Source organism: Phocoena phocoena, chromosome 19 (genome assembly GCF_963924675.1).
Source record: "Phocoena phocoena chromosome 19, mPhoPho1.1, whole genome shotgun sequence".
Lineage (NCBI taxonomy): Eukaryota > Metazoa > Chordata > Mammalia > Artiodactyla > Phocoenidae > Phocoena > Phocoena phocoena.
The window spans coordinates 442,927-513,407 of record NC_089237.1 but is presented as its reverse complement, the minus strand read 5'-3'; the positions used below and the strand labels follow the sequence as shown (position 1 = coordinate 513,407).

General features: G+C 53.5%; 1 protein-coding gene across 1 annotated transcript; it reads left to right on the top strand.

Annotated features, from left to right (window-relative positions):
- Positions 1-44,450: 44,450 nt before the first annotated feature.
- On the top strand, positions 44,451-51,138 carry CACNG5 (calcium voltage-gated channel auxiliary subunit gamma 5). Its single transcript, XM_065897488.1, has 5 exons — positions 44,451-44,646; positions 46,132-46,218; positions 47,135-47,275; positions 50,542-50,687; positions 50,881-51,138. Exons 1-5 carry the CDS (start codon positions 44,451-44,453, stop codon positions 51,136-51,138), a joined length of 828 nt encoding a protein of 275 aa, XP_065753560.1.
- The last annotated feature ends 19,343 nt before the right edge of the window (positions 51,139-70,481 follow it).

Below are 70,481 nucleotides of genomic sequence, written 5' to 3'. Positions count from 1 at the left end.
GCGTGCAAAAGGCGCTGCTTATGACGGTGCGGCCCCATCGGGCCGAGGGTCTGTGTGGAGCATCTCCCGCAATGGACGCCAGCTTTCACGACCCGGTGGGAGCCCCGGCGCGAGGCCCCCCAAGACCAAGCCGGGCCAGGGCTGCAGCGAGAGCACGGCTTCTTCTCTCCCTCAGCCCTTTTTGAGAAACGGGGCCGCGTGCCAGCGGACCGGGGAGTCCCCGGTGGGAAGGTCATCACTGAGCCAACCTCGGCCTCCAGGAGCAGGGCTGATGGGGGCGTGTGCCTGGATGTTCTGTAAACAGGACTTGGGTCCTCGCGAGAAGGGGCGGCCGAGCCGCGAGGGAGGGAGACTGAGGGGCACTGACGAGCCTTGAGGCACCCTGGGCTCAGCAGCCCCCCGTCCCGCTCTGCGCGGGAGGATGGGGGGGAGGGAGGGAGGATGGGGGGAGGGAGGGAGGGGGGAGGGGCCCACGCCGGCGATGAGCAGCGAACGGCTGTTGAAAGAGACAGAGTGAAAGCGTAACCCCCCGGGGGACCCGAGCCTGTGTTGTGGCTTCAGAGGCGCCCCGTCCCTCTGACCCTCTGTCCCTGCCCTGAGATGGTGGGCAGTGTGCCTTGCGGTGGCAGGGGCTTCTCTGATTGTCCTGCGTCCGGTACCAACCTGTGTCCAGCTCTGCCCACTTACGTCCAGTCCACCAGCAAGACCTGCTGGGTCTACCCTAAAGCCGTGGTTCGCTACTGGGGGCAATTTTGCCCCCTGGGCAGACGTTTGGCCATGTCTTGAGACATTTTTGGTTGTCACAGCTGGAGAGAGGGGCTACTGGCGTCTAGTAGATAAAAGCCAAAGGCCCGGGATGGTACTAAACATTCTACAACACACAGGGCAGCCCTCACAGCAAAGGATGATCCAGCCCCAAACGGCAGCGGTGCTGCTGCCGAGAACCTTGCCCTGAAACAGGCCCCCAGGCCGTCCACTTCCACCCATGTCCACCGGTCTCCCCGCCTGGTTCCTGAGGCTGCCCTTGACCCCCGCCCCATGGCCCTCTGTGCATCAGCCAGCATGACCTTGTCTGAGCAGGTCCTTTACCTGCTTAAAGCCCTCCAGTGGCTTCCCATGATCTTAGAATAAACGCAAACTTTCACACTACCCACCAGCCTCATACAATCTGGCTCGTGGCATGTGAATTCAATGGGTAGGAGGTAAGCTCAGAAAAGTGCTGGCTTGATTATTCACTCGTGTGTGTGTGTGTGTGTGTGTGTGTGTGTGTGCCCTTTCCCATCAGAATATAAGCTCTACAAGAAAACCGAGCAGGTCCATCCCGTTCGCTGCTGGATCCCAGCACCTAGAACAGTACTGCACACATAGTAGGGCTCCAAAAAATGTCCGTTGCATGAATAAATGAGTGAATGGATGCCAAGACTGCTCTGAGGCTGGCAAGTTGTGACCCAAAGCATAACCGTGTCATGGCCCGTGCGCTCGAGGTGTTCGCAGGCTGATTAAGGAGACAAGATGTGCACGCGAGAATTAATTCATGACCAGCTCTCAGCGCTCTTCGCGAGCCGAGGAAACCCAAGCTGTCAATCTGTGCCACCAGGCAGCACCTAGAGGCACTGCTGCTGCGGTTACACTTGGGCGATTGTTGACGGCCCTGAGCTTTCTCTTCTCCAGCCTGTTGAGTGCTCTGGGGTGAAATCCTGGCTCAGCTGAAACGCTAACACACACGGGCAAAGGCGACAGTCCACACCACGGGCGGGGAGCAGAGCGGAGCCTGCGAGGATGTGCAAGCAGTGCTTTGGCTCTAAGAAAGCAGAACAGGATGTCTCCCTGAGATGCTTTTTTTAAAAAGCCAATTCAATAAATACATTGCAGAGAGGCCTATTCTAGGCAGGAGAGGGGTAAATACAATTTGGTTCTAAAGAACAGGAAGAGCTAGTGGTGGACTCAACAGACGGAGGGAGAAGGCAAAAAAATAAAAGTACACACACACACACACACATGCACACACGCACACAGGCACACACTGAGTGAGTACCAAAAGCATGCCAGGCACTCTTCTGGTTACCTTAAGTGCATGTTTTAAAGCCCACAATGACTCCTTGAGGTAGGTCCTATCTACTGTGCCCATCTTACAGAAGAGGAAAGCGAAGTCCAGAGAGATTAAAGAACAATTCCCGGTGAGCAACGCCCGGCAAACCTAGCCAAATGGAAGAGAACAGATGTGAGCCACGCTGGGGGCCTTCCTGGAGGAGGGGGCAGGAGGCTGTGGTCTGATGGAGGAAAGGATGGGTGGGAGGGGTCAAAACCACACGGAAATCAGTAAACAGGTGGGAGGGGAAGGACTGACTCGTATCCAGTGCTCGCTGCGTAATTCCCACGTAATCATCTCGTTTAATCCCCATGGCACGCCTGCAGAATAGAAGCCGTTGTTCACACCTTACAGATGGGGAAACTGAGGCCCAGGTTAATTAACTGGTTTCCAGTTCTATAACTCCTAAGCATCACAGCGAGGTTTCTCTGTCCTTTCTGACCTTGAACACTTAGGGCACCAAAGAGGCAGCCTGGCTGGGGTGTGCGGGACCTTCCCGGGGCCCTTCTCCCCTTACGGCTTCCTGCAAAGCCCACCCCATCACCAAGGGAAGTTTCCTTTTCTCATCTGACTCTGATGCCTATGAGACCAGAGGCCCTTCTGTAACTGTTTCTGGAAGCCTCTCTCCCACCTTCATCTGATTTTTTTTTTTTTTTTTTTTGAGCTGTCTGGGTGTGGGTAGAGAGAGAAAAATAGCGCTGCGGTTCTCAAAACGCAGCAGGTCCCTTTGCAGCCGCCCCACCTGGCTGGCTGTCACCTGGAGAAGCCCCAGAGGAAGGAGCGAGCTGGCAGGCGGGGGGCTGGCTCTGGGGTCACCCTCCCCCCACAGGACAACCCTGGTGTTGAGACCTCCCAGAGGTCAGAAACAAATGGAAGTAGTGAGTGCAGGTGACCCGCAGGGCGTGTGGGAGGGAGAGTCAAGGCTGGCCGGGCAGGGTCAGCACCAGCTAGTGGCCAGAGACCTTGTTAACAGGGAAGAGCTGATTTCTTTGGCAAAGGGCAGCCCAGGGAGGAAAGGTTGGACTTGGGGCGGGGGGGGGGGTGGGGGTGGGGGCAGAATACTCTGGGGGTGTTTTTACTTTCTGGAAAATTTACGAAAATAACACCTGATTCTTGTAGCTAATACAGATAGGAGAAAGAAAACCTCCCCATCCCAAGATAACCACTGTCATACTTAAAATGCTTGATAGGGGCTTCCCTGGTGGCACAGTGGTTAAGAATCCACCTGCCAATGCAGGGGACGCGGGTTCGAGCCCTGCTCCAGGAAGATCCCACATGCCGCAGAGCAGTGAAGCCCGTGCACCACAACTACTGAGCCCGCGCGCCTAGAGCCTGTGCTTTGCAACAAGAGAAGCCACTGCAATGAGAAGCCCGCGCACTGCAACAAAGAGTAGCCCCCGCTCGCTGCAACTAGAGAAAGCCTGTGCGCAGCAAGGAAGACCCAACGTGGCCAAAAATAAATAAATTAACAAACAAATAAAATTTAAAAAACAAAAAAATTCTTGATAATTTGCTCATTTCACTTAATTATTATTAATTATTTTGTTACATTTTCATAACGGGGACAGTGAAGTTCTCATATCAAACTTACCGGGACCCTAAGCTGGCCATCTAAAATGGGGATGGCAAACGTTGACATGCAAGTTCCTTAAACATTTTATGTAACTTAGAGCCTGTAAACACACGACATTCAGAAAGGATGAGGTCTTCTCTCTCTGTGGCTCCTTCTTGCATAAACTATACCCATAATGCTTGACTGAAAATTGCCAATTTGAGGTTATTTGAAGAAAAGCAAAATATTCACAAAGCAACCTGAATGCAAAGTCCTTCTTGATGTTTGCAGTATTTTCTAGTATTTTGTAGTAGCCTTGCCCACAACTAGCTCTAGAGCCGTTTTTAAAAACTCAGCTTTATTATCCTTCTTAGACATCCTATTGTGTCTTCATTGAAACAATTCTGTTCTTTGCACTCGTATATCTTCAGTCTCTGAGGCATTTGCTTAAATTATTTAACTAAAAAACAATATAGCAGCATCAGATGTTTGGGGAATAAGTTGGCTGATTTGCACTAAGTCACAGTGAGAACACAATTCCACAGAGAAAAGATGTTCAGCATGTCATGGGCATTATTTAGTGTTTTGTAGAGAAAAAAAAAAAAAGTCTGTTAATCCATTCAGGGGACATCAACTAAGAAAGATTCCACTACAAAATTTAGATCTTTCCACATAATTGTATTGTTTTTTAAGAGCTGTATAATATTCCATTTTGTACATATGCATTATAATGCCTCCTAACCCATCACTTACTTTCAGCCTCATGTCCTAACGTTTAGGAGGTTCTCAACTTTTTCTATCATAAACAACACTGTTGAATATTCTAATCTTTATATCTTTACACACTTAACCAGTATTTCATTCATTCTTTCTTTCATTCAAAAAATATTTATTGAGCCCCTACTATGGACCAGGTACTATTCTGGATCTTGGGGATACAGCAATAAACCAAACCAACAAAATCCCTGCTCTTGGAATTATATTCTTGTGGGAAGATTCCACATCCTTAGGATAAATTTCAAAAAGTTGGAATTTTAAAAAAATATTTATTTTGGCTGCATGGGGTCTTAGTTGTGGTATGTGGGACCTTCGTTGCGGCATGCAGGCTCTTTGTTACAGCATGTGGGATCTAGTTCCCCGATCAGGGATTGAACCCGGGCCCCCTGCATTGGGATCATGGAGTCTCACCCACTGGACCACCAGGGAAGTCCGCAAAAAGTTGGAATCTTTGGTCAGTGGCTATGAGCCTTTTCAGGGCTTTTGATACATATTGTCAAAATGCAGTAAGAAGTAAAGGAAACCACAAATTCGAATTTTTACCCAATTGAATCATTTCAAAGTTTCATACGTACTCATACACCCTACGTACCTGCATGTAGATCTAATAGTTACCATGTGTATTAGTTATCTACTGCTGCAGAACAAATTACTCCAAAACTTAGCAACTTAAAACAACAAACGTTTATTATCTCACAGTTTCAGTGGGTCAGGAATTTGGTAGTGACCTCGCTGGGTGGACTGGCTCAGGGTCTCTCATGAGGTTGTGGTCAAGTGTCACTCAGGGCTGCCGTTATCTGAAGGCTTTGCTGGGGCTGGAGTGTCGGCTTCCAAGAAGGCTCACTCTCGTGACCATTGACACGAGGCCTCAGCTTCTCACCCCTCCGGTCTCCATAGCACTGCTCAAACGTCTGACAACAGGGCAGCTGGCTTCCCCCAAAGCGAATGATCCAAGACTCAGAAGAAAGAAGCAATGCCTTGGACCATCAATCTTGGACGATACACATCATCACTTCCACCATTTGTTATTTCTCAGCACCAAGTCACTCAGTCTAGCCCACACTCAAGGGGAGAGGACTAAGGACCACTTTGGATTTGGGGACGTATTTAAAACACCACATCATAGGTAGGTGAGCCTTCCAGGGCAGTGACCGCTGTCAGGAAGAGAAGCAAGAAACCACTTTGGTTGTACTTTGATGGAATGAGACTCTTGTCCCAAAATGCATTTCAGTAAGTCTTGCTATTGCTTTGTGTCTTTTTTTTCCCCCTCTTTTTAATCAAGCCTTTTATTGTAAAATACATGCTTGTTACTGAAAATTTGGAACATTATAGAAAAGTCAAGATAAAATAATAAAATTCCCCCCTCATCACACCACCTAGAGATAACCACTGATCACAGCGCCGTTTATTTCCTTCCTTCTGTGTGCATCGTCTTACCTTGTGAGAAATATAATGAGTATACAATTCTGTATCCTGCTTTTTCATGTAATACTGCATACATTTGTTCTCTTCAAGTCATTAGAACTCTTTGTACTGAATATTTTAAATGGCTACTACCTTAGTTTTCTTACGAATTCCCCTATTACTGGACTTTAGGTTGTTTCCAGTTTTTTAATTATTCTGAACAACTCAGCGATGAACATCTTTGTTCCTAAAATTTTGAATACATTTTGGATCATTTCCTCAGTTGGGCTCCCAGAAATAGAATGACTGAACATTTTTGAGACTCTCGGTACTTTTTTCCTTCTGTTTTGCTTCTCAAGAAGCTCTACTTTCCCTGGTAACATTTTCTTGCTCTTGGATCAACTAGTAACTTGCATTTCTACTCAATCAATGTCAATGCCGTTGTTGGTTTGTTGTCAAGTTCCTTCCTTAATTCGTCCAACAAATATTTCCGTGAGCACTATATGAGGTGCGGGTCTGGGCTATGTATCCAGGTGGCAGTGATTTACCAGAACTCACGGTCCAGAGGGCTTTAGGCTTTTGCCTCTGTCCACGGGATCTGAAGTGGCTTAAAACACTCCACGTGGACAATAAATAAAAACAGAAGATCAGGACCAAAGACAATAAAAACATAAATATATTTCCCACAAGAGTTAACAAAATTGCTGTTTGACCCCCGTACTTGGCTTTGTATTTCCTAGCAGCCAAAAAACTCGGGAACCATTGGAAAAGAGGAAGCATATATATTCCTCTAGGAATGAAAGCCTCTCCTAGCACTGAATCCCAAAGGAAATTCTCGGGTGTGATTTTATTACATGGAAGAGAGAGTGAGCCATATAAGAAATGATGTCCTCTACAATATTTGGGGAGTTTTAAAAAAATAAATGCAGTAGCAAATTTCACATGGCCTTTCTTTAGTGACCTTTATCAAGTTAGGGGCTTAACCTTGAAATGCAACTTCATGAAGGTGACCAATAAATAAATAAATAATAAATAAACAAACCCAATCTCCAGGTAAGTAGCCGATTATGTGGTCCAACCTGGTTCAAGAATTTAGAATTCCTGGAGGAAAACAAACAAACATGAGACACCAAGTTTCATCTATCAAATTGGCAAAGATTAAGCCTTCTTTAAAGATCAAAACCCAGTTTTGGCAAGACTTGGGGAAGCCAGCCCTCTCGTACGCTGCGGGTGGCATATAAATCGGTACGGTTCTTCCGGAGGGCGATTTGGCACCAGGTAACAAGAGTCTTAAAAATGCACAGCAATTCTGCTGTGGGGATTTGTTTCCTAAGGAAGTAATAAAAACTGCACGTCAAGACTTATGTGCCAGGAGCTCGCTCTGCCCGGGCGCCTAGGTTTGCAATCAGCACAGCTGTGCCCAGCAGGGCCTGGAAATCTTGGGGTCTCTGGCAGTTCTGGGAGGTGAATTCTTTCTGTCTCTCACATCGGCATCTCAGCTTCTCTTTTTCTTTCTAAACCCTTTTATTTTGAAATCATTTAAGGCTCAAAAGACTGCGAATATAATACAGAGGGCCCACATACCCCCCACCCCTCTCTCTCCGTGATGATGTCTTACATAACCGCAGCATATCGGCAAAATCAGGACATCGAGCGAGTGAAATACTGTTAACTGAGGACAGACCTTATTCGGATCCCACCAGGTTTTACATGCTGTGCGCGTGCGCGTGTGTGCGTGCGCGTGTGATACCATGAAACCCTACCGCGTGTGTAGAGTCACATAACCACCACCATGTTCGAGATCGGGAGCTGTTCCTTCCAGAAGGAAACTCCCTTTTGCTACGTTATACTCACCTCTTCCCGGCCGCCGCCCATGCAACCACAGGTCTTTGCCCACCGCTGCAATTTTGTCATCTCGAGAGAGATGCGCCAGGATATAACCTTCTGGATGTGCTCCGCCCCCTCTACTTGTCTGCTTTCTCAAAATTCCAACCAACCACACTGGCCTGGGGCCCTTTTGGGTCAGGCCGTGTCGTTGGTCACCAGCAAGCCCGTGGATTGGCTGCTGGGGGTCGGGCTCCCACCTGTGGCCCAGTCATCCATGGCCGAGGGGGGAAGCCATCTGACACAAAGCTCCCCACCCTGTCGTCAAAGAGAGGAGCAAAGGAAGTCCCCCTCTGAGGGGGGCCGGGCCGGACAGGTGCTTTACCTGGTCCAGCTACTGCACAGTTCCCTGGGGAAACTCTGAATGTCCGTGGCCTACCTGATCGCCATGCCGGGCTCCTCTCGGCTAACAGAACACCATCTGGGGCCGACTTGGGGTAAACATGGGTCCTCTAGTGCCCCAGGGGATGGGTGTTGGTGGTGTAAGCCAATCCCGGAACTCCAGCCTCCTTGCCACTGGCCACGCTGAGTCCTGGCCGGGGCCCCTTCTGCGAGCTGTCTCAAACGACCTTCCAAGGCCTGCAGGGGCCGGGAGGGGCTGTCGGGAGAGAAGAGCTCGACATCAAAGAGGGTTTTTCAGGTCTGAGAGACCATCTTGCTGCCCGGACTCGCCGCAGAAGTCCTTACCCAGGGCTCAGTAGCAAAACCCACTGCTGCAGCCAGAAGGATTTATAGCAAAGCAAAGCAGCGCAAAAAACAATAAACTGGCTTTGGAGGAAAGACTAAAGGCCAGAGAGGAGATGCTGGGAAATTTTATTAGGCTGAAAGCGCACAGAGTAATCATTCGAGGAGGTAGGAGGATCTTTTGGTCCCACAGGCCCTGAGTGATTTCGGGGTCTCGGTGAAGCTCCGCCCCCTCCCCAGGCGCGGCCGTGACTCAGAAGGAGCAGAGCCCGTCCCCTCGTCCCCTCGTCCCCTCGTCCAGGGGCTTTTGCCTCCATTCCGGTGGCTGTTGCTCGCCCCTAACGATGGGAAGACTGTAACTGATCGTCCCAACCAGGGGACGCATGAAGTCAAACAGGCCTGTCCGTTCTGCCGGGACAGAAACCGGGACCCCCGCAGCAGACCGGGCTGGAGGGTTGCCCAGCAACCTGCGCACCTCCGCGGAGAGCTGCCTCCCGCCCCGCCCCGCCCTTTGGGAGGTGCCCGTGAATCCGGTATTTTACTCCTTTCAGGATTTCTCCGCCTGACGAGTGTCTCACCATGACATTTGCGGTTCATTATTCTCTGCGGCGGTGAGTGTCCTGTGTGCCACAGTACGTTTAGCCGCACCCCTGGCCTCCTCCCACTAGCACCCCCCTCCCCAGTCGTGACCACCGAAAACGTCTCCAGACATGGACAAATGTCCGCGGCGTCGGGGTCAAAGCCACCCCGGCTGAGAACCATGGATCTGGCCCCATCCTCTCACTGTTTGGGAGAAGGACCGCAGTCGGTTTGCTTAGGGGTTAAAGCTTTCTAGACAGTTAACAAGGCTTGTCATCTCGGGGCCGAAAGGCAGGGGCCTCGAACGGGAGTGGGCACGGGGGGACACATGGAGGACACCCCAAGGAGGAGGGGGAAATGGGCACCTTTCCGCCCGGTGTCGTCCAGGAAGCTCTGCTATGACCCACAGGCACCGGCATTGTCCCCACGACTCTGCAGAGCCAGCCTGGGCTGGCTGCGCCGTCGGCGCCCGCCTGGTGGGCCCGCGAGGGCTCCTGGCCCATCCCGCTTGCTTGGTACCAGGTGCGCCCAAGGTGCCCAGAGAACTCACCGCCCTCTCGTTCCCTGCCATCCTCTCCTGTGCGCTCAGGGACGCGCCTGGCGCTCTAGAAGATGAACCGTCTAGAAGCACACCCTCCACCATAGGAATCTATAACTGAATGTGTCATAAATAATAATAAAACTTGCTCCTTTTAGCCAGACCCCGTGCTGAACCCTTGGAATACATTGTCTCCTTTATTCTCCCCACAAACCCTCAAGGTGGGTGTTCTGGGCAATCTGTGCGGTTTTCAAATGATGAAACCAGAGCTTAGAGGGATCAAGCAATTTGCCCAAGTCACTTCATGGCCAACACGTGGAACTGAATCTCAGACCCATCTCGCTCCGGGGCACGTGAGTGCACTCCGCCGGGGATCACGGAGTTATGGGTGTGCGGAGGTGTGGCTTGCTGGAGCGGCCAGGGTCCCCGAGCCGGTCGGTCGAGCAGCCCTGGCCTTTCACCCCAGCGGGCCATCCGTCATCATCACTGTCCTGCAAAGGGGCAGGAAACACAGCCTGACCTAGTTTCTCCCACAAATGGACAGCAGATCTGCCGGGAAATTTTAGACATTTGCCAGTAGATGCTAATGACTGACGGAAGGAGATTGTTTTCTCTCCCCATGCATGAGTAGAATCTATGATCTTTACAAGTGATGGCTGAGGGATATGTCATTCTCCATCACGGTTTCCAGAAGCTAGAGGCTTCCAGATAACCTGAAGCAGGTCCTTTTTTTTTTTGAGAGACCAATTTGTCATGCCCAGAAGGAGTCCCACTTCCTAGAGCCAAGCCCAGGTGAATCCTACAGACCTTCGCTTACTCTGAAAGGACAGCCAGAGCCTCTGGACAAGCATCATTGCTAGGGTTTCTGGGACCAGCTCTGCCCATTCCAGACTCTGATTCTCACCTTCGCTACCCACATCCTCAGACCCCTTATCCTGGAAATCAGTGTCACGCTTCTCACCCACTAGGAGGGCTATGGTATAATAATAATTAATAATAATTTTTAAAAGGAAAATAACAAGTGTTAGCAAGGATGTGGAGAAATTGGAACCTTTGTCCATCGCTGATGGGAATGTAAAACAGTTTAGCCGCTGTGGAAAATTCTGTCAGTTCCTCACAAAGTTACACAGAGAATTATTCTATGATATAGCAATTCAACTCCTAGGTGTGTACCCGATAGAATTGAAAACAGGTGTCCAAACAAATACATGTACACACATGTTCATAGTCACACTATTCCCAGTAGCCAAAAGGTGGAACAACTCACATATCCATCGGCGGGTAAGTGGATAAACAAATTGTGATACGACAGAACGTTCCCATAAAAAGGAATGAAGTGTTGACACATGCTACAGTGTGGATGAGGCTTGAGAACATTACACTAAGTGTACGAAACCGGACACAAAGGGCTATATATTGTAAGATTCCATTTGTATCAGATATCCAGATAGGTAACTCTATAGAAACAGAAAGCAGTTGGTGGCAGCCAGGGGTTGGGGGTAGGGGGAGTGAGAACTAACCGCTTAGTGGGTCCAGGGTGTCCTTGTCAGGTGATGGAAGTGTTTTGGAACTAGATAGAGGTGGCGATTTTACAACAATGTGAATGTACTACCTACATGCACTGAACCGTTCACTTTAAAAATGGTTTATTTTATGTCATGTGAATTTCATCTCCATAAAAAAGCTTCTCAATTGAGAAACGTCAGTGTCACAGCGATACCAGCCTCGGCAGGGGCCGGGCTGGTGCATGATGGGAGGATGTTTCCCTAACCTCTGTGTGGCGAGCATCTGCTGATTCGGTGAAAAGCACCCTTCCTTCTTCCGGGATCTGTTCCCAGGTTTTCCTCCGAGGACCTGTCCGCACCATCCTCTCTAAGCCCGGATGCCGGCTACATAAGTCAATTAATTCCCTTTCCTGATTTTCTGTCACTTGCAACTAAAACAATCCTGATGATACAGTCAGTTTCAATGTTTCTGTGGAGCAGACCCTAGTTTATGCTTGAGTCAATTTCGGGAAATTGCTGAGAGATGTGTTCATGTGGAAATTTGAAAATTCTAGCTTCCAGCCCTCTCCTTCAATCTGTACAGAAAACTTCAAGTTAAAAATGTTATTTTTTTGGATGGTGATGGTTGCCCAGAAACGTAAATGTACTGAATGCCAATGAACTATACGTTTAAAAATGGTTAAAATGGTACGTCTTATGTATATTTTACCTTCATTTAAAATAATAATGAATGTTATTTTTTCTGATTATAGTATTCATATACATATATTCATAGTGAGAAAATTTTAAACAATATAGAAAACAATGGAGAATATAATTATCACCCATAATCTTTCCCCAGGGGCTAACAACTGTGCACACTTTGGTATATTTCCTTGTAGACCTTTTTATTTTTCACTTGTACACACGTATAATTTTAGTTTTTCACAAAGTGGATCATATTACATAAATATTCTTGTGTCCTGATTTTTACTTAGCTATCTAATAAATACATGTATATATATATAGTAAATAATATTTAGATACTATGAGCATTTTCTGTATCCTTAAATTAAAAACTTGATTTTTAATGGCTCTATAATACTCTGTTCTTGGGATATGTAGCATACGCTCCCCCAATGGATTCCTGAACAGCAGGTGTTGAGGGAGTTTCCTATTCACGTCCGTCATAAATAAGGCTGTGATGAACATTGATCACTGGGGTCAGAGAAGAGGGATTACGAGGTCAGAGGCTGCTAACAATTTCAATGCTTTTGATATCTGCAGTCAGATCACCCCACCAAAAGTGGTCCCCTTCTCGAGCTTTAATCACTGCCTGAGGGAGGGGCCTGACCATCAGTCCGGGATGGGAGCAGACCCGGGGCTGCAGGACGGTCACTCACGGCTGCAGGGGGAGTGGGTCGGTGGGGGGGGGGGGCATCAGCACGTGCCCCCCCACCCCGACTGGCTCCTCTGTGCTTCCTTCCCAGATGCTGCCTGCTTAGAAAACCACCCTCACTCCTACCTTTCAAAGTTTGTTCCATCACCTTCAAAGCTGGGAAATAGCTGTACAAAATGCTGCTTTCTGCCCTCTCAGGAACCTGGTCCTGACCTCTGTCTGAAGTCCATGGCCACGCTCTCCTTTCCTGGCCCCCTTCTCCCCACCACCCCTTCCACCCTCGGGGTTCTTGCCCTTTGTTACGGGCTCCCTCACCCACCCTGCAGCTGCCCAGTTAGCTGAGCTGTCCCCCTGCCCTTGGAGCGCTGACCAGCTCGCTGGGCTTATAACCACTGTCGTCGGTCTTCTTCTTATGGAGGGGACGTTTGGACAGTCTCTAAGGACCTGGGCCTATGCCACCTGGCCTATTTAACACTTAGCCCACGTGTGTCCACACTGATGTTGGCGTGGATTAACTTTTCACATAGGATTGGTGTCTCCCTGAGGCCCAAGAGCATGAGTCACCAGGCAGAGAGTTTCCCGGGATCAGCAGAGAGCAAGAAAAAGTCTCAGATGACCCGGCTGCAATCATCACCTTTTGCAAAGACCCTCCTCCAGCCACCTGCTTCCTGAGCCCCGCAGGGAGCTGTCCCCACGAGGCCATCATCTTCCAGGCCACCTTCAGACCTTTCCTGCCAAGACCTCCCCCGCTCCTGTCTTCCCGCCCTGCCGTATTCAGCCACGTCCAGGGCCCTCATTTCAGCGCCGTTTCTCGAGCACCGGCAACTTTGTCTGCAGTCGGAATGGAGAAGAGTCTTCATTTGGTTGACGGGCTGCCCTGCCCTTGGAACTGTTTTATAAGCAATCATCCAGTTGCCAAGGGGACAAATTATGAGAGCAGAGGCTGAACAGTTGGTCCTGGGGGACGGGGAGGGCAGCTTGGAGAACGGCCAGTGGGGGGAACACAGTGGCTGCTCGGTCACCCGGCAAGGACATGCGCAGCGGCGGGACCGCTCCCAGGTTCCACGCCCTGCGGCATCCAGAGGAGGAGAGAGCACGTCCTGCTAAGAAAAGGACTCAGTTCTTGGCCAGCCACGTTGGGAAACCTGCCGAGCCACTTAGCGGGCTGCGGGGGAGGAGGGGGCGGGCCGAGAAAACAGCAGAGACTGAACGACAGGGGCGACCACAAAGGAGGGGTGAGTGAGGTCTGGAGGAATGAGGGACAGGGGGGTGGACCCGCGGTCCCGTCAACCCCTCCCCCACCAGCAAAGTCAAGTCCAGGAGGAAAATAGGGAAACTCACAGGCCTGAACCCACGGCTGAGAAAACAGCAGGGGAGTCAGCGACGTCACCTGGTGGGCTAGCACATCCGCAAGCCCAGCCCCCCTGTAGGGCCCCGCCCACCAGCTCTCCAGGGAGCATCGCTGAGCCACCTGGCACCCTCCTTGAGGCAGAGCAGAGAATCGGTCTCCTGCTTCTTGAAGCCCAGTGTCTCTTGGGCCCTGAATATTCTTGCGGCCAGTGGCCCTGTGTCCCTAGGCTTCCCTGTTGGCCCAGTCATCCCGAACACGTGGGTCCCAAAGAGCTCCCTGCTGAGACCAGATCCCGCGTGCCTGGGCCCTGACGGCCAGCCTGAGGACGCAGTGTGCTGTACCCACTCACGGCGTGGGTGATGCCCGCGAGGATGGATCCTGAATGTGCCATGCTCCCTCCAGCGCTATCATTTTGCCATTTCCAGGGCAAATTGCTTCTTTAAGCCTTCTCATCTGGAATGGAGGGTACTGGTGTCCCGGCTCAGAGGGTCGTTGTGAGAACCCAAAGTGCCAGTGTGTGCCAGCACCCGGCAGACTGCGGCAGGTAGCAGGCACTAATGTTACTATCACCGGCCAACGCGCCATAGAAGCACCGCTCCCTTGAGCGCAGGTCTCCTCTCCCCGGCCTTGCCCGGTCCTGCCCACACACACACCCACCCCCTCGAGGCCCTCTTCTCTCTTCCCTGGGCCTCCCCCCTCCCTCCCTCTGATACACACACATACACAGAGGCCCCGCAGGCCCTGAGGTCGTGCCCATTTCGAACCTGATCTGGATCTGCTGGGAAACCCTGATCTCCATCCCGACACCTTCGAAGGTGCCCCCCTCTCTCTGTTACCCGTCCTCCCACATCAGCGCTGGCAGCCACGGAGACCTGGGGCTCAGGGTTTCCCCAGCCCATCTGCTCACTGCACGGAGACTGCAGCCCACGCGCTGCTGAACGAATGGGCAGTGGGTGCTAGAAGGTGCAAGAAAGGGCCGGCGGGCAGGGGAGCCGAATCAGGCGAGGCCAAGCTCCGCGGCCGCGGCGAGCTACCCTTCCACCCAAGCGGCTTCACAAGAAAGTTTTTTCTTGCTCAGGCTGTGTGTCCATTAGAGGTCGGCAGGGGGCGCTCTGCTCCTCAGTCACCTGGAGGTTCGGAGCGACAGAAGCTCCATCCTGACTTGCCTCTCCACAGTCCCAAAGGCGGGGGAAATGGAATATGGCAAAGTGTTCGGTGGCCCCTAAGGCCTCCACCTGGCAGTGACACATGTCACTTCTCCTCATATTCCGTCAGCAGGAGTAGGTCCCCTGAACAGGCCTGACGTCGAAGGGTGCTGAGCGTCAGTCTCCTACCCTGGGCGGGGCGCACCTTCCGTGGACCTTCCCAGCCCTGCACCCACCGGGGCAGCTAGCCTCCCCTCCACCTCCAGGGGGCCTGGCCCGACCTTCACGCCTCCTCGGGAGGTAACGGGGCATTTTCCTTGATAGGAGCACAGGGCACGTGGGCTGAGTGCGCTCCCGTGTATGTTTCTAATTAAGACCTCAGGCATGCAGGCGTCGGATTCGCCGAGCTTGGCCTCGGATTCAGAAAAAGCTGAGGTTTTATGCAACGCTTCAACCACGGGAATGCATGAATTGTTGAAAAGCGAGAAAGAGGCCCAGAGAGGAAGGGCTGCTCCATTATTCATCAGGCCCAGAGTCCCCAGGTCCCCAAGCGCAACTGCTGGGCTTAACAAACACCTACAGAATTTCCCCATCAAGTCGACAGCGAGCGCGCGGGCAGCTCGAAGCAGGGCTCCCGCCCACGCCCTCCACTGCCTGTCTCATCAGATCGACACGATGGGAGCAGCCTTCCGCTCAGCATGCTGGTGTCTAGGGCCCACCCTGCCCCTCACGGGCCCCCAGGCCTGAGGCCCGAGCTCCTGAAAGGAACCAGAAGGCCTTTCACTCTGTCCGCACCGCGCGTCCTGAGGTGTGTCTCCCGCAGCCCTCCACCCCGCCCGCCCCAGACGGCCGGCCTTTCCCTGAACGCAACTGGTGTCCTCCTACCTTTGCCTGGGCCGGCCTTTCTGCCTGAAACTGCCTTCCTGTCCCTCTGTCCACCTGGCGACCTCTTCCTCTTCAAGCCCAGATCAGAGGAAGGGACACTAACTTCTGCTGCGAGCCGGCTGTTAGACGTTTGTGCAAACATTATCCCAATGAAGCGTGTGTCGGGGGATGTCATCACCAGCTCCATAACTTGTGGGGTCCGGTGCAAAATGAAAATGCGGTCCCTTGTTCAAAATGATTAAAAATTTTAAGACCGCCAAAGCAGATCATTAGACCAACCAAGCCTAAGAGCAGGTTCTGGGTGAGTGTACAAGTCACATAGCCATGAAATCAGCCCTGGTTAGAGGGCGGTAAAGCGAATCTCAGAGAGGTCAGGTAACTTGTCCAAGTCGCACAGCTAGTTAGGGGCAGAATCAGGTTGAATTCCGATCCATCTGATCCAAATCCCCTTCCTCTCAACCACCCAGCTTGTGAGGCCTCCCCACTTGCCTCGGGCAGCATGACTAGGGGAGAGGCTGTGAACACCCCCGGAGCCCGACGGTCCTTCTGAAGGATGCCTTCGGTGGGCAATGGGTCTCTTCCTTCACCCTGGAGAACAGCATCATCAGATGAAAGAGGGGCCCAGTCTGGGGAGCAAGTGGGCATTCTAGCAACCCTCAATCGGCCCACGAAGGAGGACACCCCATGCCCCAGCTACCCCTTCCTTCATACCCACCTTCAGGCAGCCTGCTCGCCCCCAACCCTAATACCCACTCTTCTGTTGCCTGAAGACATTGCTGCCGTCCAGCAGAGCTGACCCTGTAGGACACAGATCCCAGGGCAGCATCTCTGGCCTTTGCTGGGAACATTAAATGCAGCCCCTGAGAGAGGCACAGCTCCTGGCTGCTCTGCCCAGTTTTCATCTTTTCATATCACTGATCCAGTTCAGTTGCTCTGGTGAGTGGTTTTCCCCTTGATCTGACAAACCTCGGTCTTGGGGAAATGCATCCTGCTTAGATTCAGTCATTCAACAGTACATCAACTGTGCACCTACTGTGTGCAACACCCCTGCCTTCAAGGAGCTCACAAGCACAGCTGGGGAGACTGACAATAAACTCACCATTGCTAAGTGGGAAAGAGCTAGTCAAGAGGCTCCTGGGCCCAGATGAGGGAAGGAAGAAATTATGTGTACTGGGTCAGAGGGAGCAAATTGAGCAACGTTTTGAAGGACCTATAGGAGTTTTCCATGTGGCAAAGAAGCCAAGCCAAGCAGAAGGAGGTACACATTTGGAAGAGTTTGGGGGTGGTGGGGTCTGGGAGTCTGAGAGACGTGGGACTCGGTCCCAGTCGAGAGATGTGGACGCCTTCAACGGGGTGAGAGGCCTCTCCATCAGGGCACCCTGGGACGTGGAGAGGAACACTCCTGGGGAAGGCGAGAGAAGAGAGAGAAAGCTGGGAAGTTTTCAGGCCTAAAGTGCTGTGAATAGAAACCTGGTGTGTCCTCCCCATAAACCTTCAGTGGTTTCAACTCCACATGACCCCGTTCACAGGTGACAACGTCCTGTGACGCCCCGGTCAGGAGATCTTAGAAGCATACAGGCTCCTGCTGCACTGCTGCCTTACAGTTTTCAGCAAATACGTTCACTGATGGTGTCTCATTCTTCGGAAGCCTACTTCTGCCCTCAAACACATGCACATCCCAGGTATTTGACCACGTCACGGTCTGCAGAGACTACAGACCTTCCAATGGAAGGGTTCCCATGGCCTGGCTGGCCAAGCTCACCTCCTGGAGGCTCCTCCTTGCAGGGTGACCCTTACCTGTCAGAGCAGAGGGCAGAAGCTGCTGTTCCGTAAGCAAGTCACACGAACGTCTTGGACAAGGGTGCCGGTCAGGCCGTCGTCACAGAAACGAAGATGGGCAAGGATTCAGGCCAGAAAGAGTTAACTGTTGGGTTGAACCACCCAACCAGGCTCCAGCTGCAGCTTTCAAACAAGTCACTGATTAACAAATATTTATTGAGCACCTACTGGGGGTCCGGAGCCCAGAGAATAAAGAAGACATATAAGCGGAAGAAAGAAGAAATAAAAAACATTGGTTGCTATCATTATTGCACATGTATTTCCACTCTATGCTTCCGAGGGGTGTGCTTAAGGCCACACAGAAAGAAAGCACAGATCCGGGAGCCAGGCAGACTGAGCTACACCGCGTGTCCTCAGGCACATCGCTTCGGGACTCCGGGCCTCAGTTTTCTCATCCGTACAATGGGGTTGTTGGGAGGGAGGATTCCATGGGAGCAAAGCGCTTTGAACCGTGCCTAGTGCACAGGGATCAATACATACCAGCCGGCGGTGGAGTTGTGTTGTTTTGACGATGAGTGATGATGCTGGTTAAACAGCAGAAGCAGCAGCTGAAATCTGAAGGGAAATCTGACTCAAGTCCGGGAGGGCTCGGCCAAGCTCTACGTGGCCCCCGAACTCCTCTCCTCGAGACCCCAGCCCGCGACTAGCCACCTGCAAACCCCGCGAAGGTGCTTCCCCAGACGTGCGCACCTCCCGAGGAGACCCAGTGTCCTCAGGGTCCCCAAGCCCGCCGACGGCTCGCAGTGGAGGTGTGGGGGGGTGAGGCCCCGCCCCGGCCCCGCCCACTCCCCGCCGCGGCTCGAACGGCGGCCGCGGCCACTGGTGCCGGGCGGTTCGTGCGCGCGGACGGGGCGGGCGCCCCGGAGTCTCGCTCGGTGCCTCCTGCCCCGCGCGGAGCCTGCGAGGGACGCTCGACCAGGGCCGGGGGCCGCTGCCGCTCCAGCGAGGTAGGAGCCGGGAAGACCGGGGGAGACCGGCTGTCCCCGCGTGGGCCCCGCAAGGGACAAGCTCCCCGCGAGCCCGAGCCGCCGCCGCGCCCGCTGCCCCCTTACCGCGGGGCGGGGGCCACAGTCCCCGCGTGCGCGCATCCCGGGCGGGCGCGGAGAGGAAGGGGCGGGGTGGGGGAGTGCGTGTGCGCGTGCGTGTGCGCGTCTGTCTGTCTGTCTCGGGGATGTGAGGGGGGTGATGACGCCCCCTCTCTGCGGACGCTGCTGAGCTGCCCACCCCGAAGCTGAGGGCGGACTCCCACGGCAAACTCGAAGAGCGCCGGCGGCCATTAGCCGGATCGTGCGGGCGGGGAAGCCCACCCCAACCTGTCGAGCTGGGCTGTCCGTCTACGCGGGTCGAATTCCCCGCTTACCGCAGCCTGCTGGGTGGCCTCCCTCCCCCAGCGGTCAGACAGCCCCGCGGGTCCGCCTGCCCCGGGACGGCCCCCGCCTGGCCGCGGGGCTGGTGGGACTGGTGGGGATGCTTGGTCCGGCTGGGTTGGGAGGAAGTGTCCCTGCCGGAGGCCACGGGGGCGGCGGGGGGGTCGGGGGAGACGCGGGGAGGCGCTGGGGAACCTGCAGGCAGACGCAGAGTGTGCGACGGCAGCCCCCCAGGCACACACCAGGATAGTTCCCCAGTCGCGCCAGAGCCCCCCCCCCCACTTTAATTACTTGACCTGTCGCTTTGCCCTCGAAGATGCAGTGTGCTAAAAATTGTTAAATGAAGTCAGACTGCCTCTTCCTAGGACTGAAGAGATGATTCCCTGGGACCTGGCTTGGGGGGGAGGCTCACATTCTGAGCCCCTCCGGTGCTGACCGGGGTGCCTGTGAGCAGGCTGGGGCCACGGGCTCTCGTCTGCCCCCTGGGGCCTGCCAGACACACGGGTGGCCCTTTTCATGGTTGAGGACTTTCGTTAAGGAAAGGATTTACCCACTTTGCACTGAATTATCAGTGACTGGGCAAGAGCAGGACCCGGGAGAGGGTCCCCAAGTGGAGGCCTGTCTCAGTTGGACAGAAGTCACGCTCCAGCTGTCGCCAGTGCTGGCAGCTGCTCCCCAGGGATCACAGATGGGGCCTGCCTCCCGGCCCACTCAGGCCCCCTCCCTCACCTCCACATCCCCAGGGTCTGATGAATTAACAGCCTGGACTGCCCTGCAGGTGGGCACTGGGGGACTTCGGCTCGGATCTGATGTCCTGGCTCCAGGACGTCCCAGGACCATGGGCGTGGGGTCGGTAGCAACCTCCGCTGACCCGACAGCCAGCGCTCCCTCCAGAGACCCCCGCCCACCTGAGAAGCGCTAGCTCTGCCTCGCTTCTCTGCTGACTCGGCAGCTTGAGGTAGCTGGGGACATCTCGTCACAGCGCCAGGTCCCCAGGGTGCTTAGAAAGGGTGGAACTTGTAGCTGTGCCTGAGACACCCCCCGACACGCTTCAGCCTCCCTCTCACGTGTGGAGCTCGGTGGATGCCCCCGGGGGCGGGGTGCAGCCAGGGCTGCCCTGTGCACATGCATCCGGGCTGTGAGATGCCTGGCCCCCTGGTGGGCTGCATGCACCCACGCCCCAGCTGGCAGCAGGCTTTGAGACCTTGGCCATGCTCAGGCTGTGTGGTGGGATTCCGTGACTTGGGTTGGGGGAGGGGATGCAGGGGGAGGTTGCCTGAATTGTTCACACTTGACCTGAGGAGGCCACCTTAGGTCATGGTGGAAAACACGGGCTCCAGCCGCAGCCGGCTCTCTGACCGTTGGACCTTGGCTGAGTCTTGGAGGCTCAGCTTCCTCCTCTGTACAACAGGGCCAGGGGCGTGTGCAAAGCAAGGACACAGGTGTCAGTGTTGGGCTCGTAGCAGATGACCAGGGCCAGTCGCCTCTGCTTCCTGCAGCCACGGCCTGATTCTTGGATGTTGCATTGAAAGGGCCCTGTGCCGCCAAGACGCCGCATGCCATCCTAGAGCTGGGGCAGGGGTGGGAGTCTTTGATCAGGTAGCTCACAGATTGCGCTCTGGTGCCCAGAAGGCAGCTGGGAGAGTTGGAATCCAGTCTCCACCAAGCCCTACCTTCTAGCCCTTGGTGCCCTGGGCCTGCTCTGCACGGCGTCCTGGCTCATTCTGGGTGGTCACTGGGCACACACCTGCTCCTTCAGTCCATCCTGGGTTTGGGGTCAGCCTTCCTCCTGGCAGAATCGGGGCCAGCTACACGTGACCTCAGGGATACCATGAAAACCCCTGCTCACCAAATATCATCCTGTTCCCCCAAACCGAGCAGTCTGCTGCCTAACGCTCCACCATTAGAGACTCATTCCTTTGTCTATGGCCTTGTACCCAGTTAATAAGTCAGCTACTAAACCTTAGCATCGGTGACTTGTTTAAAAGCTTTGAGGACCTGCAAGGGGAGAGAGAGGGGGGAGGAAAGAGAAAGTGGGGAGAGTAGGAGAGGAAGGTGATGTGCCAGCCTCTGGGTTCTGCAGAGAAAGGCCCAGCGGTGAGCCCAAGGAGGCCCCTCAGGAGAAGGAAGGGCTTGGGGAGATGGGGCGGGGGCGGGCGGCAGGCAGGGAAAGCTGTGAACCTCAGTGGGAATTCTCAGCGGGACTGTGGGCTGGGTGGCCTGCTGAGGGAGCCGATAGAAGCCTCCAGTCCTGTGACTGGGGCAGAGCCAGCGCCTTCCTTTTCACGCTGCCCTCCCTTCCCTGTGAGAGCACGGCCACGTGGTGTGTGATGTATTCTGTATTCTAGGTGGTGCTCTTTGCATTGGGAGAGCCTGGGAGAGCCGCACTGGCCATTTAAAAGTGTCAGGGGTAATTTGTCAGGTAGGCAAGAGGCTGGGCCGAGCTGGGCCGGGGAGGGTCCAACACCTGTGGCCCCTCACACATCCCCACACCCTCCTATGGCCTTATCTCGAAAAGAGCAAAAGAGCATAATTCACTCAGAAGGCCTGGGGGTGCAGGGTTCGTCTGGGGTCACCTAAAAGGCTCGTGGAGGCGGCCCCAGGCCCGGCTGGGCACGCAACCCTGAGCCTCCCGGCGTGGGGGCCGGTGTTGGCGGGCGTGGGCTTGAGGAGCGCCAGCCGGCCCGCCGCGGGAGGGGCGGGCCAGCATCGCGTGGGCCCTCAGGGGGCCTGAGCCATGGACTGGTCCCGCCTGATGATGGCCCAGCAGGGACCAGTTTGCAGCCCGTTCCGGGTGCTGCTGAGGGCAGAGCTCAAGCCATAGCCAAGAAGTTACGGCTCCCCAGGACAACCTGATGGCCATTCTTTTTCTTTTCTTTTTAATAAATTTATTTATTTATAAATGTATTTTATTTATTTTATTTTGGCTGCGTTGGGTCTTGTTGCTGCGCGCGGGCTTTCTCTAGTTGCATCGAGCAGGGGCTACTCTTCATTGTGGTGCACGGGCTTCTCCTTGTGGTGGCTTCTCTTGTTGCGGAGCACGGGCTCTAGGCGTGCGGGCTTCAGTAGTTGTGGCGCACGGGCTTAGTTGCTCTGCGGCATGTGGGATCTTCCCGGACCAGGGCTCGAACCCGTGTCCCCTGCACTGGCAGGCAGATTCTTAACCACTCCGCCACCAGGGCAGTCCCCTGATGGCCATTCTTAAAGATTATTCTCAACAGTTTCTGTTCTTAAGTAATAACAAGTGGCGGCGACAAGGGTGATAGTAGCTCTTCATTCGTCATCAGTCATTCATTGAGCACCTACTGTGTACGGGCTGGCCACTGTTGTCAGTAATGGGGATACAACTGTGGCACTATTGGCGTTTGGGGCCAGAGTATTCTTTTGGGAGGATGACGGTTCCCGTGCACTGCAGGGTGTTGAGAAGCATGCCCGGCCTCTACCCACTAAGTACCACGAGCACCCTCCTCCCTTTGTGACATCCAAAGCTGTCCCCCGGGAGCCAGCATCACCCACTGCTGACAGCCGCTGGGGCTACAGCTACAAACAAAATGGACAGAATCCCATCCTGTTCCCTTAGAAGCAAACGTTCTAAAGAGGGGGACGAACACCATGTGCGCTAAAGAAGGAGCACATCCAGCAGGCTGCGTGGGGCAAACGCTAGAGAGGAAGGCAAGGAGGGCGGGGTGAGAGTGTGCTGGGGTGAGGAGGCCATGCCATCTTCCAGGGGCGCGCGGACAAGGCCCGCTGGTGAGGGGCCCTGGGGCAGAGGCGCCTTCCAAGCAGCAGGAAGAGAAAGCGCACGGAGGAGATGGAGTGGGGAGGCGGGGAGCAGTCGGATAGTCTCCCCTGGGCCGCGAGGCCACCGCAAGGCCGTCAGCTTTGTCTCTGAGTGTACAGGAGCCCCAGAGACTACTCGCTGCCCGCTGGGCGCAAACACCAGCCCAGGCATTTTGCCACGTGCATTCCCAGCCGTCCTCTAAGGTGAGCATTGTTTCCGTACCTCACATTTCCAAGCCCAGAAGGGTTAGGCAGTGTGGGGTTAGCCCGGGGACATGAACTTGAGTGGTGCGCGCTCTGCTGTCTTACACTAAAACGGGGACTTTGGAGCCACACAGAAGTGGGTTCAGATCCCAGCTCAGTCACTTACTAGCTGTATGTGGCCTTGGGCTAGTCCCGGAACCTCGCTGGGCCTCGGTTTCTCTGGGGAGGGGTGCTGTAGGGAGGCGTGTGTCATCCTGCGTCCCCTCGTGCCCCCTCCCCGTCCGAGCACTCGTGCCCCCAGGAAGCCAGGGCGCGGACAGCAGCCTCCCATGTCCCCAGCCACAGGCTCCTCTTCTGGATTCCTGCATCCGTTCACTGAGCTGCAGCGCTGCCACCTGGTCAAAGCCCAGATCTCGGGAGGGAGGTCGAGGGAAGCTAAACGCTCCCCTCCCTCCTCCTCCTTCCCCTCCCCTCCTCCTCCCCTCCCCCTCCCCCATCTGGTGACTCAGAAGGGTGGCAGAAAGGGACGACCCCTCTGAGTCACCACCTCTCCTGCTTCCTTTGCTCTGGGGGCAGTGATTGCCCCCCGGGGTTGCAAAGAAAAGGGCCCCAGGCTGTGGGCTTAGTAGCACTGGACTCGGTTCGGTGAGGGTAGAGGCTGGGCCTGGCACCCCCTCTGAGCCCCAGCTCTGAGAGCCACATCGTAGGCATGTGGGACCCACTCTACCTTCTGCACCTTCAGCTGCCTCCCTGAAACCTTCCTACGGCCCATTGCTCCGGACCTCCAGGCACCCCTATGCCCTCCCCCCAACGGGAAACTTCCAGAAGCTTCAGGGGGCAGCTGCCATGTTTCATCATCGTAGCACCTGTACCAGGAAGTATTCTCTCAGATCCCCAGATGAGAAGGTGGAAGGCCTGCGGGGTCAACTGAAAGGTCCAGGTGAGAGCGCACAGTTGGCAAAACAGTTGATGCCAGACAGGTTGGGGGCCAGAGGGCCAAGGCCAGAGCTTGGCTGTAAGAGCAGCTCACGACAGGGCCAGGTGTGGGCTGGGCCCTCTGCGTGGGTCACCTCCTGCACTCCTCAGACCCTGTGACTGGCCCCATTGAGGACAAGGCTGTGCCGATTCAGACTGAAGTGTTACCGGCTGACGGTGCTATTTGTACCACTTGGATTTCGGCTCAGCTCTGAAGGCGTTTGAGCCCGAGGCAGGCATTTTTATGTCTGCAGGAAAGATGGGTTTGGGAGACGCCGCTTCGGGTCTTCGGCCCTTTCCCTGATGAGCCCAGCCAGCTGGTGACTTGCGTCAGACTGCTGGGAGCAGAGGGAAGGCCAGGGTGTCCAACTCGGATATGCGGGTGGCCCGTGCGTGTTGACGGAGAGCCCATTTCAACCCAAGTGCCAGCCGGCGACGGCTGGCCATTAAGGGAGCACCCCGGGTTCACCCTACGTCAGGATCAATTAGTATCAAGCTGCCGCCATTTTCTTCGCGTCCTGCCTTTGCCGAGGGAAATGGAGCGTGGGAGGCACAACATGGAGACATCATTCTTGGTTATTGATTTCCTCCCCTTCCTCTCCCTGCCCTCCAGATTGGAACGTCTGTCTCCCTCCTGATGCATGTCTTGTTGTGGGAAGGATGAGGACCGCTCATCATCTGAGGGCCCCGGGACAGCGCACTGGACGTGGGCAGGGCCGCGGAGGGGGCTGAAGCCAGTCCGGGGCGGGGGGCAGGGGGCAGGGGGAGAGCAGCCTCAGGCCCCCTGCCTCCCGACTGGGCCACACCCACCCCAGGGAGGGGCTGACCCGGCCTGGCTCAGCTCAGCCTGCCCCCTGACCCCGCATCCTGGGGCTCGCACTGGGTCTGCCTGGGAAGAGCATCTTGCCTCTTTGTGGGGAGAACAGGGTGAACGCAGACAGAGACCTGAACCCCAGAAGGCACAAGTTCATGTCCTGACCCAGCCTCCCTGGGCAGGACGCCTCTCACAGCCTGTCTTCTCACTTGCAGAATGGATCACACCATCCGTAATAGCGTCTTCCTCTGCTTGATGGAGGGAGCTAATGAGGTCCCAACCTCGTATGAAAGCATTTAGTAAAACATCTTTAATGCCGGGGGGTCAACGTCACACCCGGTTGTGTTCCAGGCTCCCGAGTGTGTAACCTTTGTGGGGTCGGATGGTTAGAAGATACCGTTGAGATCACCAGAAAGGTCTAGCAATTAAATAATTAAGAAAGGAGATGAGGAAGAATTCAAACCCCTCAGTCCTCCAAAAGGTGGTTCTCAGTGCGGCTCCTAGCCAGTCGGGCCAGGAGCTGAGCTGCGAATCCTAAGCCAGCCAGGAGGGCTGCGAGAACGAGGTGATGGACAGCCGGCCTCCAGCCCTACAAGCCCCTCAGCTCCTGAAGGCAAGCTGCAGGCGGACGCTGCCCGCACGTCTGCACGCTCCGTCCCCAGCACTGTCCCCTTCCTGCGTGTGCCACCCGCTTCACCCCCTCCTGGGTCTCCCCTGGGCAGCCCCAGCCCTCTCCATGGTCTTCAGCCTTGGACTAAACTTGACCTCGGGAAGATGGCCCAGGGCCCCGTTGATGGCCTGCTGCGCGCAGTATGACTGGGGCATTTGCAGGCGGAGGTCATTAAGGACCATTAAGCTGTGGAACCAAGCACTCCACTTAGGCGGTGTATTTGGGACACAGTTAAATAATGAAAACAAAAATAGAACAGTGCAAAAGCCTGAGGCAGGCTGGATCATGCCCCAGGAAGGAGCAGGGAAGGCCATCTTTGGGGATGAGGGTGGGGAAGTCATTGCCAGCCCCCCTCTGCCAGGAGGTTGCTCTGGTTTAAAATGTATTCTCCTTTATATATAGGTCATCCTTTGCTAACTTTTAAATGAAAGTTTACACACACACATACACACACATTCCAATTGGAAAAATAATTTGTGCTTGTTACAGCACACTGGGAAATTCAGAAAAGTAGGAAGAAACCGTCTTCCCTCCTCTCCCTGGCTCCGTAATGCTGGGTGGGCATGTGAGAGCTCTCTGGTGGCCGCCCCCCGCCCCCAACCCCAGGAGAGCAGGAGGCATGAAAAGCAGGTACCGAATTAGAGACTTCCAGTTTTGGCAACAGAGCTAGCTCAGCTAACACACACCCATCCAACGACCAGTACTTAGGAAGAGTTTTAAATACATAGTTGACTCATAAGAAAGACAGATGTCTTCAAGGAACTCACACTCAGAGTCTTGAGCATGTAAACTGACACCGAGGAGGACTGGGGCTATTGGACCCAGATATGGTCATAGTAACTCAAGTCTAGAATCTTAACGCCCACCCAGGGACAGGGAGATGTGACATTGGGCCCTGACAAGGCCAGAGGTTGTCCCTGGGACCTCTCTGTGGACAGGCTGCTAACCTCCGGCGCAAGAAAGCTGTCAGGACATTAACTCTGTCCAGATGCTCTGGGTAGGGGGGAAAATGTTTCCTTCAAGGAACCTAAGGGCAAAGACTGAGCTACCCATAGGCACAAAGTCTAAATTTACAACACCCCCAAAGGGGAGAAGTCCTGAGCTAAAATTTAATGTAAAAATAGGTCCTGGACTGATAGAACCCCTAACTCACCCAGCGGAATCAAATTCCAAACTGCTTTCCAGGGCTTGTCCAGGACCCAGAGTGCATAGGATTCCCACAGGGAAAAAAGCCCTGCCGAAGATGAGCTCACAATAGAAGCTACAAACCACTCGAGGATGTGGGTTACCTTGAGGTGAGTTAGCACAGACAGCAAATGAGGACATCAGCATCTCAACTGTAGAACTTGAACTTGATCGTAGAACCATGCAAAAAAGTCTGTAAAGCTCGTCCGGTGTGTTTAAAATGACCAAGGACCTGCCCTCACCGATCTGCTTTCTGTCCCTATAGTTTTACCTTTTCTACAATTTCATGTAAAGGGAATCATACAATACGTAGTTTTTTGTGTCTGGACTCTTTTGCTTATAATGCATTTTGAGATTCATCCGTGTCATGTGTATCAGTAATTTATTCCTTTTTATTGCTATGGTATGGATATACCATGGTTTGTTCATCCATTCACCAGTTATGGACAGTGGGTTGGTTCTAGTTTGGGGCTGTTATGAATAAGTCTTCTATGAATATTCAAATGAAAGCCTTTACATGACCATAGTTTTCATTTCTCTGGTAGTCCCACCTAGGAGTGGAATTGCTGGGTTGTGTGGCAAAGACATGTTTAACTTTATAAGAACTTCTAAAGTAATGGCAGCATTTTGCATTCCCGCCAGCAATGCATGAGAGCTCCAGTTGCTCCAGGTCTTTGTCAACACTTAGTATTGTCTCTCTTTTTAATTTTAGCCATTCTAGCATCTGTGTAATGGTTTTTCATTGTATTTCAAATATAATTTTGATGATAAAACTAAACAGGACTTTGGGGGAAAATTATAGGTCAATTTCATTTATGAATATACATACAAATGTTATAAATATAATGTTAAACTATATTATATATAAATGTGTTATACACACATGTATATATATACATACATATATATCACAACAAAAGCAAGATTTACGCTAATAATGCAAGAATAGTTTAACACTAGGAAATCTATTCATGTAATTTATCTCATTAACAGGTTAAAGGAGGAAAATAAACATGTCAAAAATGTAGAAAAGATAATAAAAGTCAGTATGATTGTAAAAAAAAAAAAAATTTGCAGAAAACTAGCAACAGAAGAGGACTTCTTTATCCTAAGCTATACTGTCAACAATATCTGACTTGATGGTAGAATGTTAGAATCATTCTCTTCCAGATCAGTTGAGTAGGGCTCTACCATCCCTTCTATGTCCTAGAGTTACTTGACGGTACACCAAGATAAGAAAAAGAAGTGGGAACTATAAGAATTGGAATGAAAAACTACAAAACTGTTAATATTCACAAACTATATGATCATTCATTTTATAGAAAATCCAGGGGAAGTTTTGTTCAGCACAGCTGCTAAATACAAGCTCATCATACCAAAATGAATAATAGTATGTTTGAATATATTTAAGGACCTCTCAGAAGATACCATAAAGAAAATGAAAAGAAAAGCTTCAGACTGTGAGAAAGTGTCTTAGCATATAAATATGACAAAGGATCAGTATCCGGACTCTTTCAAGAGCTCCTGTAAATTAATAAGGAAAAAGATGAAGAACTCAATAGAAAAATAAATGGGAAAAAGACACGAGCAGACATTTCATAGAAATGGGAACAGGACTGTGGCTAGACATGAACAGATACTGCATATCATTAGTCATCATGGAAATGTAAGTTAATTTGACAATGAGATTCCATTTTATTCCCACTGGGACTGACAAAAATTAAGAAATCTGACAATACCAAATGTTGCTGAGAATACGAAGCTATGAGAGCCCTTACACACTGCAGGTGGGAGTGTAACTTGGTACACCTGCTTTGGAAAAGAATTCGGCATTATGTAGTCAAATAAAACCCATCGCCTAGGTCACTGTGCTCCTGCACCATTTCATTTCTCAGTCACCCCACTTACAAGCGTTATATTGTTGTCACCATTTTATGTCGTTACTGAATGAGGCTGAGAAAGCTTAAGTATCTTGCCGGAGTTCACAGAAGCTCTGAAGTTTCAGACTCTTCTTCCTATCCTCTTAACAGGCCATGATTCTCTGAGAGGCTTTGAGGCAGGAAGTGGGCCCTAAATCTGCCCATAATTGGTCTGTCCCAGCCGTGTTTCCACTTCTCGGTGCCGCAGGATGCAGCGCACGGTCAGCCAGCAGGGGGCAGGTCAGCCACCCGCCTCCTGCCCTGGTGGGGCATTGTCCCTTAGCGGCAGGAAGACAGCTAATTTAAAAAGGGAAAAGATCATTATGTCATTTAAGGGAAAATGTGGTGCCATTTATTCAAGAAAATCAGGGAAGAAGGACAATAAAGTAGAAAGAAAGACAAATTTGGGCTTCCCTGGTGACGCAGTGGTTAAGAATCCGCCTGCCAATGCAGGGGATACGGGTTCGAGCCCTGGTCCGGGAAGATCCCACATGACGCGGAGCAACAAAGCCCGTGCGCCACAACTACTGAGCCTGTGCTCTAGAGCCCGCGAGCCACAACTACTGAGCCTACGTGCCACAGCTACTGAAGCGCACGTGCCTAGAGCCCGTGCTCCGCAACAAGAGAAGCGACCGCAATGACAAGCCCGCGCACCGCAACGAAGAGCCCTGCTCGCCGCAACTAGAGAAAGTCTGCGTGCAGCAACAAAGACCCAACGCAGCCAAAGATAAAAATAAGTAAAATAAATAAATTTTTTAAAGACAAATTCACCCATAATCCTGTGATCAAAACAGCCACTACATATATTTTTGCTTTCATCATCCCACATTAACAGATTTTTTTTTTTTTTTTTACAAATCAGCAAACCACTGATATTTTGTGTCTCACTTTTTTTTCATTTAACATTTTGCAACAATGACTATGTCATGGTAGATTGAGTGGATAAACCATAGTTCATATAAATAACACCTTCCTTTCAGAAAAGCATTTTGGTGGTTTTTAGCATTTTGCTATTACAGACAACATCTTTGTGTATTTTTGTCTGTTTCCTTAGTGGCAATTCCCAGAAGTAGACTTGTTGGGACCAAGAGAAGTGAAATGCTTAATGCTCAGTGCATGTTGCCAGATTGCTTTCCAGAAGGATAAACCAGTTAGTACTCTCACACAGAGTATGAAAGATACTGTTTCGGAGGTGAGATTGTTTTTTTCTAATTAAACTTGTATTTTTTAGATAAGTTGTAGATTCACATGCAGTTGTAAGAAATCATACAGAGAGTGCCCATGTACCCTTTACCCAGTTTCCCCCAATAGTAACATGTTGCAAAATTATAGCACAACCAGGGTATTGACAGGGATGCAGTCAAGATGCAGGACATTCCACACCGCAAGGTTCCTGCGTGTTGCTCTTCCATTTCTTTATTTTTGTCATTTCAAGAATGTTATATAAATGGAACCATGAGGTGCAATTTAAGGAAAATTATTATGAAAAAGCAGAGGTAACAAAGTTACAAACAGAACTATAGAAAATACATTTTGGGGCTTCCCTGGTGGTGCAGTGGTTGAGAGTCCGCCTGCTGATGCAGGAAACACGGGTTCGTGCCCCGGTCCGGGAAGATCCCACGTGCCGCGGAGCAGCTGGGCCCGTGAGCCATGGCCGCTGAGCCTGCGCGTCCGGAGCCTGTGCTCCGAAACGGGAGAGGCCTCAGCAGTGAGAGGCCTGCGAACCGCAAAAACAAAACAAAACAAAACAAAAACAAAAACAAAAAACCATTTTGAATTAGGTAGTCTCTAGACACGCACTGTCCAATAGAAATATAATGTGAGCCACATAATGTAATTTAAAATTCTCTAAGGAAACATTAAAAAAACATAAAGACATAGGTAGAGCTAATGTATTCTTTAACACAATATACCATTTCACCATGGAACCAATGTTTTTACAAACCATTAATGAGATATTTTACGTTCTCTCCTCATGCTAAGTCCTAGAAATCCAGTGTGTATTTGTACTAACAGCACACCTCGACTTGGACCTGCCACGCACGTTCCAGGTGCTCGAGACACACGTGGCTAGTGGCTACCACGTTGGATGGCTCGGCCCTGGGCCAGAGTGAATGAATCAAACTGTGAGCGTGGGGTCTGTGCATCTCCAGGCTCGGGAGCGTCCCCGAGTTAGCAAGTGGCTCTCAACCTTGGTTACACATTAGAATCACTCGGGATTTTTAAAAAATACTGATGCCTCACTGCCCTCCCCGCCAAGCCCCGCCAACTCCTTCAGCCCCAACAGAGGGTTGGCAGTCATTGGTCTTGGAAGCAAACCAGCATCACTGGGATTTCTTTACAACTCCCCGGGTGACACTGCTGGGCAGCACGGGTAGGCCTGCTGGCAGGGAGGCCTGGGACTGTGTCCCGTCGGGTCCTGACGTGCCCTGGGACCTGGGAGAGGCCTGGGGACCCCTTGCCCATCCCCATCCCATGTCAGCACTTTCCTCTCTTAGCCGTTCTGGAGGTTTCTGTGCTTCCGACACTGCCAAGTCCCACCCCAGTTTCTGTCTCTGCCTTGTGCAGTTATGAGGCTGCTTTTAAAGTGCGATGCACACGGGCTCCCCACCCTGGCGCCCTGGCGTCAGCTGCCTCGGTGGCCGGTCTTGCCGCCTTTCTGGGTCAAGGAATGCAGACGAGCATTTGCTAAGAGCCAGTGACCTGCTCTATGGTCCGGAGCCCTCACGGCCACTGGGGGAAGAAACGCTCCTTCCTGCGACGCTGGTGGAACTCTCAGAGGCTGAGCCGGTTGCAGGGGGCCAGAAGCCGGACCTCCCGGCCCAGGGCCCCACTGGGTGTCCCGGCGGCCTCAGTGGAGTGATGAAATGAGGCCTCAGGCTGCGGGGCACGCTTGGCCTGCTCTGTGCCCGCTTTCCAGGCTCCTCCGGGCCCCGCGGCCCTGGGGCCCATGAGGTGGGGCTGCCGGCTGGGAAGCGTGCAGAGCAGCAAACCTCGACTCTCCCACCTCGTCACCAGCCCTCTCCTGGGGGCCCTGAGTTCCCTCCCCAGGCCTTCGGTTCCGTCATCCAGTCAGGAAATACTGAAGCCTCTTCAGAAGCACAGTCAGCCCCTCGACTTCCTCTCTGGAGAGTCACGAGGTATCTCTGGAGCCCGGACTTGTGGGCTCAGCGCCGATCCTTCAGGGGCCACCAGGCCACCTTCCGGGACCGAGAAAGCCAGTGCGCCTTGGCCCTAGCCTCCTGTGTGTGCTTGGGCCTCCCACTCACGGGGAGGGGTGCTCAGGGGCAGGCCACTGGGGCCGTGGGGTGTCCTAGACAGTGTTTCGCCTTAAGTCCCGGGGGTGGAGAGGGAAACAGAAAGCCTCGTGCTGAGAACAAGCTCCTCAGAGAAACACGTCAGCCTCTCCTGCGCTTTTCTCTCCTTGCGCATCTGGTCCAAGGCTCTCGCCCCCAAGTGGCTGCTCTTTCCTTCCGTGCTAACACTGGGGGGCCCGGGACGCTGGACTCGTGAGGTCCCCTCCTGGACCTGCAGCAGCCTGTCCAGCTCTTTGCATGACCCCGTGCCCGGGACTCAAGGCGGCCAGGCTGGGCCGCGTGGGCGGGGACAGGGATGCGGGGAGAGCGAGGGCGGGAGGCTTGGACCACTAGCATCCTCACTGCACCCTGAGGTTCTGTGAACTGTGCTGGAGACAGGGAAGCCGTACCGGCAGGGGGTGTTTACAGAGGCGCACCCGGTGCTGTGTCGCCCAGCCGGGCCACGTCGACCGTCCCGCAAGGGTCCTCCTGCCGCGGCGCTGCTCTCCGGAGAGACGTGCCTGCCGCGGGGCTCCGAGCTGGCCGCCAAGTGCGGCCGGGTAGCCTCTCCAAAGCCAGACTGCTTCCCCCTCACACTCTCCGCCCACCCCCTCCTTTCTCCCTTCTCCCAGAAGGAAGCATCAGCAGAAAAAGCAGTGTCTCTCTAGACACTGGTTCTAGGCATAGAGGGGGCTGGGTGTAACCAAGGGTAACTTGGAGTGTCCAGCAGGGACACTCAGCTGCCGCCCTCCCCTCCTCCATCATCACTGCTTTATACAGAAAACGTCTGGTTTGTCCATCCACCCGAGTGATCCAAAGGCCGCGGAGAAAAGGACCTGAAATCCTCAGCCCTCTTATCTTAGGCAGGAGCCTAGTCACGTTGACAGCGAGGAGTCTGCCCTTCTGGGCAGAGAGTTTCCAAGGTGCCGAGCTCAGCACTCCGGAACCGTCCCTGTGCAGCTGATGAGCGCCAGGCTGAGAGACGAGGGAGGGGTAGTTCGGGCTGGCAGAGGACAGGGCCAGACTGCGGGTTCAAATCCCGGCTCCCTCCGTCTCTCGCTGGGGCAACTTGGGCAAATGGCTCAGCCCCCACCCCCTCACCTGTAAAGAGGGGATGACGACCCCGGTTAGGATGAACCGTGTGCTCTTGCAGGGCGCCAGGCTGGAGCCCCCATTTTAACCTGGTTACGTGTGTCGGCTCAGTGGGCCCTCATAACCCCGTGCAGAAGCTACTCGTATTAAACGTCCCCGTTTTAATAGCGGCGCCTACGCGAGGGTGGTCGTGGGTTACGCGTAGCTGCTATGAACAGTGTCTGGTACAGAGTCCCGGCCCCGTAACATCAGCCTGCGGCAACTGGGGAGGCAGGGTGTCCGTTCGCTGGTGCCGAGGGCGGAGAACACCCTGGGTCAGCTCTCCCTGCAGGCTTTTTCGGTCGAATCTGATGGATGGCCAGTGTCACCAGAATTAGATCAAGTCTGAACATTTTTCCTGTCCACACGTATTAAGACACAGGGTACAAAATTGTTTTTCGTTTCTCGCTGGCTCTTAAGGCACCGGTAGCTGCGTGAGCAGGTGGCCGGGCTTCTGGTTGCCAACAGCGAAGACTTCGTGCCACTGAATTATGTCGTCTGCGACCCCCGTTGCCACTCTGTTTCAGCAGGATCTGACGGAAGGAGGAAGTATGCAAGTCGCCCTGCCTTTTCTAAAGGCGATTTTCGTTTCCACAGATGCTGTGAGATAAAAATCTGTTTCTGTTGGGGTGGAAGTCGGGGCTTGGGGCTGGCCAGACGTCTGCTGGTGGGCTGGTGCGTCTCCCCCGCTCCCCGGGTCCCTGACGCGCCACACGGCCGCTGTGTGACTTGGGGCCGAGGGGAAGGCGTGTCTGTGGTTCGTGGCTGGTGGCAGAGCTGCGAGTGATGACGTCACAGGTCAGGACAGAGGCTCCCAGGTTCAGACAAGGCTGCTCGGGAGCCCACCTCCATGTGGTTGGAGGAGGCCGCAGAACTGTTTAAATGTACAGGTTAAATGGACGAGAGGCTGGTCTCCGTCACTGAAGGGGGAGAAGCAGAGTCTGCGCTTGGACACGCCTAGGTGTGAATCTCGTCTCTGTCGCTTAGGAGCTGGGTGATCACCGCGTCTTCAGCCTGAGAATAATAGCATGAGTTTTGGCAAGGAAGGTGTCAGAGGAGGTGTGGGTGCTCGGGGGACGGCAGCTGTCCTGACCGTCGTGGTTTGTCCTGCTCTGACGCTTATGGTCTCTGAGTTTCGCGTGCCTGTTTATGCCCGGCACGCATTCGTCAGGCAGGCACGTGAGATAAAAATGATGGTCCCAGTTATCCCTAAGCTGGGCCCAGCTCCCTTATCCAGCACCTCCAGTCCTTACCTGTGTCAGCTCCCTAGTCCCCAGAGCCAGCCCACGAGGAAGCGTTGCTGCAATCCCATTCTACGGATGCGGGAACCACCCGGGGAGTTCTGTGGTGAATCATCTAATGAAACCCTCAGCTCGCCGAAGTGGGTGTCTGTCCAGCCAGGAGTTGAACCTCAAATCATTTGATTCATTGAGCCGCGGGAGAGGGGATGGCTAGGAAAAACAAAGAAGGGAAATGGAGCCCTGGTTCCGCCCCAGGCCCTGGGGTTGGGGGTGGGATTCAGCGGATGGGCAAAGGGGAAGAGCCACTGGGGGCGGAGACGCCTTGACCCAGAGCCGGGCCTTCAAGGAGGACAGCGGCCCCCAAGCCCCCACCTCTGCTGGTCCCCTCGCCAGCGCAGCCTCGACATTCCCTCCGGACCACCCAGCCAGGTCCTCTTCTCTTCCCGCTGCTTGGAAGGAGGCCAGACCTCAGCCTGCAAAGTGCCCGCACATGAAGCGCCTTATCTTGTTCTCATCTCTGCCACGGCAGGTGCTGGCTCAAGATGGAGAAACAGGCTCTCAAGGAGCGAGAGGAATGGGGCATTTATCCCTTATTCTTTCCTCCTCAAAGCATTGCCTGAAAATGGGAGTTCCTGGTTTTTAACCTCAAGCCCTCTGAACGCACATACCTGCGGGATGTGACCATGCAGCTGCCGTCCGTCCCCTCTTTGTTGAGTCAGCGGGGCTGGTCCTTCCCTTGGCTCGAGACGAGCACTTGGGCAGCCTCTGTGGCTCTTCGGGCCTCTCAGTGACACCAAGCTCCCCGGCAGTGACTGGACCGTCCAGTCCCCAACGACAGCCCAGCCTTCCGACGTGATGCATAATGGCAGCAGCTGCCCACCCCCAGCTCAGCTCTGCTGTGGCGGGAAGCCCGGCGCCTCCAAAGGGTGCGGCTGGTTCCCGCCGCCACCCTCGCGCCTCAAGCTGCGGCTTTGGAGAGAGGGAGCTGGGAGAGGTAGACGCGCCCCGACTTGGCCGGGGAGGTCGTGAGATGGCCCGGGCTCTCTGGGCTCGGGGGTCTTCAAGGCTGGGTCTGGCTCCCACGGCCCTTTCCTTGGGCTCTTCATAGACCCCTCCGCCCCTAACGCCTTGTAACTCGCAGCTCCCTTCGGGTGGGTTTTGCGCTCTTTCGTGGTTCCTTCCTCACACTCGTGGGGATCCGACGGTTCTCCCCCAGCTTCTCCCCGCCGAGCCTCCTTCACCCCCGACCCCACCGTGGCAGCCATCCTGAAGGACCTGCGTCCCTCCAGGCCAGCACCCTCCGGCCTGCCCCCGGTCGCTGGCATTGCTCCTACATCCCAGCCCCACAAACTTGGGCAGTTCAGGTTGGCAAAGAGCAGCCAACTCTCCATCACCAGAGCAAGAAGCCAACATCTCTCTTCTTTGAGACTTTCCGGGCCAGAGTCACACTCCAGGCCACTGGGCTCCCAGCGTGCCCTGGACCCTCTCTCACTAAACTGCCCCGCCCTCTGTGGGACAAGGTGTGTTTGACAACTAGGGGCCTATCAGTAGCCCCTTCTCACATCCCTCTTCACAAATCTCTCCCGATCTTCTGCTCACTGAACGGTTCCACCATCAGCGCGGTGAGCTCTTTAGGAGTCGTGAGTCCGGCTCTCCATCACCTAATTACTCCAAGGCTTTCGGCGGCTCTGCTTAGTTTTGGAATATAGATGCAAAAGTTGTACAAAATGTCAGGCTTATATCCATGCACTTCCTTTGTCTTCAGGTCTCGACCCCTGAAATCTTGGTTTCCTTGATTTCTCTGCAGTGTCTTCAAGCCAATATTTTACATTTTATTCAGCTGTTCTAATTATTTTCAGTAGGAGGGCTGGAATCCCACAAGCTTGTGCATCGTAGCCAGAAACGGAGTCCACACTCCCCTTTCAGTTCCATTGACTAGCTTATTTTTTTCATGTGCATCAGACTGTTTTAATCAATGTCACTCTGTAACATGCATAAATATTTGGTAGTTCCCACTTATCCATCTTTATTTTTAAAGGAATTTTCCTTGCTATCCTCAAATGTTGCTTCCTGTAAACTGACCCCAGAATCGTCTTCTAGAGAGAACTCATTGCATTGAATTCATCAGTTAATTTAGGGAGAGCTGACATTTTTATGGCATTGTCTTCCGATCCAAAAAACAGAATGTATTATTTTATTTATCAATCTTGTTTTATGTATATCAATAGCAGTAGTTTTAAGGTTTTCTTTCTGTAGCACTAGCACATAATTTGTTAAGTTTGTTCCCCGAGAGTTTGCTGTTTTGTTGCTACATAGATTTTTTTTTTCCCCTGAGCATTATATTTTCCAACTGGCCACTGTATTATAGCTGTTGATTTTTTATAGGTTATTTTTGTGTTCGGCCATTTATCTCAACACGTGCATTCTTTCTAACGGGTTTTTCAGCTGATCTTGATCTGGGCATGCATGCGTCTAGAGTCTTTCACAGGTGATGACGATGGGTCACCTCAAAACACTGATGTAAGATGTTTTGCTTTACTTAGGAGGTCCTGCATTTCCTGGAGCATCATTCATAGTATAGAAGCCTTTGTCTTGAAAACCCTGTTGATGCAGCAAGCATAGCCCTCAGGGCTGAGCAGAGCCCAGGTTCCAAAACTTCCTTTATTCTCAGCAGAGATGGGGAGGGACACTTTCTTTCGACCTGGAACAGTTTGGAGTTCTCTGTGTCCGTACAGGCAGACCTACGTGGTACCTTAGGTAGCAGGGGTAAAATGCCTTTGAAATCTTTCAAACAAATCTTGACAGTACTTCTCAGAACGCTAAAATATTTCATATCCTTAAACCCAGAAATTCCACTTGTAGGAATTTATTCGGAGAAAATGCTTGCAGATGTCCACAGATACTTAGCTCTAAGGATGTTTTATCCATCATTGTTTACAACAGGGAAAATTTTGGAAACAACCTAGCTGTTCTATAGTAGGGAAGTGGTTAAATCAGTTTTGGTACATCCAAGTCGGAGGATATATATTCTGTAGCTACTAAAAATAACGTAGGAAATGCTGACGACTTTTAAGTAAAATAAAATCAGGCTTTACTATGGTGTGTGCAGTATGGTCACATTTGTAATGCATGAAAAATTCTAATTCGCATAGAAAAATTCTGCAAAGAACATAATATCAAAGGTATAGATACGATTATAACTGCCTGGTTAGCACTTCGTTGTTAGGTGTGTTCCCACTTGACTTGGTGTCTGCGGCCACGCCTTTGGGGAAACACTGCAGATCCTGTAGAGAGCATTTTGCTGGACCCTCAATAAAGTGCTGGCCACAGTCTCTCCAGCTGAGCTGCTTTTTCTGCAAGAGCAGTGACCTCTGGTTGGTGGTCATCATGCCCCTGGCTTTCCCCTATGGAAACTATCTTTCAGTAACCTCCTGCCAAACCAAGTTTGATTACACACCGACCTTCACTCCAGGAGGTTTGGACCCAGGTCTGCATCCTCAGCTGTGTAGCCTGGGCTCCTGGCAGACGGGCTTGCTGTGGCTTTGAGCTTAGTCTTGGGGCAGGCAGAGCTTGAAATGCAAGACTCCTTGGGTTTTGCTTTTGTCAAAGGACCATGAATCTTTGCCTGGCGCTGCTCACATGCTCCAAAGGGCATCAGCAGTGTGGCAGAGAGAGCTCAGTGGGGCCAGCATGGAGAACAGGCCTCTCGTCAGCTCCAGCCAGCAGCTCCCTCACCACCTGGTGGAGCGTCGGCGGGGGAGGAGGGTCTCCCACATTGGGACATAATGACACCTAGAGGTCTCCAGGCTTCAGGTGCCACACTCCCTTCTGAGGCTGAGCCTCTGTAGTGTGTGACACTTAATAAGCACTTGCTACATGTTTGATGATATTATATTTAGTATCTGTGTCTATAGAGATGGCAGTGTGCCCACCGCCAAGACACCCTTTACATCATTATGCAGAATGGTATTGCTCTCCAAATGAGAGGAACCTAAAATCTCTCCAATCCCAAAGCCTTGGTTGATATGCAGATAAGAAAGGAGACAGAGGGGCTGAAATTTGGCTGGAGGTGGTGGGTGGAATGAGGAAAATTGTGCAGGGACCAAACGCCATGATGAGAGGGAGGTTGGAGAGCTGGGTGGAGATGAGAAAGTCTGGACCATTTTGCCCCTTTTCGGGGACAGATTTACCCTATTAAATCCGCCCTGTTGTTCACTGCTCCTTGTGTGTCAACCGGTGTTACTTTCTGACTGTGCTCAGATAGCATGAGGTGGTCCAGCCTTATTCGATTACACTTTCATAAATCCTCGCAATAACACTTATGAAGCTACCCCTGCTTTACAGATGAAGAGACTGAGGTTCAGAGTGATCGTGTGAAGTGCCCAGGACGTGACAAGGCAGAACCAGTATTCCAGCTCAGATTCACCTGGTCCCAAAGCCATGTGCCGTTCACTCCCTGACGTGGCTGAAAATCCCAGGGATTAAACTGTGATGCTCAGAAGCTCCATTGCTAAGTTACATTCTGGTCAGTCACACCTGGGATTTACATCATACTTAAGCAGTGAGAAGAAGATGCGGATAAATCCGTAATGAAGTTATCTTGACCACTCTTGGGTTTTTTTGTTTGGTTGTTTTTTTTGGTTTTTTTTGGTACGCGGGCCTCTCATGTTGTGGCCTCTCCCGTTGCGGAGCACAGGCTCTGGACGCGCAGGCTCAGCGGCCATGGCTCACGGGCCCAGCCACTCCACGGCATGTGGGATCCTCCCGGACCGGGGCACGAACCTGTGTCCCCTGCACTGGCAGGCGGATTCTTAACCACTGCGCCACCAGGGAAGCCTTGGAAAGCAGGCAGTTCACAGGACCGCTGGGGGCTGCCCTCTGGTCACCAGTGAGTCCTGCTGGGACTGGCCAGGCTGGTGCTGAGTCACTAGACCAGCTCCCGGGAACAGCTGGGAAGCCCTGACAAGAACCCCTGGCCCCCAAAGCCTGCATTAGGCCTCAGCGGGTTTTCTCTGGGCTGCTAGGAAAGGGAGATCAGGGTGTCTGCACTGGACTGTCCTCCGCTCTCTCCCCGCTTTCCTCTGACTTCACCCTGTCCATCCTCCGCAGCAGCTCGCTGGCCGGCCTCACTCACGCCTGTAACCTCGCCTGTGTCCTACATCTAAGCGCTTCACCGCACGTCCTTTTATTACTGGCTTGGGCAGGGAAGTGTGCCATTAGTGCTTTAACCTCCACGAGGCATTTCTCCCTAATTGCTGGTCGCGGATGATAATTAGCGACTGTTAATTGCTGATAATTAACAAGCTAATGCTTAAAGGTAATGGTCCCCGGGGTAATCATCTTAAACGACTCAAAGCTTCCGTGCTTCCAAAGCCCCAAGCTCCAGAGGATGACCTGCATCTCAACATCTCTTGCCTGGGAGTTCGAGGGCCCCTGCATATTCTTTACGAGGGCAGTGATTGGAGAATTGTCAAGGCTGGTCTTTAACCTAGTTTTCTTCTCTAGATGTAGAAATAATACATGTTCTTTTAGAAGCTTTGTCAAGCCCAGAAAAGTAGAGAGAAAATCAAATATACATAACCTTATTACTTGGAAACATCCACTGTCAACATTTTGGTTTATTTCTTCCCAGTCTATGAATTTCTTTTCACAGTTGAGTTCGTGTTAAACACGTGCTTTCACACCAACTTTCTTCTGCTTTTTCTTCCTTTGTGGTGGCAACTTATTAAAAAAAGTCTCCCTACCCTCCAGCAGAAAAATCAAAGGAATGCTGTAGAGGACGGATGGGATCCATGAGAGCAGGAGAAATAGTGTGAAAGCAAAGACCTGGCCCAGGGCCCGATTAGGTGGGGTCTGGGAATTCATTCTCGGCCAGAGTGTCTGCAAGGGGACTCCTGTTCCCGCCCTCACCAACCAAAGATTGCGTAGAAAAATACGTGCACACATGTGCCCGGTTACATAGGAAGGAGGCTGGAAGGCAGTGAGCTCAGGTGTTAGTCATGGTGGTTCCAGAGTGGGGACCGGTGGTTTTCATCTTCTGCTTTATAATTTCCCATGCAGCACAGAGGGAAAAGCTGTGGTTCCCATAAAGATTTTCACTTCACAGTTCTGCCCCTCCACGGCGCTGCCTGGTGATCGCAGGTAAATCTCCCCGCTGGACCTTGACTTCCTGATCTGTGCTTTGAGGGAAATATTAGGCTTCCCACCCTAGAAGGTGGTTTTCAGACTCCAAAATGTTGAGTTAGTGCATCCCCATGGAAAGATACGCTCAGGTGACTCCCAGTAATAAACCCAATAGGATCAAGAAACAGCCCTGACGTAGCCCTTGGTCATGTACAAAGACGGTCTCCCAAAATTGTGTGCCACCCATTTCCAGATTCCCTAGTGGTCACTTTGCATGTCCGTCTCCCCCAGCACTTCTTTTTTTTTTTTTTTTTTTTTTGCGGTACGCGGGCCTCTCACTGTTGTGGCCTCTCCCGTTGCGGAGCAGAAGCTCCGGACGTGCAGGCTCAGCGGCCATGGCTCACGGGCCCAGCCGCTCCGCGGCATGTGGGATCTTCCCGGACCGGGGCACGAACCCGTGTCCCCTGCATCGGCAGGTGGACCCTCAACCACTGCGCCACCAGGGAAGCCCCGTCCACCAGCACTTCTTGAACCTGTTTATTTCTTCAGTAGGAGGCAGTGCTGCTGCAGTGGAGACTTTGGAGTGAGACCTGGGCTTAAATCCAGAGTTGGCCACATGCCTGTGATGTCCTGGAGGCTACTAAGCATCTCTAATCCTCAGCTTCCCTGGGCCTGAAATGGAGCCAATACCACTGATGGGTTTGTCCCGAGGTCCTAATGAGATACTGTATGATAAAGGGCTGTTCAGTGTTCAAGTCAGTGAGGTCATTTATTGGTAAATAAAGGTGATTTCACAATAGAAGCATCTGTTCAACCGTGTAATGAATGAGATTCTTATTTTCCACTCTGTGCAGAGTAGGTAAACGTGTTACCCACTCTGAAAAGGGGACGTTCCCGTTTTCCCAAGCTCGCCCCGGGCCTCAAGCTCTGCCCTTGTAGAGATTGGCAGTTTGGGTCAACTTGGGCCTCTTCTTTCATTTCTTGCTTTTATAGATTCAGATCCAATCTTCTTTCCATTTTCATCTTTCCAAATCTCCACGACCTGAATCTTTTCTATCTGCCAAGCTTACCTTAAAATTGGCTGTTCTGCTCTGAGCAGTCACTAGCTGCTGTCTTTAGAAAGCAGGGGCTTTGCCCATTGTTGCTTGATAATAATATCTTACACCAGCATCCTGCATTAGATTGTTCAAGGCACTGGCACACCTGCTGTGGCGTTGAATCCCCCAGCAGTTTTGTCTTGTTATTCTTCATGTGGGGGGGGGGGCAGCATTGTCCCCAAAGTGGATTTCACAGAACAAAACGCCATTGTGTGGCCAAAACAGTCTGGAAAAGAGTGGGATGGGTGGAGCTAAGCGGACTTTTCAGGCTTTTAACCGATGAATGTGCGGTGTGATTCTTCAAGACCTAGATGCAGTGCCTCCCAAGTTTTTCTTCACCAGAGCATTTTTTGCTAGAATATTCCATGGAAGTTTTGCTCCATGGAACTCAGCTTAGAAAGGTCTTGAGAATGAGGCAGGATAAATTCAAATGTAGGCACATTACTCGCTAGCTGAGTGACCTTGGGCAAGTTTCTTAACCTCTCTGATTCTCAGTTTGCTTACCTATAAAATGGGGATGGTAGTATGGTTGTAAAGATTAAAATAATGTGATCAGCAGAATGTCTAATAATGATAAATACTCAATCTACTTCCAGCTTTACTGTTGTCCTCTCCCTCTATGTTCCCTGGGAGAGGAAGGGGCCTCAGGAAGGTTAATTTCCCGACTTTCCGCGGCTACTCAGAGACAGGCTGAGCATGAAGCCCAGGCTTCTGCCTCTCAGCTCAAGGCTCTCCGCATCACACAGGCTGGTTTTCTCGCTCACTCCTCTCTCCTCCCTTTACCCCCATTCACCATCCTTGGGGTTCCAGTTCCGTTCCCTCTGGTAGATATTGGGGTTTTATGAGCCTCAAGTGTAAGTGAAAGTACTCATTAAACTGCTGTAAAAATCTTCGTGACTGCAACCCATCCACCAACCCGTGCAGCCATTCCCAAGGTGCCCGCAGGCAGCCTGCCCTGCCACCCCTCACGTCCTCCCTGGGACCCCGGGTGCCACCAATCAGAACACTGCCCACCCTCGTGTCGCAGTTGTTTTGCTATCATTTCCCATTTTTCCGGCTTGTGAGCGCCGACAGAGCCTCTGATTCCTTTGCTTCTGCTGTGGCAGCGAGCACGGGGCCCACACGCGTAGGTGCTTTGTGAGATACTTGTAACCAAATCGGGGCTGAGCTGTCCGCTCCACCTCCCAGCCCACTGCCTGGGGAATGGCCGGGTTTGCGGGGAGTGGGGAGCGGGGGAGGGCTGGCTGTTCTGCGTTTCATCTTTTCCTTCTCTGTCAAAGCCAGTGCAGGAGGGACTGGCGTGCGTGAAGCCCCTGTCCTCTCCAGCCTGGTGGACGGGAGCCTTTGCCTCCAAGTGTTCCCAGGCCTCCAGGACGCCAGTGTAGGGTTCAGTCTGCAGATCAATCAACCCTCCCGGGGTCAGGGCGGGGCTCCTGCTGTGGAGTCCAGGCCAGGCTGTCCCTCCTTCTTGCAAAGAGCACCCGTTTTCCTCCCCTTCCCCCCTCTCCCCTCCTACAGCAAGCTCAGACTCCACAGAGGAATCAAGCCTCCAGGCTTGGGTGTGGCTTCTGTCCCCTTTCAGCAGCTGAGCCAGGATCCTCCATGCCTCGGCTGAGATGTGACACCAGGCCTTGGGGAAGGCTTCCAGGCCCCAGACGCCACCCTCTTCCAGAAATAGCTCTGCCCACCTCCCAACAGCCCCACTGGGTGACCCTCTTCTGGGCTGTCATCACATCCTGGGCTTTCCCCGCCACAGCCGTTACTACGTTGGACTGTAGTCACCTGTTTGCTTGGCAGACTTTAGCAGGTATACAGCTCCCTTGAATCTTGTTAAAATGCAGATTCTGATTTACAAAGTTGGAGGGGCCTGAGACTCTGCATTTCTAACGAGTTCCCAGGTGACGCCAAGGCTGCTGGTCCACGGATGACACTTTGAGTAGCAAAGAGCTGTTGTTCTCAACTTGGGCCGCGGTTAGCCTCGCAGGGAGCACAGCGGTACCGTGGCCCCTATATGAGCCCAGCTGCACCGAAATCTCTCGGGGTGGCACCTGGGCACTCGGGACTTTTCGATGCTCCCTGGGTGGCTCTAGGTTCCAGGCAGAGTTCAGAAGCCCTGAGCTGGGCTGTGGGCTCCTTGGGGTGGCATCTTACCCCTCACTTATTCCCAACTCCGTCTCCGAGCCTGGACAGGCTGGGCAGGTGTGGTAGGTGTTCTCATGGCTCACCTTACGTAGACACTTAGCCTCACTCTGGCTGGCTCAGAGCCAGCTCCGGCCAATACCATGTGTTGGGCAGACAGGAGTCAGATGGCTTCTGATGAGGTGGGCTCAGGAGGCCCGTTGAGCTTGGACTGTGGTGTGGCTTCTTTAGCGGGGTGGACCCAGATCTACAACCGATTGGAATCCTTGCGGAAGACACTTTCCCAAGAAGCCTCTCTGCCACCTGCCGCGTCCCCTCTGGGTCCCGCTGCTCCCTGCCAGGTGTCCTTGGGCCTCTCGACACGGAGAAGCCCACAAGGCAGACTTCAGGCCTCCATCCCTCCTCCCTGCTCCCACATCCTTGGGCGGGTCTCCCCCACAGACCCATCAAGCTGTATTTTCATTGCTTTGGGGGTGGGGGGCGCTTTGTCTTGCAGAAGGGAACTCTTCAAGGGCAAGGATGGGGTCACAATCATCCTTTTGTCTCCACGTTGGGTACAGTGGGTTACTGAATGAGTGAATGGATGAATGGCGTTATCCAGCAAGGGGGACTCCCAGAGAGGACAAGGGGGCCCCTCACAGTGGCCTGTCAAGAAAGCTGTGCGTTCCTGATGGGGGGAGGGAGGTGGCCTGTCTGTCACCCATGGCCTGACTTCCAGGGAGCCGGCCCGCTGGTCTTCATTCATCCATTCAGCCCGGCTGGGTTGACTTTAGTTGCCGCCCAGGGCCCCTCCTCGGAGCCGTGGCCACTACTGCCGGCTCACCTGCTGTCCTGCCACCAGAGCCCACTCCCTGCTGGTGGCATCGTGGCCGCAGGCCCCCGCTGGATTGTCCAGGAAGATGGGTGCCTGCAGGAGAAAGGCCCTGACCCTGCTGAGCAGCGTCTTTGCCATGTGCGGCCTGGGCCTGCTGGGCATCGCGGTCAGCACGGACCACTGGCTGTACCTGGAGGAGGGAGTGGTCCTGCCCCAGAACCAGAGCACCGAGACCAAGATGTCCCTGCACTCAGGCCTGTGGAGGGTCTGCTTCCTCGCAGGTAAGGGCGCCCAGGGCTGGGGACAGCCCTGCCCCCAGAGGGGAGCAGCCACCATCTCACACCCCCCGGGGAAGCGACGTCCCTGCTGGAAGGAGGCTGGTCACCGTGGACGATGCTCATGAGCTCTGGGCCTGCTCCCTCCAGTGGCCAGGATCCACTCCAAACTCAAGGCCTGAGTCTCCCTGTCCACTTGGGCAAGTCCTCTCACCCCTGGGACCTGGGTCTTCCCACCTGGAAGATGCCTGTGGTCCCGCTGTCGCCACACCACCCACCCCCGGCTGAGAGAGGTGGCCTCAGCTCCCTGAGTCCTCCGTCGCAGTGCCTCCCCCTTGACTCTGCAAGGCAGGCCCTGTTATCACGTCCACCTCACAAATGAGGGCAGGAAGGTGCAGGGAGGTGAAGCGCCGGCACAGTCATGTTCTGGTGAGGGCCCTCTTCCCTCCTTCTCCCTGTGTCCTCATAGGGCAGCAGGGGGAGAGGGAGCCCCGCGGGGTCTCTTTTAGAAGGGCACTAATCCCATTCATGAGGGCTTCACCCTTGTGACCTGAGTATGAGGATGGGAAATTCTTAGCACTTTCTCTGTTCCTATGTCTGTGAAATGGCAGGGAGAAAACGCAGGTGCAGGTCTTTGCAAGTCTGCCAGATGATGCAGGCCTTGATCCCGCCCATCAGGGCCTCCTGCCCACTTGCTAGGGCTTCTCTGGAACCCTTGGAGTTGCTACTCCAAGGGCTCTGTCCTTTATCCCTTCATCATGACCCGGAACCAGGCTGCACGAGAAGAGCCTCTCTGTGCCCCGTGAGTCTGGTCAGAAACACCACAGTGGGGTCGTGGAGCCTTTCTTGGAGGGCTCTGTAACCCATGTGTGCACGGGACACAGGGAACGCTTGTTCCTCCCAGCCTCATGGTAGGGCTTTGGTGGTTGGCGCCCACCCGTATTTAGCAGGGAGGACCCTGGAGGCCTGGCCTCCCCGTGACGTGTTGAGTCTACTTTGGGAATGGCACCCCACACTGACCTCACCTCCCAGTGGCCAGACTGTGTGGCATCCGTCTCTGCTTAAATCTGAAGCAGAGTTTGAAGTCACCAGGGTCTGGTTGCCAAAGTGGTCGACAAGGCTTTGAGGGTTCTGCTCCATGACACCCACACTGGGGCACCTAAGCCAACCACACGCCATCCTTGGTGGAGTCTGTCCCAAAGCCACAAGACGGCCACCGGACATCTGACTCTACCTTGAGTCTGCAGTGATTGCTTTTCATGCAGCTCTCGGTGCTTCTCTGGGAAAGATGTGATGTCAGGACGGGTGTCCACGCCTGCTGTGGGCCACCAGCTGGGGACGGGGCCCCCTAGGGTTTGAATCCAGCCCAGGTGTAAATACACAGAGGGTCAAACATCCTAGAAGCACCTGGGAATACCATTTGAATTTGTTAACTTCAAATCCGTGTTCAGAAGGACCCAGAGTGTACGTAAGTGGCTCTTGTCTCCATAGGTGAGGAGCGGGGACGCTGCTTCACCATAGAGTATGTGATGCCTGTGAGCACCCAGCTCGCCTCCGAGTCCACGGTCAACGTGCTAAGTAGGTGCCTCCAACTTTCCAGCCTGGGCCACGGGCTGGGCAGGGCAGAGCAGGGCAGAGCAGGGCAGAGGGAGGAGGCGGGGGACTGCTTGTTTCCCAAGAGCCGATGCCCTGAGACGCAGATGCTTGTGCTGGCCGAGCTCACAGAGCTCGCTCTGCCAGTTATTTATCCAGGGTGGTGACAGGTTGCTGGAGTCTCCCATCGCTGTGACCCTGGCAAGCAAGAGGGCATCCATACCCAGTGACTTCCTCTGTTTGGGATGCTCTAACAAAATAGCGCAGGCAAGGCAACTTAGAAGCCACAGAAATTTATTTCTCTCAGCTCTGGAGATTAGAAGTCCAAGATCAAGGCGCCAGCATGGTCACGTTCTGGTGAGGGCCCTCTTCCTGCCTTCTCACTGTGTCCTCACATGGTGGCAGGGGCGAGGGTGCTCTGGGTGTGTGTGTGGGGGGGGGGGTCTCTTTCATAAGGGCACTAATCCCTTTCATGAGGGCCCCACCCTCGTGACCTAAGCACCTCCCAAAGGCCCCACCTCCTATACCATCACCTTGGGTGTTCGGTTTAGCAAGTGAATTTTGGTGGGGGGGCGGGGGACACAGACGTTCACACCATAGTACCCAGGGAACTGAACCAGGCTCTCTGGCCCCCAGCGAGACTGACATCATGGCCTTGGCCTCACCAGAGCTGGTTCAGACCCATGTGAACCTGCAGTACAGTTCTGAGTTAGCATAGGCCCTGAAGGCTAAGGGCCAAGGAACGAAAGCCCCACCAAGGAGGGGATGGAGCCCGGGCTGCTCAGGCAGGGCGGGGCTTGGGGACCAGCTGGTGTACACTGCCAGGAACACTTGACTCGGGAAGGTGAGCACTGAGTGAGGCTACTGGAGGCTGACGGCATCCTTCCATCCCCTCGGTCAGAAATGATTCGCTCGGCCACGCCGTTCCCCCTGGTCAGCCTCTTCTTCATGTTCATCGGCTTCATCCTGAGCAACATTGGACATGTCCGTCCCCACAGGACAATCCTGGCCTTTGTCTCCGGCATCTTCTTTATCCTCTCCGGTAAGTAGTGCCGTTTACTCTGCACTTCTGACATTTGATTCCTAAACCACCCTGCTCTGGGAAGCTCTGGTCCCAGCTGCGGGTCAGCCTCTGCACAGGACCCGCCGCGTCAGTGGCTCAAGCACAACTGAGTCCGAGCTGGAGGAGGGTTCCGAGGACCCGGGCCCGTCCATCACCTCTGGAGGAGCAGTGACCTGACAGCTCCCCCTGGGCAGAGCTGGGATGAGAACCCAGGGTCCTCCTCATGCCATACCATCACTGACGCTTTCCCCTAGTTCCCACTGGTAATGAGTATTCCTTTTTCCTTTTGAGGGCTATGTCTTTGTGTGTTTACATGAAAGAAATACAATCTGCCTTTGGAACGACGGCCTTTTCATCTGCCATCCCACAGCCATCCTCTAGAGACCCCCTACCCCCTACCCTGGGCTACCCAGGCCCCTTCAGCATGGATCTGTCCTCCTGGACCAACCCCAGACTGTACTCGATCATTCACTCTTTCTTTCGTTTATTCCTGTGCTGACTCATCCACTCGTGTATCTCCCAGGCCTTATCACTGGGAGCTGGGCTCTCTACCTACAGAAAGGGCAGTGTATTAGGGGACATAAACAAGTGGGCAGGAAATGTGGACCCTGCCTGACAAGGGCTCTGACAGCGTCAGCAAGGACTGTTATGGGGGCCAAGGGCAGTGGCGGAAACTCAGACCAGGAGCTGGTCAGGGACGGCCGCCAGGAGCAGGCGAGATGGAGAGTGAGTAGGAATTAGGTAGAGTGTGAGGTTGGGGTGGGCGGAAGGGAGCCTGGAGGGAAGAGAGAGGATGGAGGCCAGGGGACGCTAAGCTCAGTCGTGACTCGTGGTGGCAGGAGCGTCAGGAGGATGTGGTGAGAGGTGGGGGGGCGGCAGCTGAGGTCACCTTGTTGGGGACTTTGTGAGAAGCCTTGGGAGGATTTTAAGCCGAGGAAGGATATGACCAGATTTGGATTTTAGAATAATCCTTCTGGAGAGTGAGGGGAGGAAGGAAGCAAGACACGGGGCAGGGAGAGCAGGCGAGAGGCTACTTCAGTTGTGCAGGAGGGAGGGGATGGGTAGGGGCTGGCAGTGGGGAAGAGAGAAGGGAGAGGCTCCTGGACACCTGGGAGGTAAGCTCAGTAGGACGAGGCCTGGGCTTCAGGGGAGGAGCCGAGGGCCAGCACGGGCTCTGCTCAGGCCCTGGGTGGGCGGTGCACTGCATCCCTCATCCAGGGGTCACAGGAGAAGCAGCAGATTTGGAGCCAAGATCATGAACGTAGAGTGGGAAATGCAAAGTTTGAGGTGCCGATGTGACAGCTGGAAGCAGCGCCCAGATGGCTGCTAGGGGTCAGGGTTTGGGGATCCTGGGAGTAGAGACACCAAAGGTGCAGACGGAGCTGTTGGCCTAGGGACTAGGGGAGGGAATCAGACGTGGAGGAGATTACTGCAGCGGGTGTGCAGAGTGAGCGGGAAGAAAAGGTGGTAAATGAAGGGCGGCTCTTTCTCCCTTTCAGGGTGTCCTCTGCGTTTTCATAAGCACCTTTTCTTAATGCATCGAGCCAAAGGCACGGCTCTCAGGGCATGGATTGTAGATGCCCTGGAGCCCTGGATTTGTTGATAAGAGAGGGGATAGAGATGGAAGATGGGTAGGTGGATGGCTTGAGTAATGGATGGATGGATGGATGGATGGACAGATGGAAAGAAAAGATGAACAGCTGCCAGCACCAGGCATTCTTGCTGCCGCCCAACTTCCAAGCCACTTTAGGTTCCTTTTCCCAACATTGTCTTGTCAATATAGCTTGGGAGCCAGGTGGCGGTCAGAACACTAGATGCCCAAGAGCTTTTCTTTCTTTCTCCTTCCTTCCATCCATCCATCCATCCATCCTTCCATCCATCCATCCATCCTTCCATCCATCCTTCCATCCATCCATCCATCTAACAAATGTTCATTGAGCACCTGCAGTGTCCTCAGCCCACCCTCTGCACCATGATGTTTCCACCTAGTCCAAGAGATACAGACCCAGGTTAAGCTCTTTATCTATCTATCAACTTCACAACAGTCAAGGCCACACAGCAGCTTCAAAGCACCTGAGGTTTTTCAGCGGCAGGCAGCAGGACCAGAGATCTCAGACTGAGCTTGGCCACATGAAGTGTTTTAATGACAGCAACAGACAGGGTTCCCTTGGGCCAGCTTCATTCCAGTGTGAGTTAAGTGCCAAGGAAGGCCTGAATCGTGCTTGTTTTCATGTAACATTCATCCTTCAAGATGCCCCAGCTTAATCATGTGAATGGAATTAAAGCTGAGCAGCTCAAAACACAGTAATTGGGCTTCCCTGGTGGCGCAGTGGTTGAGAGTCCGCCTGCCGATGCAGGGGACGCGGGTTCGTGCCCCGGTCTGGGAGGATCCCGCGTGCCGCGGAGCGGCTGGGCCCGTGAGCCATGGCCGCTGAGCCTGCGCGTCCGGAGCCTGTCCTCCGCAACGGGAGAGGCCACAACAGTGAGAGGCCCGCGTAACGCATAAAAAAAAAAAAAAAAAAAAAAACACAGTAATTAATTGTGTCCTGTTGCAGTTAGTCACTGATTGACGAGACCGATGCTCCGTCGGTCGTTCGCACAATGGCGGGAGGAGTTTAGGCAGCGCCGGCCCCCTGATGTAACGCTTGCCAGAGCCTGGGCCATCTCTCTTTGCCTCTCCTGCCTAACGATCTCAGTAACTGGCCGCACCGAGGGGCAGGTGGGCTGCACAGAGCCACAGTTACAAGACCATCTATCCAGGCTCTGGAGGCCCTGGCTATCTCTGCCAGGGGAGCCTGTGTTATCCCTCAGTTCAGCGGAAGCCACTTGCTAAAGTCAGTGGTTCACACCCTGAGTTCACATGAGCCTTGCCTGGGGAGCACTTGGGACGACACGGTGCCAGGCGCCAGCCCAGGCCACGTGACTCAGAAGGTCCGGGGATGGGGCTCATGGGACGCACATCTAACAGGTGGTTCCGGTGGGGGGGGGGGGGGGCGGTGAGAACCCTCGGGCTCACCGTGGCTCGGGAGGTGGCTGGACAGAAGCTTTCTCACCTGCAGCCGTCCGCTTTCTAGAAGGTAATGGTCTAAACAGGGCCTTCAGGAGGAGGGCTCCTGCCCTCCTTGAACTCCAGAGTGGGGTCATGGTCACCCAAGGCCGAGGCCTTCTCCCTGAACCCCGAGGGGAGGCGGTGCCCCATCGGCGGCTCCCCGGCTTCCTTGCCGAGCGCCCCTGCCCCCCTGCAGGCCTCTCGCTGGTGGTGGGCCTGGTGCTGTACATCTCCAGCATCAACGATGAGGTGCTCAACAGGACCAAGGATGCGGAGACCTACTTCACCTACAAGTACGGATGGTCGTTTGCCTTCGCCGCCATCTCCTTCCTCTTAACGGAGGTAAACCCCTCCCCGCAGGCGGGGCGGGGCGGGGCGCTGCCCCGGGAGGGGGCGGTGGAGGAGGCCACGCCCACCCTGGACCCACCGCTCCCCCGCCCTTAACTCCCGGGCCCCGCCTTCGGCCCCCCTCGAGCTGTGCTCCCGCGGCTGCGTCCACGGCCAGGCCCCGAGCACGAGCTCCCCCTGCCTGCAGAGTGCGGGGGTGATGGCCGTGTACCTGTTCATGAAGAGGTGCACCGCCGAGGACGTGTACAGGCCTCACCCCGGCTTCTACCGCCCGCGTCTGAGCAACTGCTCCGATCACTCGGGCCAGTTCCTGCACCCGGACGCCTGGGCGCGAGGCCGCAGCCCTTCCGACATCTCCAGCGACGTCTCCCTGCAGATGAACAGCAGCTACCCAGCCCTGCTCAAGTGCCCCGACTACCGCCAGGTGTCTTCCTCCCCCTGCTGAGTCCCCGCCCCGGACTGCCGTGCCCGGACAGCCTTCCCTGCCCCCGCTGCCCTTGGTCTACGGCCCCGGCTGTCCCCGTGCTTAGCTGTTTTCACCTGACCCGTGTCCCCTCCCTGCTCGCCCAGAGGAGCTCCTGCAGCCCAGGGTGGGTGTCGGGAGTCTGGAGCCAGCGAGCGGATGACGGGTTGAGAGCTGGGGGTCCCCCCACCTCTTGAGTGCCAGTCATTGGGCGCTCTCCTTCCCTGGAGGGGTGGGCCTTCCAGCTCTGTCTTCCCCGCCGCACCCAACGTCATGGACCCAGGCCAAGGCCAGCTCTGCGATGCCAGGTTCCTTCCAGAGACCCAGCTGGACTTGGGTGCTTGCCAACTGGCCTGGCCCTCGCGTCGTGATCTGGGCTATGGGGCCGGGAGGTGGCTCTGATACGGAGCTCTGGCTGCTTCAGAGTCGTCCAGCACTGTCCTTGTGAAGTCCTCTACCGTTTGTGGTCACCCCCCGTGTGCCCTGTCCACCTCCCCCCTGCCCCACGGCCTGTGGGTCTTCTTCCTCTTCTCCCAGCAGAACTCAGCTGCCCCAGCTTTGGTCCCCAACGGGCTGAGAGGGGTCTGAGGCTACCTGATGAAGTGACAAGGAGGTGTTAGTGGCTGATGGTGTCTTAATGTGCGTGGCCCGCAGTAACATATCTAACAAGGGCCTTTAATGCCTTAACCCAAAGCAGTGACTCTGACAGTGAGAACTGCAGAAGGTGGCTGGTCCGGGTTAATACTACCAAGCCCTGTTTCAGGCCCAGGGGATGCCGTCCCCACTCACATGGGCGATATTTCTGGTCCAGGTCCCTAAAGTCTACTCATGTAGACGGACGTCTATACCACCGAAGGAGAAAGAAGGCAGCTTTCAAAGAGGCTGCCTGGAATTTGGAGCTGGATTTGCTGACGCCTGAGTCTAAGCAAGCCAGACTCAGAATGACCCTGCTGCTCTCCTGAGGATGCCTGCCGACATCGGGGGCTGCCAGTTTAATCCTAATACAGGGCAGCATCTGCTTCCTGGGTCTGCGGCGTGTGTAGGCAGAGAGACGCCTCCAGAAGATGAGGTGGCGTGATGCCTGTTTTCCGGGCAGGAAACCTGAAGCCCCTTCCGTGAAGTTCACAGAGGGAAACGGGAAAGGCCCAGTGCTGGACGGGACCCCCTCAGGTCTCCACGCATCTTCTCGCACGCCCACTTTGGGATTTGAGGTTTTGAATAGCAGAACGACGCCAGGCTGTCTGCTGTGTATTTTTGCCACACCAGCTGTTCACCCTTTCTCTTGCTCTTTTTTTAAGATAGCATTCAGTTCTGGGTGCAAAAAGCCACCGTGGGCGACACGTGGGCTCCGGAAAGAAATACAGAAAACCGCACTTGTGGCAGGGGTGGCCTTCAGAAGGGGAACGCATTCGTTTGCTGGGGCTGCCACGGGCTGCGTGGCTTAAACAACAGACAATTATGTTCTCACAGTTCTGGAGGCCAGAAGTGCAAGATTGAGGTGTCAGCAGATCTGGATTCTCTCGAGGCTGTTTTCCTTGGCTTGCAGATGACCATCGTCTCCATGTGTCCTCACAGGGTCTTTTTCCTGCACGCCTGCATGCGCCCCTGGTGTCAGACTGGATAAGAGCCCATCCTAACAGCCTCATTTTAACTTAAATCATGTCGATAAAGGCCCTGTCTCCAAATACAGCCATATTCTAAGTCGTGGAGGGAAGGGCTTGAATATACGGATATGGAGCTTTGGGGAGGGGTTGGGGGACAGTTCCGCCCATAAAAGGCAGGTTGCCTCGTAGCTGGATTGTTCCCTTGTTCACAGAATAATAGAGGAGAAACGAGGGAAGCCGACTGTGGTCCCAGTCCTGCTACTGTCCCCGCGTGGGTCCTGGGGAAACCCCCTTCTGCTCCTAAACTATTTCCAAGCCCTCCTCCCTCACCTACCCCCAACTCTAATGATCCAGCCTCGTGTAGAAAGCTCCAGACAGCCCTCCTGTGTGACTGTTCACCCCTCCCCTGTACACTGATGGCAGCCGGAAAGCCCGCCTTCCGCTCCACAGGCACCTGCCGTGACTTGTATCCTTGGTAACCGCTTACAGCTTAACAAGGAAACCAGCGCGCCCGGCAGCAAAAGACTCGTTTAGTACACCTGGGGACCGTTAGGTAGCATTTCCAAACTGGACGGTTGTTTAGATGTGCTTTACTCCGATCGTTGTCAATGTAATGAGCTCCTCGGACGCACTTTTCTCTCCCTGAAGTGCTCCCTCTCTCTGTCCCTGTGCCAGGCTTGTTTTCGTGCACATGGAATAAATAGAATCCACTCCTGAACACAAGCTGATGGCTGACTCTGAGTGACGTCATTAGGACGGGCCTTCGCCGGCCTAGATGCTGGGCTGCTAGGTCAGGCAGCTCTTACCCTGGGAACATGCAATTTACACCCATCTTCGGGACAGGTTCTGGGTCCGTGTCTCCCCTCCTGGGTGACGGGTGAATGTATGAATTACTGTGCGACCGTGACAGTTTCTTTTCTGCCTATAAATCTCAGAACTGGGACCTTTGCAGCCTCTCCACAATCAAAAGATTTTTCTCAAACATTAAAGTGTATAAACTCAACTCATAAACCATAAATTTGGGGCCCCTTCCCCCATACACTTTCTGACCTTTTGTTTCCTCAGGCACTTAAAAAAAAAAAAAAAGACGAGTTTTTATTTTTTCATCCTCAAAATATGGGATGGAGAGACTAATACACCAGAGTCTGATGCATTATGGTATAAAACTACTCGGGGTTACCAGCCAGGGGTTGGGGACAATTCTGACGTTTGTTCCCTCTCACCGGGAACTCGCCAGCCTCCTTCTTCCTCCAGGGGTTGGTCAGTGCTGTCGCCTCACCCCCGGAGGTGATCTTCAAAGAAATGGTCGTTATCAGGGCTGCACGGAGTTGAGGGGAGCAGATGGGGGCAAGTCCACACCAGCTTATCAGTGATGGACCCGAGGAGCCCGTGTCAGGGAGCCCCCTCCTTAATGTTTGGGTAACTGTCCTTCCTCCCTAAATAAAAGTGGTGTACTGGGGTTCTCCAGAGAAATAGAACCAAGAAGACACATATATAGATTTATTTTAAAGAATTGGCTCCATGATGGAGACTTGGCAAGTCCAAAATCTGATGGGGGAGGCCAGCAGGCTGGAGACGCAGGGAAGAGTTGCAGTTTGAGTGGGAAGGCTGTCTACTGGCAGATTTCCCTCGTGCTTGTGGGAGGTCAGTTTTTGTTCTATTTAGGCCTTCAACTGATTGGATGAGACCCGCCACATTATGGAGGGCAATCTGTTTTACTCAGAGTCCACTGATTTAAATGTTCATCACATCGAAAAACACCTTCACAGAAACAGCCAGAATAATATCTGGGCAGCATGGCCCAGCCAAAGTGACACATGCAATTAACCCACACAAGTGGATAAAGGCAGGGGAAATAGCATTCCGCCTTAAGAATTGCAGAGTGGGTGGCAGGTGTGTGGATGGGGGAGTCAGCACGGCCACGCCAGGGGCACTGCTCCGTCACAGGCTGCCCCTCTGGCTGAGGCCATCTGCCTGATGAGTGCGTGGAACCCGTCTGCAGTTCCCCCAGCCTTGGCTCTTATCCCACACGCACCGAATGCACTCACACATGCTAATATGACGCTTGGGAAGTTAAGTCGCCTTTGGAACACAAACTCTCCAGGTCGAGAGCGGGTGCAGAAGTGGATGAATGAGTGGATTCTGCTGAAGGCACTTGTGCTCAGATGCAGACAGGCCAGGACCTAGGGGCCATGAGCTCAGCCACGGTGGGAGGCTCAGCGGCCACCATCTGCAGTGCCAGCACCCCCTGCTGGGTAGAGGGTGGTGAGCTGGACCCGGCCAGAGCCCCTCCCCTCCTGGCAGAACTAAGGTCCCTGGATTCCCACACACCCCTGCACTGGGATCCTAGCCCTCTGCTCTGTGACCTTGGACAGGTCACACCCTCCCAGGGTCCACCTAGGCTTTCTCTTGTCTGTGTAAAGCCTGAGCTCCCCATCTGTTCTGGAGCGAAGATTTTCTGCCTGGGTGGCCCTGCCCTGGGGTATTTGCACCCGATGAGCCCTCTGCCCTGCTCCTTCCAGGGCAGCAATAGACCCAGCGGTCAGAGGCCTGAGTTGCCCTCAGGGCGCCGCTCCACCCTCTGTGTGTTGCCGGCAGCCAGGGGACGTCAGTTTTTTCATTCATAGGATGAGAGCATTGGATAAAATCGTCCCCATGCTCTGCCCCCATGCTTCGTCTCCAGCTCTAAAGACTGCAGGTGTTAGAGGCAAAACCCAGCCAAGCCCAAATGAGGCACCCCCACCCCACCTCCTGCCAGGAACAAGCAGACAACACCCCAAAGACTGTGGAATTTGCATAAAAGATCGGATCCTCGAGGACCCCAAGGAAGAGCGAGGTCGGTATGGAGTGCACATGGCAGCCCCGGAGCAGCGGGAGGGACGGAGGACGTAGGGTCCAGCAGCTACCCAGTCCCTTCCTCTCAGCCACGGGGAAGGGGGAGGGGCTTCTCCACCCAGCTTCCGGTCCCCCGGACGGGCGTGATGGGGCGTACAGCCCTCGTTCAGCCAACTTCAGAGGCTCGGGAGCAGGTTCGAGGTCAAGTAGCACCACTTTCATGCTACAGGAAGGGCAGAAAGACGCTTCCCAGCTAGAAGGTACCCAAGTCGTGGCTGTGTCTGTCAGGAGCTGAAAACTTCCAGGTGGGAGTTGGGTGAAGGGAGGGAATCGGTGGTTCCCTATAAAAGTTCAGCCTAGAAAGGGTATGAAGAGCTCGGCCTCCGCCTTGGATCATCAGGCAAGGCGCCAGCCGGTTACTCCGGTGGGTTGCGGACCCCGGGGGTATGATCTCAGCTTCCTTTGCTGAGCCCTGTGCAGCCTTCCTGCAGGCTAGGGGCAGGCCCTCAGAGCTGGGCTTCGAGCCTCCACTGCCCCAGCCCCTCCCTCTGGGCCAGCTGGTAGGCAGCATACTTGGAGTCTCAGTTTCTCCATCCACGAGATGGGCAGCCTCCGCAGGCCCCCTTCCCTGAGAAGGAGTGAGTCCCAGTGAGAACCTAGATGGGGGTTCTGGTGGTGCCGGTGGAGGGGATGTGCTGGTGCGGGCAGAGTGCTGGCCTGGAGCCAGCAGCTCTGTAACCCAAGCTTCCTGGACTCATCATGCTGTCTGAGCCCTGCCCCCATCCTGGCATTCTTCCCACCCCTCTCCTCCCTCCTCAGCTGCAGGAGGAGTGGTTTGGGGCAGGATATCTGAAACCCCATTGCCCACTGAACCTGACCTTGAGCTCTTCCCCTTTCAAAGCTGGTGGCAACTGGCTTCCGGCCTAGGCACTGCAACAGATAGGACATCTCAACAGCAAGTAACAGTTGTGACTCAAACTGTGTTGGACAATAAAGCACTGATTTCCTTCACATCAGGAAGGCAGGAGTCAGTGTGGATTTAAGGACTGGCTGATTCAGTGGCTCAAGGATACCATCGAAAACCCAAGTTCTTTCCATCCCTTGGTTGTGCTATCCTTAGGGTTGGCTGTATCCTCAGGGTGGCAGCAAGATGGCAGCAGCAATTCCAAGGGTCACATCAAGATGCAACAGCATCAGGAGGAAGGAGGCTGTGTCTTCTTCTGTGTCCTTCTTAGAAGCAAAGGCAACTTTCTCAGAAGCAACCCAACCATAAGGCTCTACCTCATGTCTTATTGACCAAAACTGGGTCACATGCCCATTTTCAAACCACTGCCTGGCAAGGGGAGGGGTGAGTGTGCCCCAGCTACCTATTGATACATAACACATTAACCCAAAATTCAGGCGCTCAAGACAATCACAACTGTATCGGGATTATTTCTGACAGTTTTAGGGGTTGGCTGGGCTCAGCAAGGTGGTTTTCACTCAGGGTATCTCAGGCAGTGGCAGTGACCGTCATCTCCAAGGCTTCCTTGTTCATTTGTCCAGCAGTTGGACACTGAACAAGGTCCCGCTGGGACCTCAGTTACGGTCAGTGGCTAGAGACCCATGCACAGTCTCTTCAGAAGGCCTGGGCTCCTTCACAACATGGCAGCTGGCTCTTAAGAAGGAGCTTCCCAAGAGACAGACAGAAGCTGTATTGCCTTTCTTTAAATTTACCTGGGAAGCTACCTGGTGTCATTTCCATCATAATCACCAGACCACCCAGACTTAAGGGGAGGGAACATAGATCCTGCTGGTTCACTGTGTGAGAGCATTCCCACTGGGAGGGAAGAAGGAGAGATGGGATCTGTAATGGTAACCATCCTTGGAAAACAGGATCTGCTACACCATGATTGGCTTTGTTCTCCTGGCCCCGAGATTCTGACTTGGTGTTGAGGTGCAACCTGAGAGTCTGTTTCTCTGACAAGCTTCCAGGTAAGGTCAGGCTATGCGGTGCTCCAGGGAGCTGAATTGTTTAAAGCTCCCAAGGTAGTGATAACACGAAACAGTGTTGAGAGCCACTGGCTTAGATCTGCCTTGGACTTGGGAATAAAGCCCCTTCTCCTGAGTCTAGTCAGGGAGTCGTGGCTTCCCAGACGAAATGCAGGAAAGGAAGGGGAACCGGTACAAGGCCTTCTCGTTGCTCCTCCCGGGCCCCCCCAGGCTCCGCCTCCTTAGACAAGGCCCAGCGTTTCTGTCCCTGGACCCCTTCCCTGATGAGCTGGTGTTCACCGGGCTGCAGCAAGAGCCTGCCCGTGAGAGAGAGGACGGCAGCGCCCAGCACCCTGGAGCGATGTGCTCTCACCACTGCCAGGGCCCAGCGTGGGCCTCTGGCCCCAGTACAACTGATGGATGCTCAGAAACGACCTTGCAGTCTCAGGGCTCAGAGTGCAGAGTTTAACCCGATCCTCACCACTGATCTTTGAATAATTCATTCCATACTCAGCACTTGTAGGAACAAGGACTGAGGGCTTTGGAGGTTTCTGATCAGGCAACAAGGAGGCCACGTATCACAGTCTTCTCAGCAGATTGCACTCGGGTCAATGTTTATCTTAAATCCACTCGCATTCACACGTCAACCCCCTACTCCATTTCAGATACAAGAGAATCTGCATGAAAATGCTATGAAGTCTATTTTTTTTTAATGTAAATGGTAAAGTCCTCCTTGGATTAAGTTATTTTTATAACAAAATGGTACAAAGACTAAATTAAAGTCTAAACGCCCCCACAAGAGGCTCCAGGTGAGTACCACATATTAAATCCAAAGCAATTCTCGGTGCCCTAAGTGATTAAGGATTGGAAGAGGGCTGTCCTACAAGGTCAGTGATAGGTTTGGGGAAAATGGATTCGCCATCACGAATCCAGACACGCTTTTTTGCCAAGTTTCGTCTTGTTGTCAGTTTAAACACTGTGACTTCAGCTCCACCTCCAGCAGATGGGCGTCACCAGGTGTCAGCCTTATCAACAGGCATGCAAAGCCCTTTTTAGAGTGCTAGGCACATAGTAGGTGCTTTGCGAGCATTATCTCACTTAACACTCTCAATTCTGCACATAGAAGGACACTGAGACCTAGAGAGGGGTAGGAACTTGCTCACTATCACACAGATAGTATAACATTTGCAGTTCTCTGCAAGTCCTGTTTCAAATGGCTGGTGTCTGCAGTGCTAAACGCCCACCATGGCCAAAGCACCCACTTCCATAATCAGAGAAAGAGTCCAGATTCCATCCAAAGACAGAGGGCTTCCCTGGTGGCACAGTGGTTGAGAGTCCGCCTGCCGATGCAGGGGACACGGGTTCGTGCCCCGGTCCGGGAAGATCCCACATGGCGCGGAGCGGCTGGGCCTGTGAGCCATGGTCACTGAGCCTGCGCATCCGGAACCTGTGCTCCGCCATGGGAGAGGCCACAACAGTGAGAGGCCTGCGTACCGCAAAAAAAAAAAAAAATTCAAAGATAGAGAAGGAAAGCTCTCATTAAGTGGGAAAGAAAAGCGAGGTTTGTTCCCCTGAAAGCTGCTTGTTAATCCTAAGTCTTTGTCTCCCCTCTCTACTGATGCCAGCCTGCGTAGGAAAAGCTCACTGTTTCTTCCTTTACCCATACACAATACTTCTGACACCAGCTGTGTGGGGTTTTCCTGACACCAAACAACTCTCAGTGGCACCAGCTGAGTGTCCTACAATTCATCTCATTCCTGACACTCTGTAGAGTCAGCACAGACCCCACAGACTGAGGGCTCAGTCCCACAGGACTGCCCTCACCACTTCAGATGCCACTCACAAGACATAGGTCCCCAGGTGACCCACAACTTCTGTCTGACTTGGCTACAGGTTAGAAGTTCCCATGACTCTCTTCCTTGGGTCTGATCCCTTGCTAGAACTCAAGGAAACACTAACTTGCACTTACCAGTTTATTACATAGTATCGGACGTGAAAAAGGATTTAGATGAGCAGCCAGATGAAGAGATACAAGGGGTGAGATCTGGGAGGGGCCTGAGCACAGGGAGTGCTGTCCCTGCAGAGCTGGCATGTATCACCCTCCCCGCACGCAGGCATGTTCACCAACCTGGAAGCCCTCCAAAGCCCGTACTTTAGGGTTTTTACGGAGGCTGCGTCACTTAGGCGTGACGGATCATTAACCCGGTCTCCAGCCCCCTCCCCTTCTCAGAGGGTGGAGGGTGGTGCGGCTGAAAGTTCCCGGCTTCTGATCATGGATGGCTTGGCCTTTCAGGGGACCAGCCCCCATCCTGGAGCTGCCCAGGAGCCCACCCAGAGTGGCCTCATCAGAACAAAAGACACGCCGTTCACCCAGGAAATTACCAGGGTTCTAGGAGCTCTGTGCCAGGAACGGGGGGTGGAGACCAGTGTATGTATTTCCCGTTACGTCACACAACCAGTGTTGGAAGTGGCCGCAGAGCAAGTCCCGATCTTCTTGACTGAGGCGTAGTCAGTGGTGGACCCTCACCGCACTCTTTTTGCCTGTTAGTACGTGGAGGACTCGGCCCACGTGTGGACTGACCAGTGAGCGCGTGACCAGGGCCCGTCTGCCACATCCTCACAAGCTGATCCACGCGTCGGGCTCAGAACCTGGGGATGAGCTCACGGCCGACTCTGGCCCCCAGATCTCATTCTCCCAGGACACCTGGGGCAACGGCCGCGGGCAGTGAGACCCCGCCGGCTGGCTGGAAACATTTTCGTTTACTGAGCACATTTCTGGAAGCACCGTATGTGTGAGCTCTTGTCCTGGTGGCTGCGTGAGGTGCAAAGAAAAATGTGGTGTGTAAATGAATTCCCTTCACCACACTTAAACGCGACAAGTGCCACCTGGTTTTTCTAAATCAAATTAAATCTAACTTTGAGCCCCGACTCAACTGGCTGGTGAGAAATTCAAAGTCCCCGAGGGCGGCTCAGAAATCCAGCGGGGAGGGGACGTAGGGGCTGCCTGGTAGCTGGAAGTCATGGCCCCGCAGGGGAGGCGAGGGAGAGGCAGCGTCCTCGGTCCTGAGACACGGCTCCCCGCCCCCCAGGCTGCAAGGGGCTCTGGACTCTTGGAAGCCACCAGTTGCTCTTCCTGGCCCATTTCCTCCCCGGCCTGGGACTGTCCCACGGTGGAGGGCTTCCTTCCGACCTGCCGCCTTGGGAAGCCATTCCACCTTCTCCCTCGGTGGGTCCCCACAGACACGGTGCTGGATGATTTCTTCTGTTCCTGCCACTTCCTGTAATCCACCGGCAATAACACTCCTTCCGGAGGCTTGAAAACCCTGCTGTCTTTCTTTGTGAAGTTAGTGACCAATGATCGCCATGGCCCAAGTCCGTTATTTTACTGTGAAGGTTGCAAAACGCTGATGTTCTAACATCACCCTCTCTTCATTGATGAGGTGGAAGACGGCGGTCCCGAGAAACCGTTCCTCCTCCCTCGGTCATTACTCTGTAGCTGCATGTGCCCTGTTGTATACATGTGCCCAGTCCCCAGTGGGTGGACATTTGGGTTATTTCCAGTAATAACATCCACTACCGAAATTTTGCCGACCCTCCCCCAGAAGCCGCCCTTTGATCTTACCTTCATCTTGGAGACAAATCTCCCAGCCGTGAATATTAACATTGTTATTCTTTCTGGCCCCTGTGCTTTCCCTCTGCTCCAAGGGTATTAAGCAATCACATCACTGCTAGCTTCCTCTAAGAAGCCTGCCCTGATTAAATGGCTCAGGAACGGCTACTTCTCTGTCAGCTTTTGGAGATGGCCAGAGCAAGGCTACATCATTACCGGGGGCGGGTGTCAAGTTCGTGTCACAGGGCAACGTTGCCAGGGCCCACGCACCCACTACTCCTGACCCCATGCGGAGAAGGGGCCTTTCCTGGGGGCCCCTCTAGCTGTCAGTCATCAGCTCCTGAGGCCCAGGAACAATGCAAGTGGATTATGGTGAATAGGGAGCTAAAGCCACCTCTGTGTGGGAGAAGGTGTTATAATATAAGGCTGTCGCCAAATTAACGTTATCAAACAAACGTGCAAAAACAGCAGCCGTCATTACTCCCAGACAGTAGCTCAATCTGGAGATCTCAGCGCCGTTTTGTGCCCTAAACACAGGACTGTCTCTGCTCCTGCCCCTCTGGTCCTTCCGGAAAGAGGCCCCAAGCCATCTCCCAGAACCTCTTTGTTTCCTCGGGAAAGAAAAAAGGGTGGGAGCTAAGATTTGTTCGGCACCCACTATGTGCCAGGCCCTGTACACACGGAACTCCACTGAATCCTCAGAATACTCTAATGAAGGAAGCGTTGTCATTCCCATTGGACAGATTAGCAAACTGAGTCTAGGAGAGATCACGGAACTTGCCTTCTGCTCACTGGGCTTGTAGGTATGAAAGCCTGGCTTTGACCAACCCCCAAGCCCATGCCCGTTGCCCTTTGCTGTCTGCTCTGCTGCTCCAAGTGTTCCTGGAACAATATCTCCCCAGCCTCCCCTCCCCCTCTCTACAGACACCTCACATCAAGGTGCCTGCCTAGGGCGATGGCTTTCAGAGTTGGCTGTGTCCCAAGCAGGCTCTGTGTCTCTCTGCTCATGGCCTGTGCACTGCTTCAGCTCAGCCCCACGGCCAAGATCTCTCCCAGGAGACAGACCTGGGGGATGGAGGGAGGAGGGGGCTCCAGCAGAGGCTGGCCTTCTGGCAAGTTGGCTAGGGGACACCAGGTCCTGGCAGGGGGGGTAGAGGCTCAGGAAGGGGTGGCCCAAGCACAGATCTGCCTGGTCACCAGGCTGGCCTGTCTGGTGACGGTGGCCCGTGATGGCTGGAGCAGGTGCAGTGTCCTCCCCCTGACCAGCAGGTGCCTTCACCTCTGTCAGCCTCCACCTAACCCATCAGATGGAGGTCAGACGCCCGCCTCTAGGTTACATGTTAGGAGCGTGACAAGGATTCTGCCAAGGATGCGTGTATATGAGGTTGTCATGGGTCTGGTGGGCAGGGCCACTGAGGGCCGTCCCAAGAGCAAGCTCTGGGCTGGAGCTGGGGCTGCGGACGGCGGCGGAGAAGCCCAGATCTGGTCCCTTTGTTCTCAGCACGTTCACGGCTGAGCAGAGCTCATGACCACGATGCAGACCGCGCGGCGGCTATTACTACCAAGCGGTGGACCCCGGGAGCAGCGCCAGCGCCCCCTTCAGTGAAGAACCTTCCCTGCCACTGGGAGGCCCGTGACCAGACACTAAGGCGCCCCACTCCCCCCACCCCACCCCACCCCACTCCCACCCCCACCCCCCGCCTTTGGGAATTGCCTCACCCGCTGTCACACCCTTCCCGGGCGGCCCGCATCCCTGACAGCTCGTTTTGGGGGGATAGAAAGGCTTGGCTCTGCGGGGCTACTCAGGCTCCCTTGTTGGGGGGCAGGGGGGGCGTGTCTGCCTGCCTCCAGCGCCCCCTGGCGGTCGGGCCCCAAAGCACGGCCCTGGGCCCACGGATACACCCCGAACCCCTGTGCTTCCCCGGGAATCCCACCTGCAGCGCGCATCGCTGTAATTATACAACTGCTGCTAAAACCTCCGGGCGGTGCCTTCCGGTGAGCCGGGCCGACCGGATTCTCAGGCAGCGGCGGGAACGTGCCTTCGGAGTGGGTCAGGGGCCCAAGCTGGGTCCATTATGGTCCCTCACACCGGACGGACCAAGGTGGGGTGCCCCCTGCCGCCCCCAGGAGGGCAGCGCAACCTAGACCGATTTCCCGCGCCGGGCAGACGCTTCCCCGGGCCTGCATCTCAGGATGTCCCCGGCGTCATGATGACGCCCCCGCCCCCCGCAGAGGGGGCTCTGGAGTCACCTCTTGAGTAGCCGATGCCCTTTGCCGCACGCAGTTCTAAGCCTCAGGTCTCTGCAGTCCGCCGGCTCTGCTCCGCCCTTAGGGGACCGCGCCAAAGAAACCCTGCTTCGCAGCGCCGCAGCTGAGAAGAGCCGTCGCTCCCCACCGACTGGTCACCTCTTCCCCGCGTGAACTATGTCCCGTTCCCCTTCCCCATCTGTAGGCGCTGTGGCTCTGGGATATTTCATCATCCTGGTCGCTGCCCTCTGTAGACCCTGTACGATTGCAATGTCTTTTTTTCCTTGAAGAATGTGCTGTATTAACAGGCATTACATGACAGGGAAAAGGGAAGGGGGCCCGCAGTCAAATAAATATAGGGAATACCGGTTACGCCAAATCTACAAGTCAAAGTTTGTCTAGGTAGCTATAGACCATCCTTCTCTAAGATCTTCCTTGAGGGCCCTACAAGGGAACCACTAAACCACGTGTTCTTAGGAGAGGTGCAAGTGGTTAAAATGTATTTTTGATAGATGAAGGTGAAAGTGTGGAAAAGTTTTTGACAGTCACTTTTAAAAGCTTTAAACCAAGGGAAAGGGGTTCTTAAAGAATTGATTCAAAACTCCAGCACCGATTGCTGGAGACCATCATTGCCCTCCGCGTGGGCCTTGTGCATTTGTCTGTTCGGTTTGTCAAGAAGATGACATAAACCTGTAACCTAAAGCGATTTCCCGGCCTTAAGCCGATCTATAGCAGCCTGTACCTGGAGTATTGGTTTGGGGAGTTGAAAGTCTGTATGTGACATTTACCCCCTGCCTTTATCAAATTATTCACTTGTCCATTCAACCTAGAACTTGCACCCACAAAGAAGCATTTTTTGTTTTTCAAATTTCGAATGCTTCTCCAATTTTATAAGGAAAAAAAAGCTAACAACTCTGCCCTCTTATGGCCAATGTATTGATTTCCTTCTCTTTAATACATTGCCTTGGGATAGAAAGGAACAAGCTTATTCCCTTTGTGACTTTGACATTGCCTCATGTGCATTTGCTTCCGAATAACGGACATCGGCTTGCGGATGTGCAGAGGAACCTGTGAACATTTGGGCTGATTCCAACAAAAACATCTCCTAGTGACACTTTGCCAAGCCTCCCCTATTTTCGTTTTCTTATCTTTGATCTTATCTTCATTTTCAAGACCTGTGTCTGAGCAGGGAACAACAATGTTGTTACGCTTTCTGGTCCCTGTGATTTCCCTCTGCTCCAAGGACATTAAACGTATCGCAAGCTTCCTCTAAGAAGCCTTCCCTGGCTAAATGGCTCAAGAATGGTCACTTCTTTGCCAGCTTTGGAGAGGCCCAGAGCAAAGCTGGCAGCCCATTTCCAGGGAGGTGTAATAGCAGTAGTCTGAGAGATGCTGCCGTGTTTCCCTTAGATTTTAGAATGTCCTGTGGCACCCCCGGGAGTTCACTGCAGTGCTCTGGGGCACCACAGTACACAGTTCGGGAACTGTGGTCCCAGGGCAGTAAATTGGTGGTTCGATGCCCCATCACCCTTGAACTCTTACTGTGCATTTCCTGCAGAGGTGGACATTGCCCTACACAGCCCAGTGCAATCACCACCGTGGGGAGTTAACAGTGACACATCACTACCGTTCAAGAGCCACCATGGAGGGCAGTATAAGGGACCACAGTGGCCTAAAGGAGGAGTGACCAGGAGGGCGAGTGGGGCTCTTCGTTTAGGTGAAGGGGGAATGGGAGTGCCCTGGTAGGAGGGGCTTTCTAGCCACACCATGCAGAGTGGGGAGCTCTGTGCATTTGGGAATCGTGGGTTCACTGGGGCACAGAGACTAGAGACATAGGTTGGGGCCAGAAACCAAAGAACTTTGAACTCCAGACTAAGGATTTTGGATGTCCTTTTGGAGGCAGTGGGGAGCCAAAGAGGTTTCAGGCCGGACTCATTTTTTTTTCATTGAGGTAGAATTGACATAACATTATAATAGTCTCAGGTGTGCAAATGTAATGACTCGATATTTGTATGCACTGCAAAATGATCGCCACAATAATTCCGAGGTAACATCCGTCACCACACACAGTTATACATTTCTTTTCTTATCACGAGGACATTCACGGTCCACTCTCCCAGCTACGTTCAAATATGCAGTGGAGTGTTGCTAACTAGAGCTGCCACGCTGCACGTTACGTCCCCAGGAAGTATTCATTTTATACCTGGAAACGTGTACCTTTTGACCCTCTTTATTCATTTTATCCACCTCAGTCAACCCCCAATCTGTTCTCTATATCCATGAACTCAGCTTTTTGTTTGTTTGTTGTCTTTTTGTGGTTTTTGTTTTGTTATTGTTGTTTTAGATTCCATATGTAAGTGAAATCATACAACATTTCTCTTTTTCTGTCTGACTTATTTCACTTGGCATAATGCCCTCAGGGTCCATCCATACTGTCACAAATGGCAAGATTTCATTGCTTGCTATGGCTGAGGAATATTCCAGTGTATGTATGTATGTATATGTATGTATATGTATGTATGTGTATGTATGTGTATGCATGTATATGCATGCGTGTATATGTATGCTTGTATGTGTGTGTATGTATATGTATGCATGTATGTGTGTGTGTATGTGTGTATATGTATGTATGTATGTATACACCACATCTTCTTTATTCATTTATCCATCAATGGACATCTAGGTTGTTTCAATGTCTTGGCTATTGTAAATAATGCTGCAATAAACGTGGGGATATCTATATAGCTTTTCAAATTAGTGTTTTCATTTTCTTCTGATAAATACCCAGAACTAAAATTGAATTGCTAAATCGTATGGTAATTCTGTTTTTAATTTTTTGAGGACCCTCCATACTGCTTTCCATAGTGGCTGCACCAATTTACATTCCCACAAACGTGTACTAGGGTTCCCTTTTCTCCACGTCATTGCCAACACTCGTTATTTTTTGTTGTTTGATGATGGCCATTCTGACAGGCGTGAGACGATCTCACTGTGGTTTTGATTTGCCTTTCTCTGATGATTAGTGATGTGGAGCATCTTTTCCTGTACTTGGCCATCTGTATGTCTTCTTTGGAAAAATGTCTATTCAGATCCTTTGCCTATTTTTTTTGATTTTTTCTTTTTTTTTGCTGTAGGTTGTATGACATTTTTGACAATGGTCCCCCAGGCCACAGCCCGGATCAGGGGAGGAGCAGGGAGAGAGGCTGGGCTACGAGACAAGTGGGAGGCTGTTCACCTGCCCAGGTGGAGCCGACTGGAGGCCCGATGGGGATGGAGGGGTGGTCACCCCTCAGAGAGCCCGGTGCTGGTGGCTTCTTATCCCACCCAGGCCCATGAGGATGGAGGCCAGTCCTCTGCTTCGTCTCACGAACTGCACAGCTCACCTCACGGCAGGAGATGCTCCGCACACATGTACTTAATGATCTCAAAGCAGACCTGTCCAGATGCGGATTTGAGAACCTAAACGAAGCAGCATCGAAGAGGTCAGCTCTCAGGATGCATAACATCACGGTTAATTCCGGAAGGTCTGAAGTCAGACGGCTTGTGTTTGTTTCCAGGCACCATCGTGCTCTCCCTTTTCCTCACCCACCGAAAGATAGTAAGGATCACTCTCTGGGTTGTCATGGGGATTAAATGAAGACACTGGTGTAGGGTTCTTAGCCAGCACCTGGCACAGAGCAATAGTAAAATAAATGTTAGCTAATGTCGCACCTCTTGAAAGATCTGTGTCCTGACGAAGGGGTCACTTTCATCAGAGGCAATAGCAGGACCAACAATTTGTTTAATCAGTAAATTCTTAAGAAATAGGATGTTGGGCTGGGCTCCAGGAGCTTGGATGGAGACGGGGAAGGGGCAGGATGGGGAGCTAAGGGGCGGAAAGATTCCGGAAGGGAGGCTGGCATCCAGAAGCCAGCAGAGTGGTCAACAGATGCTTTGACTCGAGGGGGTGGGCTGAGGGGCAGAGACTAAGGAGAGGCCATGGGCGGACCAGGCTGCAGCACACCAGATGATGCTGTGGGCAGAGTCGGGAGAGGCTGGCAGGCGTGAAGGGGGGAGGGAGGGATAGCGTGAGACAGAGTCATGTGTCTCCCATTCACTCCGAGCACAGAAGACCTTCCCATTGATCCCCGGGGTCCTCGGGACTCAAGCCTGGGGTTCAGGCTCAGGGTGGACCCACCCCGGGAACCTGGGGAGAGGAGAAAACAGCCCCGGTGCGATCTCAACTCCCAGGGAGTCTGCTGGTGTGCTCCGACACAGGGGGGAAGCTAGACAGAAAGGAAGCCATGCCTTCAGCCTTTCCCGGTTGCAGTCATTGGTACACGCTCCTTATAGGAGGAAGGGCTTTCCTTTGGGACAGCAGTCCAAAGAGGATTGAATTCATTTCTTTAAAAGAAGCACCAAAAGCCCACCATAGTTCACATAGTTCAAACGCATTTACCTGAACAGACAGAACATTTATAGCAGGAAGAACACACACACACACACACACACACACCCAAATGCCAAGCTTCCAAAGGCAGAGCAGGTGTGTCCCGCTGGGAGAACGGTGCAGTCAGGAGGCTGATAATTAAGCTGCAGATATGTATGGAGACAGTTCTTTGGCCAGAGAACGTTGCAGATTGCTCTGAAATCCCATCATCTCTAGCTAGAAAGAGGAAAAATGTGGAGAATCTAGCAATTACCTCTGAAAGCTTACCCGGTGATGGGCGGAGGGAAAGGCGGGGAGAGGACAGGCCCAGGGCACCAGGTCTAAGCCGGTGTCTGGGGCAGCGGGAGAGGAGGCTGGGGGCAGGGCGGGGCGGCAGGGCTGCAGGCTCTCCCATTTGGGGCTCACAACCTCGGATGCGGGCATGCACCCGTCCCCCGCTGCAGTCTTTCTGTCTTTGAGAGTGAACTTCTCAACAGCAGAGACCCAGCTCTATGAATTCACAAACCATGACTTCCCAGGAAGTTCCCTGCCTTAAAGAGGCACATCTGTAATTAACTCGGGGGTCCATTTAGAGAAACAAATTCTCCGCAGCAGGGCCCAGCTGGTTGCCATGGAAACGCCCAGCGCACAGATGTAGGTTCTGGCGTGTTCTGGGATGGAACGTAACCGCCCTGCTCTTCTGATGCAGCCATCTTGGTGCTGTGGACACTGACTGTGGCTGAGAACCAACAGCTTCAACTTTCAGATACTGTCCACTAGCGAGTGAGGGTCAACAGGGGATGGGAGAGCTAGACATGGAGGTTGTAAATAGAAATTTAAAGGGCTGAGCCTAAAGGGGCAGCTGAGCTAGTGGGGCCAGTGACGAGGGAAGGCTTTCCCGAGGAAGTGGCATTTGAAACCCAGCCCCGACAAGTAAGAGTTCCTGGGGAAAGGCCTCGGGCAGATGCTTCCAGGCTGGCAGCGGCCCGCGCAAAGGCTCTGAGATGTGTTTGAGAACTTGAAGGAAGCCCAGGTCAGCGAGCAGGGAGGGTGGAGGGGCTAAGAGACGGCGTTAGGGACAGGGGAAGGGTGCAGATTATAACTATTGGGCACACTACTTGGTATTTTTTGGAGAGGAAAAAAAAGCACTTTACAGAACCATTTTCCATAAAAATGGTCAAGTCAAAACTTCCCATACCAGACACTAGTTCACAAGGGCCTGTTCCAGTCCTTCTCTACCGGGTGTTCTGAGTTAATTGTCTATTTCTGAACACTCTGCAGGAGAACTCAGCAGAGAGCAATGTTGTCACGTTTTTAGTGTGAATTTTGTGTTTATTCTGAATTATTGCCCCAGAAAAAGGTGGAGAATCACTCACACGTGTTAGGTGTCAGCCACCTGCCAGGTGCTGGAGGGGCCACTTCAGGTGTATGGTCTCCAACCTTCTCTTCAGAATGACCCGATGGAATAGTGATTCTTTTTTCCACTGCATTCATGAGAAGTTGGAGTTTGGGAAAAAACAAATAACTTGCCCCAAACCACCCAGCCTGCAGGTGGAGGGGCCTGACTGCTGTCACGCTCCCAGGATCACCTGCCACCCTCAACTAAGCTTTAACCTAATTGAAAGTTACCTGTTGAGCGCCCACTGCGCGCCAGAGGCCGTTCCGGCGAGAGCCCCCCCAGGAACGGACCTTCCAGTGGGCGGGGCTGGGGATGGAACCCGGTAACACACACCTGAGGTAGGTGCAGGTGCGATGAGGCCCATAAAATAGGATCAGGGCTAAGAGAGTGGGGGCGGCCTCTCTGAGGGGGTGGCATTTGGGTTGAGCCCTGTACGGTAGGGGACATTTGTGGAATCTGTTAGAAATAAAGGTTTGGATTAAGTTCAGAAAATGGTGGCATAACTCTCGGTGCGGAGCCGTTCGTTGTCTTAGCTACCTGCTCGGACACAAGGGGAGAGCGTCATCTAGCGGCAGGATCCCGAAACTGCATGGATGGCGCCTGCAGGCTCGGTGCATCTAACCTTCACACGCGCAAGAGAGGCCCAACCCTTTATAAGCCCCCCGCAATTCAGAGACTCTACGGTGGGTATTCTCGACCCCGAAACAAGTAAGTAAGTAAACAAACAAACAAGCCAATGAATGAATGACTGAATGAGTAAATAGACGAATAAATGAATAAATAAATTAAATAAATAAATCTCCAAGCCTCATGTGTGACTGTATGTGTGTGCACATATTTTTTTGGCCACATCTAGGTGTCACTTGTTAATATTATTAACACTTTTTCTGTAAACGAACTGACTGACTTGTTTACTGAAATGCATTTCATTTAAAAGAAAAATCTTTGTCAACCTCATGCAGTACATGGAAATCCAATATCGTGCCCAAAAGTAGAAAGTTATGATCAAGGCGAATCCACGGAACGTGGAATCTCATGGTTGACTTCTGGCCAGGTACTGCCGCCTCCTGAGCGCTCTGGACGCCAGGCCTTGCCCTGTTAAAGGGATAGGCTGGCAAGTACGTCTGGGATGTCAGAGCCAGAGGAGCAGAACCAAGCAGAACCCTTAATCGGAAGGGACGAAAGACACGAAGAGGAGAAAAACTTTCTCACAGGGAGATGGGTCTATTTAAGGTCAGGCCCTGCTCCACC

Excerpts from the sequence above, each read along its gene's own strand:
- CACNG5 (XM_065897488.1), top strand. The coding sequence starts at position 44,451 with ATGGGTGCCTGCAGGAGAAAGGCCCTGACCCTGCTGAGCAGCGTCTTT. Across the intron at positions 46,219-47,134 it reads GTCCACGGTCAACGTGCTAA|AAATGATTCGCTCGGCCACG; the intron begins GTAGGTGCCTCC and ends CCCCTCGGTCAG. Across the intron at positions 50,688-50,880 it reads TCTCCTTCCTCTTAACGGAG|AGTGCGGGGGTGATGGCCGT; the intron begins GTAAACCCCTCC and ends CCCTGCCTGCAG.